Raw genomic sequence first — 72,089 nt, forward strand, 5'->3', positions numbered from 1 at the left:
ACTTCTTTGCGGCTCTGTTTGCCCAAATCATATATTCACAACGTGAAATCTAGAAAATAATATTACGTAACCAAAATCCGCAATATGGAAACAGAACCTGTGAAATTGTTGATAGATGATGTACTCGTAACATTTTTACAAGACGAACTACAACATTTAAAAAATGACTTGTATGTACTTGATATCTCTAATCAATCCACGGCAACATTGTTAAAAGCAGAGTCCCAGCACAAAACGAAACTAAAACGCATACCATTTCAATACCGCTTCTTATTAGTTGCTCAAAAGTAATTTGACCATATGAAATGCATAATATAAATCTAGAAACATATACGTGAGCAGTACTTAAGCACTGTAGTATCGGTGTTAAGACATACCTCTCAAATACTGTAAATCAAGTTAAAAATATCTCAAGACCGATTCTGGTCATAATGAAACCATGTTTCGTGTATGTTTTCTTTAAAGTACCGAGACCAGCCATATACTGTATGTTTATGTTCCTAAATTAATATCGTTTATGGCCTTCACACGCGTTGCAGTATGCTCCTATTCTTTTTATGCTCAGCTACTAAGATTTCCCTTCAGTGGTAAAATTAGATATGAATATTCAATACTTAAATGGGCACAGTTAAGACATTAAATATACATATACATACTGTATACAGTACAGTTTTCATACGGTAATATTTTTATGTTCCTAAATCAATCTCTTTTATGAGCATGTGAAAGGCATGGTGAATCGATTCTCAAAAATTACTGTACGTTGCATGATTGGAAACAAATGCGTGATTGTGAAATGCTGTGGTGTTACTTTTACAAAGACGGTCAATGAAAAAAAGAATGTTGACCAGGGCAATACTTTGAGTTTACACTTACAGCTTGTCCAAGGTCATTCATTATTAATACTATTAGTAATATCTTCGTTAAAGACTTTGATGGCCACAGCTCAAACATGAGAGGTTGAGCTTTATTAGCTCCACCTTGCGGAAATTCCGGATACTATTATTTTGCTTGTCGTATTATAGGAGAATTTACGGTAACTTGCGGTATTTACCGGTAGCTTGCGGTAGACTGCGTACAGCGTACCGCAAAATAATGCGGTATCGCCCGCGCATTTTGAATGGCTGCATCTGTAAGAGCTGCTCTCTGGCACATACTGCCCAATGTAGTGAAATGTTCCGGGTGATTTAAATCCCAGTTCGACATCATGTTTCCAATTCGTTTCCTTAGAATTCCGACTTTATATCTCATATTTGCGACTTCGAAATAACCCATATTTCATTGTCTGTCCTCTTGTTATTGTAACAGATTCGGGTTGTAGGGCTTGTGCCCTCGCCACTCCCACCCTAGTTCATGCCTCACTGCTTTGGCTCGAACCCAGGTCTGAGGCATAAATCCAGCACCCTAGACCGCTCGACGACTCTGCCTTCACCACTGCCTTCCTTCCTCACATTACTTGCTCGGAGAATGCCGCGTGGCTTCAGCTCTTCTTGTCCGATGCGTGGAAACAACTGTACCTTCGTTTTCTGAGATGCTTCCTGTCACTTGGTGAAATCTCGACTTCTTTGGCAGCTCTCAATATAGTTCTTCTTTGGAGCAGGCTTCAGACCTTTTAATTTATTTATAAAGGAGGGCGCATTCCGAAACGTGTAATTCCTGTTTTAGAAATGCTCTGGGCTCTGTTTCTTATATAACGCACAAACAGTATTCTAATTGTATACTGTAGATCAGTGCAGCAGTCATACTGAATTTGGCTGGGATTCTTAAATTTTTCTTGAAAACGTATTCAGGGTTGCTTGAAACTAGAATAAAAAAGTGATCTGAAACTGCCTACCTTCCAATCTCTGATATTGCTCTAACTAAACTCAGATGTGATCTTCTGCAGATGTGCAGTGTGCTTTTACTCTTGTATTATAAACTACCTCTGATGTTGTTGAAGGGGAAAAAACTGCACAGAAAATAATAAAATGTTTCTACACTTCAAAATGTCCCTTTAAAACCCTCCTCACACACCTAGATGTGGAGAGCGGGCAGGTAGAAAGGTTTTACAGGTGCTCATGATGTTTCTCACGGGGTGTTACCTGTCGTAGTATCTCTCTCTGAGCCTTTGGAAAGAAAAGAGCGGCTCCAGTGTGAGGTAACGTTTTGAACAGCCGGTCTCCTTGTCTTGCAAAACAAGAAATGAAAATCAACCGGGAAATTGAACAGTGCAGGAATCAGCACAGTATACAGTAGGAAGCAATTAAACAAAATGATTTGCAAAAATTGTAGTTGAGTAGATTGGAGTAAGAAATTAATTCTATTTGTAAGCAAACAAGAGCCAGCGCTGCGCATGAATTACACCAATCTTTCAGCATTTCTGAAACGTTTGATTGAATTGACAAAGAAATCCTCTCCCGATCTTCATCTTTGAAAAGGTTAACCTTTTGAGTCAGCAGGCATAACACTGCAAATTTGCCTGTTTCTCACAGGTGTTTGAAGTTGTGGATAACATTTCACAGGGTAGGCACCATGGCACCAAGGCACCGCTTAGCTGGTTAATGCACCTGACTACAAAACAAGAGATCCTGGGTGTGAATCCCAGCAGAATCTATTCATAGACACCAGGCAATTCACTGCTGATATTTATAGAGCTCAATTTAAGAATGAAAGGATACACATGTGTTACAGCTTTCTGCAGGTGTTTTATAATTTAGCATATCTGTTGGCTCTGTGGCGCAACGGAGAGCGTGTTGGACTTCTAAGTGTTGAGATATTTAAGTCATTCAAAGGTTGTGGGTTCGAGTCCCACCAGAGTTGCATGTCACTTTGATTCAGCCTTTCGAAATCCTCTAGGGATTGGTATTGATCAAGTCAAATAGAGGACTTCTTCAGAGTTGACAGTCAAAAATGAACCAGCAGCCACAAGGGAGAAATGAGCACTGGACCTGGTCAGTGATCACAATACTCCTATCCTGGAGTCCTTGAACTGACTTCCTGTCAAGTTTCATGCCGGCTTCTTAATCTTCATGCTCACCTATAAGGCTCTCCATGGCTTGACACCTCAGTACCTGTCTGAGCTATTATTGCTCTACTCCCCACCTCGCAACCTTGGCTCTTCTAACTCTGGTCTCCTATCTGTCCCCCAAGCCTGTCTACACTCTATGGGTAACAGGGCCTTCTCCGGTTATTCCCCCAAGCTCTGGATCTCTATCCCCAAGGATATCAGAGAGTCACCTTCTCTAAATTCCTTCAAATCCAGACTTAACACCCTCTTCTTTAGAAGAGCCTTTAATGAACTATTCTTTACCCCTCTGCTCCTACTGTATTTAGTACCACCATCTACTGTTTCCTCTAACTGTGTATTCTCATCCTGCTTATCTTGTGTAGTTTTTTTATTTTATTGTTGTCATTCTGCAAAGTGCTTTGAGAAGGCACCGTTAAAGGCGCTATATAAAGTAAAGTTTATCATTATTTTTAATAATGAACAATGCATTTAACACTGAGCACACTTAGTCCTTCTTTGAGAAGGATTGCAGGGGTAGGGAACAAGCTTTTCACTTGTGTTGTTGAAGACTGTATCCTGTTTTTGTTGCAGGAAATGTCTGAATGCCATCATCAGAGCAAGGAAAGGATTAGGGTTTTGGGGAAGTCTATTTGACGCCTGAAACTGTGTGGTTCCTGGTTGTAATGGCTGGCACTCTACACCTAAACAACAGAGAACACCGTTGACATCGCTGAACTGCCTAGCGGACATTTTGTCGCCTTCTCCTGACCTGTATTTAACGCGATTCTTTGAAAACGTGGCACATTATATCTGTGCTACCTTTATGGAGGGTGAGCGCACTCACAAGGATCATAGATTTCATGAAAAGCATCTAAAATCGAGCATGAGAAAATGACATCACACTATAAGGTTGAATGGCACGAGTTCTCCTGTTCCCTCCGCAGAACATGTGTGTTTTAAAGGAGGTGTCATGTTATTTTTTTGCCAGATAATGCCATGCCGTAAGAACAGCGTGGTTGTTTAAATGTATTGGTCTGAAATTGGTTTTAACTGCAGGGAAATAACAAAAAAAACAAGTGCTTCTTAACACAGAGATAGTTGGAGATATTTGGCAGCAGTGGGATTCCAGCTCACGTCCCCAAAGAGACTGGTGCTTTAAGGCAGCTTTTTAGAGCGCTTGGCTCTGTTAGCCTCAACTGCCACATACCTCACATTGGCTCAGAGAAAACTGGGTGACTTGTAAAGCCTGGTAGGAGATGAAAGAAATAAATGCTTCTTTTTTTGGACAAAGTCTTTATCTACTAAAAGAAGGAAATAAATATTTGATTATTGTTTGTTCATCAGTTGTTTTGATCATATTATTGTAATGCAGTGCCAGGTACAATTAAGGTATAATATGTACATGAACATCATGTCTGAGTCGGTGATGGCAGCAAACTATCGCTGGAGGACAGTTCATAATGAGCGGGTAAGCTGGCATAATGAGGGGGAAGAGATCGGCCTCTGTGACGCAGTGTCCAGTGACACTAACCTTCTGTCCTACTGTTCTCTGCTAGCATAGAGGGTAAATGTTGTTTTAGGTGAATGTAAGGTTTCTTTCTTGTAAAATATTTTTGAGTGCATTTTTGTTGCTGAAAATGAATCTTGTGCATTTGAATGCTGTGTTCATCTTCTGATATTGTCACCTAATTCTGTATATTATTTCATTAGACTACTACATTTGTAGGGGCTCAATTGCATTAGATTGCATAGTGATAGTATTTCTTACCTTTTATATACTTCAGTCAAAAATGTAGAGAAAGTGCTCCTGTTTTCACCATTATCAGAACCGTGATGCAACAGAAATATTTACTCTCATAAAAGTATTGTAATTACCAGAAGTTCTGTTCTGTTACAGTCTTAAATGACACAAACCTTCTGTCTTACCGCTTTGCACTTCTCCAGGAGCCAGTTCAGCACACAAGGATCCTCAGGCAAACAAATGCTGCAATCGCTTGATAAAAGCCATTTCTCATCCTTTCTCTTAGTGTCAGTGCTCCTATTGTATGCAAAGGAAGCGACTTGAAAATGAAAGGTGTGATCATCTTAACGAGAGTCTTCATGAAGGCGTGCGTCGGCTATCTCTCCACTGGCAATTGACTGGGCTTGTGAAGAAATCAATCTCATTCAATGACCATACAAATTGCACAGCTTAAGGCACATGAAGAGAAATATGTGTGCGTTTGACACAAAACATTATTGCTTCACATTGTCCACAAAGCTATTTTGCTTGTCCAACCTCCTCTTCCTACTTTTCAGTGAACACAATTATTTCAGTTTCTTCTCTTGTATTTTACTTGATATTTTACTATCCCTTTCCCCCATGTGGAGATGTATCCACATCCGAAACCCCGTGTTTCACCCTGCGTTTGTGCCAGTTTTACAATCCGTTTAGGAGCCTAACTTACACAGGTCAAGTAGTGCAACCGATCAGTGTGTGGTACTTGCACAGCTGTGTACAGTGGAGTTATACTGAGGTTGTATGTTCAAGCCTCCCCTGGAGCCATTAAGTCTTTTGAACGTTTTCCACCAATAAAAAGTTCATTCACCATAGCAATTTCACTGTGACTTTGCAGGTATTCATAATGAGAGCAATGTTTTATAAGTGATAAATTTCCACACCGGAAAATATTGGAGAGAAATGGCTTGTCACACTATTGGCAGCAGGCACTCAGACACAGAAATGTCCTGTCATTGAAGTAAATTCATGAAGAAGAGGAGTGACATCATTGCAAATGCGATATTTTCTGATGGCTGTTTTTTGTTAATAATGATTCACGTGGGAATTTCTGCTGTCGTTACTACTAATAGTGATAAAAACAGAAGACTCACAGCTCTCTGGATGTTGGTCTGGACTCTAGAAAGTGTTTCTTTTCGCAAGCAGCTCTGTACATCAGCACTATAACACTAATGCAGATACTGCTAATACAGCAACAGTAATACTATCACCATAACATACACTATCATTGTTACTAACTTGGTCATCATTATCACTATCATTGTTACTGACACAAACTACTACTAGACTAATAATACTTATACCTACAGTAATACTGTTATGAAAATCAAACATGACGATGAGTCTTAATATTCTGACACTAACAGCATAATTATCACTAATATTAACATGAATACTAAAACTATCAGTAACACTATCATCATTAATACTCACATACTGTAGACACTACACACACTGACAGATATACCCACACATAAACTTACAAATATACAACTTCACACTGACAGACACCAGAAACTCACAGACAGACACCATACACACTCGTCCACAGGCATGCATTCACAGAAACAAATAGACACTATGCATACTCACAGACACACACTTACAGAGACCACACACACACTTACAGACACACACCCACACACACTTATCTACAACTATTCCATACATTCTATACAAACATACAATTTAATTTGCTGTAACCCATCTAAATTTTTAAATTTGCCAAAACTTACAAATACATATAAATCTACAGATACATGATAACTAACACTAACTAATTAATTGCTTACACTTATATAGTACTGTTCTGGACACTCCACTCAAAGCACTTTACAGGTAATGGGGACTCCCCTCCACCACCACCAATGTGGAACCCCACCTGGATGATGGGACCACAGGAGGTCTCCCTCCAGGTACTGACCAGCCTCACACCTGCTTAACTTCAGTAAGTTGCCAGTTGTGAGTTGCAGGGTGATATGACAGCTGGCCACTAAGGCTTATACTATCATTATCACTAACACTGACACAAACTATTTATAATTAATAACTAATGCTATCACTAAAACTAACACTACTACTCTTAATACTTTAACAGTAACACTATAATTATAATTAATATTAACATTAATATGAACATTAAAACTGAAACTGTCAGTAGCGCTTTGTTATTAATACTCACATGAACACTACCATTAAATCTACCAGTTGTACTCTCACTAATGTTAAAATGAATACACTAGAAGTAATATTAGTTGCTGCCCGTGACGTCACATGCGCTCTCTGTGACGAATGCGAGACACCTAGACACATACAGTGACGTGCCAGCTGTTGCCGTGGTTACCATACTTGTGATTTATAAACACTGGAAAAATGCATTTAATCTGTTACTTACATACATTTATCAACTTGAAATATAATTTTCTAGCTCTAGGATACATTAACCTAAATAATAATATGAATAATCATTGTTTAATTTCGGTTTGAACATTATTAACACTAAACACACTATTTATTGACTGTTTTCTAGATATTTAAACAGGGTCAAGAAAAGAATCAGTACTCACCAATCAGTGAAGTTAATCAATTATTGTACGATTCTTCAGTTGAATTAATTGGTTGTCGATAGATAAGTGATCAATAACTCTCCTCAGTGCGCACCGCGCTCCTCCTGCGGTCCGGCTCTCTGATCCAGGCACTCTGGCTGGTGTCTGTGACGTCACAGCGCTCTTTCTGACACAGCAGAGCGCGTCTCGCTGGAGGAGACTCCTGTCCGGAAACCGGGGGGCTTTTCATACAAATATAACATCTCAAAAAAAAAAACACACCGGACTGTGAAGAGAAGCGAATCATAACAATTGGAGAAGGTGAGCGACGAACCTAGGAATAAAATTCATTAAACAGAAAAAAAAAGTTTACATCGCAGATTAATGCGTTTCAAAGCTTACCCGTGTGGAGCAGTAGAGGACGGGCACGAGTCCCTGAAATAAGCGTTTTTAAATGTTTTAAACGAATCATCAGAGTATAGGAGCCAGGAGGATCAGACTCCTGATCCTGGAGGTTAAAATGTGTATCCTGGTTTTATTTCCACCCAGCTCTCAGTTCCATTGGTGGTCTGATGATTTAAATGAACTGTATAACTGTTACCAGACTTAATCTAAATTGTAAATTTATAAGACTGTGAGACACTTGTGAGAGCAGCTGAATCCCAGGGCTGGTGTGGAATCACACACAGACAGGTCTTCTGTGTGATCTGAGTAACACTGCTCAGAGCTACAGACTGGTCAACTGGTCACTATTGTAGTCACGACCATCGGACCATTGGCTACTAATAATCAATATACTGATCAGAGTGTCAATACTGGTGTTTATAAAATACATACTAAGATAATTCCACACTCACTTGTGTTATAAAACACTTAGAAAACATGTTTGGGGGCTGCCATGCAGATACTCTGCACAGACTGCCAGAGTGAGAGAACAGGAGAGAGAGATGGGCAGATAAGAGCACACGCAGTGAGAGAGACATACGTCTTGATTTACTTTGAAGCCAGTGTTCTTCCTTTCTGGAACAAGCTGTTTCTGAACTTCAAGAAATTCATACAACTTCTGAAAGATAAAATACAAATCTTGCTTTTCAGGACAGAAGAAATACTGCAAAAAAAAAATGCCAGTGATTTTTTTCTCCTTTTAACGAAAAGTGCAGAAAAACAACGGCAGTGCATCTCCGTCTTGATTTAGCTTAATACAAGTATTATACATCAAAGATAGGTTTTATAGGTGTAGAAACTAATAAATAAAGCCAATGATTTGGTTTAGAAATTTATTCTGAAAATATACAATCATTCACACCTGAAAAATATGTAGTTCAAATTATACATTATATACAATATTGTAATCAACAAATGGCTAATCATCATAAAAAACACAACTAGTAAATGTCAGCTACAAATTCTAGTAACATGGCAATATATATATATAGTAATGACAAACACAAACTAATTACATGAACACGCTAATATTTAACTCAAAACCACATTTCGATTCAAATATGTTTTAAAATTGACAACTTCTGTATTTCCAAGAAATTATTATTAATGCAGCACAAACGCTACTTTCAACGGCACTAATTGGCACAAACGAATGAGACCTGTCCGGTTCCCCCTATGACGCTGTGGGTGGGGTGCTGATTGACGTCAGGACCCTGTAAAAACAAAGCACTATATCTCAGAAACGAAAGCAGCACAAACGTTACTTTCAACGGCACAAACGTAGCACTAACAAACGAGGTGGGTTTCATCGTTTGTGCTGTCTGTAGGGGGGCCGAAACATGGAGCTGAAACAAGCTCGTCCAGCAGCTGCAGGGTTGAAGGTAAACATGTATCGTATTCTAATGGCTTCTCTTTCCATTGATTAATGAGACAGATTCACGAGGAGATCCTTCACATGATTAGACTAACACATTGCTATTTCGGTCTGATGTAGAGGCTACATTTGTTTTAGCAGTACTATAAATGTAAGTCTTAAACTCTTTCAGGGGCTGCATCTGTAGCGCTTCATCTAAGAGGATTGTTTCACTTTAGCACACGGTTACATTCACCCACACAACTTATTCTCTGAATGTCCAATGGCTCAATAACCCTGTTTTCCCCTGGGAACCACCAGTGTACAGTCCCATCCCCTTAAAAAATATAACAAATATATTTAATGAACTGTGTAACACAGAGCTGGAAAGGTGAACCCAGAATGGCTGGGCAATTGATGAGTTGGAGTGATCTTTTTATAGGTGAATAATTGCAAGTGTTTGAATCTGATTCATATTGAAATGTTAAACAACTGACAATCTGTTCAGAAATGAACTCCTGTAAAAAGAGCTTAGCTGTAGACCAGGATGGCCAAGTGGTTAGGGTGTTGGACTTAATACATAATAGACAAATGTTCATGTGGTTACAATCCCTGCTTCTGGTAGCCTCGGTTACCAATTTTGCAGTGACAGAACACTTTGAAGATTTACATTCTATTTAAATATGAATTCACTAAATTTCAGTTCTCTTCACTCCCCGGGAGAACTGAACTCTCACTATCGCATCCCGAAGGCTTTACATGCATTAGTTCAGGTAGGTAGCTACGTCAGCACACGTAGTCTGCAAAGGAACAAGTAATAGGTTTATTCCATGCTGAAAAGAGACGAGAGAAAAGATAATGTTTCAGCTGTGAAGCCTTCTTCAGAAACGTTGTGTTTTCTCTCTTCTCTATTCAGCACGAAATAAATCTATTACTTGTGCATTTACATGCATTAGCTGTGATACAGATTCTAATAAAGACAGAAAGAAACTGTTTGTTTTGTGTCTCAAGGTGATCCTCTTCTCGATCCAAATGAAATGTTTAATATGATCCCTCGAGAAAAAAAAGTCCATTTCAGCCTGGAATGATTGATGCCCCATCAAACATTTTGTAATATCTCCGGACGTTTATACAGTAGGATCCTGGTTGGTGACTTAAATTCAAGGTAAACAAGACTAAGGAAACGAGTTGGAAACTTGATGTTGAACTAGGATTTAAATCACCCGGAACATTTCACTACATTCGGCAGTATGTGCCGGAGAGAAACTCTAGACCTCCCTTCGATAGCTCAGATGGTAGAGTGAAGGATTGTAGTGGTAATAGCAGGGCATCCTTAGGTCTCTGGTTTGACTCTGGCTCGAAGGAAGGGGCTTTTTGTGTACTTTACAGAGTAAATAAACTCTTTTACTTCAATGAAAGAGTTAAAATAGCGAATCTTTTTTACTCAGACGTCGATCAAAAGCTCAGTAAACGACAAAGTAGAGGCTCTTGTTCCGAATTCAGTTCATGTCTGATTGTATTGTTTTGGCCAAGATCTGATCTTCAAATCAGGGACTACTCTGTTTTTATTGTAGATATAAAGGTGTTCTCTGGTTTCAAAGGATAGGTACTTAATTGGCTTTGTGATTTGGTATTGATTGTGTTTCCTTATATTATTGTAACGCATATGGCCGACAGGTACTGTGTAAGAGCTGGCTTACCAGAGCTGGTGACGTCACTGCCCTTCCCAGTAATAGCAGGACCACAGCCCCTAGGCAGTGGAGAGATATCTCTTTAGCTCACCGGGCTGGGTCCCTGTTGAGTAACGTGGGAGTCCCAGGTTCGAGCCCCCGACGGTGGGGGGGCCAACCTAATGCGGCAAGGGCGCCCGCCTGAACCCCCGTTGTGTTACATTATTAAGTTTGTGCTTTCTGTGTTTTTATCATATTGTGAACTTATTTTTGAAACAAATGCTTACAAAGGCAAAAACAGCACACCTCTGTTTATACCAGCGTTGAATTGTACATTTTTATTAAGTACTGTGCACTTTGGGGAGTATAACGCGTTCGATTTAAAGTGGCAAAAATATAAAAGGGGAAAACACCCCAGACTCCGTGTAGAGCCCTCGTGTTGACTGTTGTTTCATTGTTAGATAAATACGACATGCGTTGCACGAAATGTTGAAGAAACATAACCTGATATTTTAATACTTTGATAAATATGAAGCTCCAGATATTTTTTCAAGGATTTTTTTTTCACGTTGCGATCCAGACCTCAGACGTACAGTCTGACAGTGACCGTACCAGAATGGATTCTGCTGGGAGCCGGACTGCGCTCATTCTCACTTCCTGTGCTGAAAACAGCACCAGCTCTTCCCCGAGCACCGCCTACAGCTGCTGATGAAGACACCCGCTGGTAGACCTTCTTTAACTTTCATAGCATCTGAGGACAAGCGCTGAAGCCAACCTCCCCATACCCATATTTTCCAAGCCAGAAATCAAAAGCGCGGACAGTAGCGTAGCCGAGCCTGCTAAGGTGCTAGGTTTTAGGCTCCAGTTTCTATGGGATCTTGGGTCCAAATCCTACTGCTGTTAACGTTTTTTAAGACCTTGCATCCTCTGATTTGCAATACTCTCAGTCTCTCGAGAGGCTGCGCAAGGTGTTTAGAGATAGAATTTCTAAAAAACAGGCTCTCTAAGCTTAACATCAAGGCAGAAAAAAAAAGTTTGTTTTCTCAACAGAAATATCTGTGGCACTTTCAGCTTTAAGTAGGGAAGAATGTCTGCCGAGATCATAAAATTGGCGATCAAAATAAAACCACAATTCTTGTGGAATATCCTTCAAAATCGACGTTCAAATGAAGGATTTGAAGAAACTATGAAAAAAGCAACAGCAATAGCATAGGATTTTGATTTTTGCTCTTCAATTAATTAGATCGCCGAGGAGTTGCGCCCCTACAAACAACACAAATGATGAAACCCACTTTCTTTGTTATTGCTACGTTTGTGCCGGTTTGTGCTGTTGAAAGTAGTATTTGTGCTTTTGAAAGCATCTCAGAAGATGAAGGTGCAATCACTTCCACATGTCATGATACCATTAAAAAATTTGGTGATGCACTGGTCGGGATTCAAACCCAGCTCAATTATTTGGAAGGCGCCTGTATCACCAACACACTTCTAAGAAGCAACTGCACACTTTCGCAATCCTTTCCCTCACCTACAAAATATGAAGACACAGACAACCAATTGAAACTAATTTGATTCACTCAAGGCTCCGCTCTTTTGTTGTGATGTCATTTTAATTAATGTTCGCTGTGATTAGGTGTCGTTTCTGTCTCTTAAAGTTTAAGAGTCTGCTCCTTTCTTCCTAGTATCGAAATAACATGTTCCATGATTGTTTACAACCACCACTAAAAATATTCAGCTCTAACGCCTGTGTGCGTTGACAAGGCATCTCAAAAGGACATATTAAATAAGAACACGATCCTTCCTGTTACCATTACTGTGGTTGGAGCGATGTTTCACAGTTTTGTGTTCTTCTACAATATTTACAGACAGGGCTTTATCACTGGAGTTGTACAGAACGAGTGTGCGTCAGTCCTTGAAAATCATCAGTACTGCTGTTTTTCTATGCATAGTTTAATCAAGAGCACTTAAAAGATGCAAAAAGCTTTCAAAGAAAACAGAATTGAAAGACAGTCGAGTAAGAAGGTTGAAAAAAGCACTCCCCCATCGAGGAATCAACCACCGTCGCCCATGTGACTGGATTTAAAAATAACTGATTCATTTGTGGCCAGTCTCTGGAAGTAGAGCACTGTAGTAAAGGAAACGCGAAAGTGGGAAACTGCAGGCATTCTTCATGAGTGGTGGATTGTGGTCAGCGAGCATCTGCACATCCCTAAGTCTCTTCCATAACCTTACACATTGGGGATGTAGCTCAGTGGTAGAGTACATGCTTTGCATGTATGAGGTCCTGGGTTCAATCCCTGGCATTGCCAAGTGCTTTATATTACTGTGCTCACATCGCAATCTTCTGTTGAGTGAGAACTCTTTGTCTGTGTTTATAGACAGCCAGGTTTACACAATTAAATTTAGACACACTCGAAGTGCTACAGTGTTCTCTCCTGTTTTAAATGTAACTCCAAAACATTTAGTTCTGTTCTTCACACTTGTCATGGCTTTTGCAGAAAACACCCGTTGAATCTCTTGAGAGATCATTCAGTGAGCGAGTCCTCCCTCTGGACTCCACACTAAACTGAAAGCTGCGCGAATTCCTCACTGCGTGTCCTGTACTCTTACAAGCGCTCTCGTGTAGATGTGGAGCACGGTTATAAGGACACTTTGAACTTTTTCCGTTTGAAAAGAAAAATGCAAATGATCATGAAAAGTATTGATCGTATGAAATATCCACGGTACAACTCGAGAAAGAACTGAAGGACTACACAACGACTTTTGATGATTAAAAGTTATTTTAAGAAATACAACCATCCGCACATGGGCTTGGATCCTGAACGCTTAAGTTGAAAGAACAAAAGCGAAGGATATGATCTGTAAACTCTCTTCATTGTCTTAAAGTTTATTAAATAAAACAATATATTACTTTCTTAATAATTTCTTACTGTTAATAGACAATTTATTGAATTTTTGCAAAATCTCATTTACAAACTTTTTTCTGTTAAATTGTTATTCACATACTCGAATGTAGATAAACGTTATTGTCTTCCGGTGTGTGAGCCCATTTCTCAAAAAAAATATTTGTTAGTCTGTCGGGAGGCTGCACAAGGTGTTTAGAGATAGAACTTCTAGAAGACAGGCTCTCTAAGCTTAACATCAAGGCAGTTTTCTCAACAGAAATGCTCTTTGGCACTTTCAGCTTTACTTTGGGAACATTGCCGAGATCACTTTTTAGCCAATGCACATGATAGGGTGCCGGCAAATACATTTAATATTGGCTGTGTTAGCGAGCTGCTTTTTCCTTTGAAACTTTTACTTCTTCATGCTGAATCATTGGCAGGGGTAAAGCTAATTAAATCTTTTCGCATAGCGCTCCATCAGAAATACTTTCTCCTTGGTCAAAACGGGCACAGAAAGTTTTATAAGGGCAGCCTGTTTTGCACCGTCTAAATAACCGACAGTATGCGAATAAGCTTATTAATAACAGTATTTACAATATAACCCATGTTCAAAAATGCTTTTAGCTTCTTTCAGTCTAAGAAACAGGGGTGTTTTAGCGGATTGTGGTCTTCAATTAGTAAACGCTGAAGTGTTTCCCCGCTCGTGAGCAGATCTGGCTCCATTTAAACAGAATCCTGCTCAGCTCCAGCTTTCACTGCAACTTTTGAATTGAGCCCAAAGCGATAAGCAAGCTGAATTATCAAAGCTCATTAGGTACTAGAGATCACGGTATGTTATCAGGTAAATGCAGTCCCATGTATCCTCCGTAATTTCGAGTAAATACCAAAACACACCATCCGCGACCCACAGCGGGAATAAGCAGGACTTGGTTGCTCAGAGCGTGAGGCAACTATCGCCTGGAGGGGGATTTGATCCTCGCTCTTGCTACTATTTGAAATGCCATCATTAAAGAAGCGTAATAGAGATTTTTGCAGATGTTTTTTATGCTCCACTATACATTACAATCATGAAAACAAATCAATTAGAAATATGCAATACAACGTCGGTTCCCGAAAATAAAATCTGTTTTACACAGACATCATTGCTTTTGAGATAATCCAGATTGTGAAGACAAGTGCGCCCTAGCTTTGGAAAATATTACTCAAACGTTGGAAAGTACAACACGTTTGTACGTTTGACATTTACAACAGGTAACATGGCACTTCTCCAGCAAAGCAACTCAGGTTAGTGAACTACTGGTGTATTCAATACACCTCCATTCATCCATCACCTGTCAGGATGGTTGAGTGTTCTAAAGCACCATTCAAAGCGCTTTACAGGTAATGGGGACTCCCCTCCACCACCACCAACGCACCATGATCAAATACTCATGTTTTTCTAGCTCTCACGGGTATTCTTGTCTCCAGATCGAGGTGTGGGTTCAAATCCCACTCCTACCAGCTACTCTTTTTCCCTGTTAAATTTTTCCCATCTTGATGTGCTCGCTGACATAGACAGGAGAAGGAAAACGAAGAAACCGCTTAGCAGGCACACGATGGGCAGGAAGATTCATGAACTATTAGATGTGATTAGCAGAAAGTCAACTATAAATAGACTTTGTGCATTAAGAACTGTTTGCATTGCCTGTAATCTAGGTAAGATTTACGGTAAGGTATGCATTCAAATGTGAAAGACTACAATAATGTAAAACCAGGAGAAGACTTATTAAAACATACTGTTTTCCTTGCGGTTTCTAATGTATTTTATTAAATGGGGGCTTTGTGAAATCAACTTTTAGCCTCTTGGAATGCAGCCACTCTCCCCGGTCTAAATACCATTATGTAAAATTAGGAAGCAGCAGTATTTTGATAAAGTGCGGTGTTCCTTTATCACAGTAACACAACAGTAAACAGTAAACGCTCAGGTGTTTATAATTACTCGGGAGCAGATCACCCTCAATTTAGAAAAAACCTTTGCTCCTCCCTTGCTTTCACAGCGATATCTGAATCGAGCCCCATAGCGTTAAGAAAGCTAACTTACACACAGCTCATATGACATTGGGAGTCACTGTACCCTATCACGTCCCGCTTGCACTGTCCTACTAAAAGATTAGAGGGATCCGAAAGGACACAAACAACCCATGAATCAACGATTTTGAACTAAAAGGTCGCAAGCTCTACCGACTGCGCCTCTTGTTCCTCTATTACAACAGTAAAACTACTAGCGTTGATTCAACATATAGTAAGTTGACCCTCTCCCCACGGTGGCCAAGTGGTAAGGCGTCGGTCTCGTAAACCGAAGATCGCGGGTCCGAACCCCATCCGTGCCTCTTTCATTCACCGCCACGTTCCTTTATCTAAGTCTACAAGTAACATGGAAACGTCTCTTCTTGTTACTCTTTCTGTGGAAGCGCACAGTTTCCTGTTAAAGCCAAAACGTATTGCGGAAGTCTAATATATGAAATTTGTTAAGAACTTGATTGTCTATTCAAAGAGAAAAACGAGAAAACCTCTTTATCAGAAGTGGGATTGGAACAAAATCCCCAGGGGAAACTGCGACCTGAACGCAACGCCTTAGACCTCCAGCCAACTTGCCTCTGGCGTTTATATTGAATTATATGTTTTATTTCTTTCTACTCGTTGATAAGAAAAAAAGTGAAATCATGTAATTAGGGAAATTTATTTTTTTTCATGTGGAAAACTAGCACAAGCAAATGTAAAGTTCAGAGCAGCACTCAATAAAAACGATCAGAAACCGAAAGCGCTACTTATGCGGATCAGTACATTCCCATACCAGTTGTTCTGCAGAAGAAATAAGAAGAGCCGAACTCAAAGACGTTGTATTGCATATTTCTAATTGGTTTATTTTCCTGATTGCAATGTATTGTGAAGCATAAAAGCCACCTGCATCAATCTCTATTACGCGTCATTTATGGAGGCGTTTCAAATAGCAGCCAGTGCAGTATTAACGCTTTTGGAGCATGTATTACATTGTAAATAGTCTTGTTTAAATAAGTTTAAATTTGCACACTGTTATTTAGACAGCGCAAACCTGTCTGACCTCATACAACTTTCTGTGCCCGCTGAGTAGATCTTAAAGCAGCTGCAGCCAAAGTAGCCGTAATGGCAACACAGTGCTTTCAGTTCGGCTTTTCTTATTTCTTCTGCAGAACCACCGGCATCGGAATATACTGATCCGCATAAGAAGCGCTTTCGGCTTCTGATGGTTTTAATTGAGCGCTGCTCTTAACTTTACATTTGCTCAGGCTAGTTTTCCCCATGAAAAAAATACATTTCCCAAATTACACGATTTCACTTTTTTTCCTATCAACAAGTAGAAATAAATAAAACATATAATGCAATATAAGAGCCACAGACAGGATGCCTGGTGGTCTAAGGCGTTGCATTGAGGTCGCAGTTTCCCCTGGAGACGTTTGTTCAAATCTTACTTCCGACAAAGAGCCTCTCTCATTAGAGTAGAAACGATAGAATCTCTAAGTAGAAAACATTTCCACAACATCTCGCATTTCACGTGTTTAATGTTAATTGTCTTAGTGGTTGTTTCGGTGAATGATGGCTCTCTTTTCTTGCAGGGTGACGGCAAACTTATTCAGAGAGGGAGTCTCCCACGCACGGCTTTTCTTTATCAGGACCGAAGGTAACAGAGACAGACTTCAAACTCAAATGAATTACTTCTTGAGCATTTATGACCGGTAAAAAGCTGAGAGCAGAAGAAAACGTCATTGGAAATCAAGAAATGTCTGCTGACAGTAATCAGAGCTCACGCTCAACTGCGGACAACCGCTCCTTGTTAGTACAGTGTTGAGTACCCCCGCTTGTCACGCGGAAGACCGGGGTAAGTTTCAGTGACAGGGTGCTGGTTTAATTTTTTAACAACCTGACTTCAGTTAAAAACTGTGTACTATTTACTAAGTTTCAGACTACTTATTGCGGTAGAATATGGAGATCATATCTAGCTCTGAGCTCAACTGCAACAAGAAGTCGTGCTTAACAAAGTCAGAGCCCAGCTGAACGTGCGCTCAGTGTAGTGCCCAGGACTCAGGAGCATTGTTGTAGTTCTAATTAGCACGAACTGCAGGGGCTCTGAATCAGAGCATTTCAATTTATCTGTTCAGTAAATTAAAATGCAGGACACCTTAAAATGGGATTGTTACTTTGTCTCTGTCCCGTTTAATCTAATGTTTAAAAGATACCAGTAAGGACACACAACTACTAATGGGATACTTATTGGAAATAATCCCAAAACAAGCACGTCCGGCAGCTGGTAAATCCCTGTAATAATATTTGCAGTGACAAAACACTTTGAAGATTTGCAATCTATTTAAATATGGATTTACTAAATTTCAGTTCTCCGGCATAACTGAACTCTCACTGTTGCATACTAAAGGCTTTACATGCATTAGCTGTGATAATGCTTCTAATAAACACAGAATGAAACTTAGTTTTGTTCCTCATGGTGATCCTCTTGTAGATCCAAATGAAATGTTTAATATGATCCCCCAAGAAAAAAAAGGAGTCCATTTCCGAATAATTGATACCCCATCAAACATTTTTTAATATCCCTGCAAGTTTATACAGAGAATCCTGGTTCGCAGCTTAAATTCAAGTAAATAAAAAGGAAACGAGTTGGAAACGATGTCAATCTGGGATTTAAATCGCCTGGAACATTTCACTACATTGGGCAGTATGGGTCAAAGAGCAATTACCAACATCCCTTTGATAGCTCAGTTGGTCGAGTGGAGGACTGTAGTGGGTAATAGCAGGGAATCCTTAGGTTGCTGGTTCAATTCTGGCTCAAAGGAAGGCACCTTTCGTGTACTTTGTTTAATCAAAGAGTTAAAATAGTGAATCTGTTTCATTCAGACGTTGACCAAAAGCTCAATAAATGACGAAGCAGAGGCTCCTGTTCTGAATTCACCTCACGTCTGATTGGAAAATACCCCAGACTGCGTGTAAAGCTCTTGTTGTGGCTGTTGTTTTATTATTAGATAAAAATGACGTATTGTGCACGAAATGTTGCAGAAACACAATCTGATATTTTAATAACTATTATTTTAATAATTTGATAATTTGAGCATCCTGACTGGTTGCATCACTGCCTGGTATGGGAACTACTCCGCCCGGGATCGCAAGGTATTGCAGAGGGTGGTGAAGTCAGCGCAGCTTCTCACCAGCTGTGAGCTACCAAGCTTCCAGGAGATCTACTCAGCTAGATGTCTGAAGAAGGCCAGGTCCATTCTCAAGGACCCCAGTCATCCCAGTCACAAACTGTTTTCCCTCCTACCGTCCGGTTAACTGTACCAAAGCATTCGGTCCAAGTCCAACAGACTACGGAACAGCTTCTACCTCCAGGCAATAAGACTGCTAAATAGCCAACCTGCAGCTCCTTTGCAAATCACCTGTAATGGCTACATGGACACACAATTCTCACTATATTCAGCATAACTGTATATATTGCACACACCATGGACACATAACAGCTCTACTCATATTGAGTTTTATTCCATTTCAAAAATGTAACCTCAATTTTGTGATTTTTGTATTCTTGTGAATTTTTGTGATTTTTGTGATTCTTGTAATTTTTGTGAGCTCGCAGAAAAAGACATTTCATTGCCAGCAACTACTGCTGAACACCATATTGTTGTGCATTTGATAAATACACTTTGATTTGATTTGATTTGATTACCCTTTTGCCCCTCGACCTTGTACCTTGCTTTCTGTTTTGGATTGTACGTCTATCTCCGTATCTCCTGGTTTATGAACTACCTTTCGCCTTTTGACCACGATCTCGCCTGACGTTTCGGATTATACGCCTATTTCAGATATCTACCTGCTCCATCGTCTGCATAGGATCCGCATACCTTTTTCATTGGAGCTTCCTTTAAAAATCTTGTGGCTTCTTCCAAATAACGCAACAGTTTTTCTGTGCCTATTTGCTGTTTTGATTTGTGGAAAAGATTGTCAATCAGTGAATGTTTGACCACTAGAAATTTAGAGTGGGTCTATAAAGCTGCTCAATAAATTGGGGCGGTCTGAAACCAAACCAAAAGGAACGCATCTTCCCAGACGCACTTCCTCAGAGCGCACCTAATCGCCCTTTTGCGTAAACGGAAGGGTTTATCCCCAAAAATTAAATGGCAAGCAGAGCGCCGAAAAAGCCAAAAGACGGCTGCTCAGGTACTTGAAGAAATATATTCGGGCGATTCATGGGAAGAGTAAGATGTGCATCTTCTTTTTCTGAAGACGCCTTTGATGAAGGACTGGACCCACTGCTGGATTGTGAGTATTTTTGTTTTGTTTATACAATCCAGACCTTTGCTATTATTAGTTATAAACCTCAATAACACCGTTAGATCGAACGTTATCTGTATATATGGGAATGAGAAATGCTTATTGGTTATATGTTGTGAATATGAGTGGTCTTTTTGAGTCTTATTAGAAACAAAGAAATATTAGATTTGCAAATATTGTTTTCTGCAAAGAAAGTCTTTGCATGTTTTTGTTTTACTGCAAATATTGAAAGGTAATCCTTCTGAGTCTCATGGACAATGCAGCCAAAGCAAACGTTTGGCTATTATAGTTTTGAGTATAAAGCTGTTATGTTTCCTTGTTGGCTGTTTACAAACCTCTGAAACTGCTGCTTTTTGCATCTTACAGTCTTCATAAAGTTCTTGGACATGATTTTAAAACACTATTGTCTGTGTTTTTATATTTCTATGCATATTTATTAGTTTTTTTTAGAAGATCAGAGGGGGTCCTTGGTCACCTGGCACTAAAGTGTGAATTAACACCCTTCTGCAATTATAGCCAGGCAAAGCTTGCTCATTCTCCAAAGCATTGGTCTGCAGCTCAATCATTACACATGTGGAGTGCTATCCTCTTGCCCTAACTTTGTCACCTAGCAACAAAGGCTGTTGGTCAGTAATAAAATCATGAAACTCATTCCTAGTTTCAGTACTTATTTCTAACTTCCTTTTGTTTATCAGTGAGGATATCAAAGAACCCTCCACCCCCTCAAGTGCTGAGATTCCTCTGCCAAAGAGAGGGTGGAAGATTCCCACTCCACAAGACCTGTTCAGGGCAGGAAGAGAAGAAGCCCCTCCACCAACGGAAGAGCCAGAGGACAGGTGGAAGATTGAAGCAGAGCAGGATGTGACATTGGAAAAGTTTAGGTTCAGTCCAGCATGGACACCAGGTGTCCAGCTGGACACTTCCAAAACATACTTCCCGTTAGATTTGTTACAGCTGTTTTTTTAGCATGGAAGTTATGTGCATACTGTGCAATAACATGAACAAAAATGCAGACAAGCAAAAGGCTCAGGGTTCAAAGTCAGAGTGACAGTCAGTGTCCGTAGTGGACCTGTATAATTATAGGAATTTTTATTTTTATGGGGCTCCTCACATCTCATAATATGAGACCCTATTGGAGTCCTAGGGAGCCCTATGATGTTCCTTTCTGCTGGTCGATTATGACCAGATCAAAATTTGAGGCAATATCCTGGACACTTCACCTTCCTGATCCAGAGGAGGACAGGGAAAGTGATCTAAAAAGCGGGACATCAGAATATGACCCCCTTTGCTGCCTTAGACGCCTGTTAGACTCCATCCTAACAGCATGTAAATCATTTTATCAGCCCTGATAGAATCTGTCTGTCGATGAAAGGATGGTGGCCTCAAAGACAAGAATAGGCTTTAGGCAGTACATGAAGGGGAAGCCCACTAAGTGGGGCTTCAAGCTGTGCGTGTTTGCTGATGCCTCCACAGGTTACACCTGTGATTTCTCAATCTATACAGGAAAATCACCCTTTGCCACCGGAAAAGGGCTGAGCTATGAATTAGTTCTGAACCTCTTGAAAGTTTCATACCTGGGTACAGGTTATAATGTTTACATTGACAATTTCTACACCAGCTCTGCCCTTTTCTGGGACCTCTTCAAAATGAAATTTGGTGCCTGTGGCATGATAAGAGAGAACCATGTGGGTTTCCCCCGCACAAAACAAAACATCCTAAAAAGGCTGAAAGGGGCTCCTTGCGCTGGATAAGGGCTGGAGAACTACTGTTCACCAAGTGGATGGACACACATGGGTGACCATGTGTAGTACCATCCACAAGGCATACAGTGGAGACAGTCCATCACAAGGTGAAAGAACTCGATGGGTCTTGGCAGGTTCAGGATGGTGTTGGGAATAGGAATGGCAAGGACTACAATCAGCACATGGGGGTGGATTTGTTGGATGCTCTTATAAAGGATTACAATTTGGCCCACAAAACTAGAACATGGTACAAAAAACTGTTCTTTCATTTCATTGATATTGTGGTGGTGAAAGACTCAATGTGAGGAGCAACAGGTAGTAGTTAAAGCCCAGGTTAAGGGGTGTTGGGGGTGAAAGCAGTGGATTGGGTCTGACTGAGCTCATTACTGACCTTACTGATGCAAACTCTATATGGGTTTGTGTACACGGGGTTGCCTTGGAGGCTACATGAGCTGAAGGAAAAGAACCCCTTTGTCATGTATCATGAAAACATCACCCACTGCATTTTAAAATAATTTGAACAAGAGCAATAGGGTACCGCTGGAGTTTATAGACTGACATAACTGCATGAGTAACTGGGAGAGGAGAGATGCAGTTCAGGAGGATTAGAGCTCTACAAGAACATATCCCCCACTCTCACAGCAGGGCCTGTTGTACCCAGTACAGTACTGCTGATCTAGAAGGCTGTTGATGAGCTTTTGAGCACCCAACTGAGAAACAGGTTCAGCCCTGGGAATAAGGGACAAAGAGGGAGGGTCTTTATCCTGAAGTGGTAACTTGTTTTACAATAGCAGACAATATAAAGAAACACAAACCCCATCTTCTGGTTCTGCTGCTGCTCCACACAGGTTCCACTGGGAACAAGAGGGGCCAGGAGCTCATGAACAGTAATCAGGGTTGTTGCTACAGGGTGGAGCTGGAGAAAGTTAGATGCAAAGTGTTCAAATATAACGCATTCCACATGCACCCTTATTCCCACATGCTCGCATTCCACTCATTCTCACATATCCAGGTGCACACTCTTTCCCAAATGCTCACGCCGTAAGTGATTAGCCTATCACTTTTCCCTGCCTTAACTATTTTAGTTCTCCTCTTCCCCCTGTTCCTCGCTCACTGTGGTAGTCTCCCTGAGCTCCTGTAGTGCGCATACTTCTCCAACTCCTTTCTTTTTTGGATTATTATTGACATTTACCTGTTTCGTGGTTTTTCACTCTCGCCTCTTGTTTTTGGATTTGTTTGCCTCATTCTACTGCCCTCTACCGTGTTTTGGACTTATTGCTTGTTTATTTGATTAAGAATTTTTGCATAGCGTTTTTGGACTTTACTACTTTTTTTTACTCTTCCATTTCTGATACCAGACTTGTCAAGTACTGAAAGCTTGAACTTCAGAGGAGTGAAACACAGGGGAGAACCCACCTCTCAAGTCCCAAAGGCTGGCCGCTATGTTTGCCCTGTGCAGAAGATAAAAAGCACAAGAAACAGAGAGCAGACCAGCTCCAGTGTGGTAAGCTAAGTACCTCAGTCTCAACTTCTAGTGGTCTCATGAATAAGATGCTGGCCTCTTATGCTAGAGTGCCATTTGGAGTGTTTTCTTTCTAGTACTCTGTTCTGAGTGTTCATCTTCACCATCTTCCTTTAGGAGTTGCTGTGTGTCTCTTCACGAACCAGCAGTGGAGTGTTAATATACTGTAAGGTCCAGTCATTGTGTCTGTATTAACCCCTCTCTCTCTCCAGAGGCAAGAAGAAAGATGGACTCTTTAGATTTGAGAAACAGGACTGTTTTGATTTGAGAGTGACACAGAGGGGTCCCAGCCTGCTCAAGTATTGACTTGTTCCTCCCGGTTCATCTCTGAAGTGCTCCCGTACTGCTGTGTCTGACTGCCTGCTCATCTCTGAACCTGGCTATGTTGTACTCCTGTTTGAACAGGAGGTTACCTAGAGCTTTGAAACCTGTTCTCCCTCAGAAACTGTCCGCTGAGTGAGAGGAGAGGACAGACAGGCTAGATGGGCTAAACTTGCTTCTCTTACCTATCTGTTCAGCAGCTACCTGATCCAGCAATCTGCTGTGAGCTGGATTAGCTACTGGATATTATAATGAGACTCACACTGGCACTGACAGAGCAGTCTGCGACTCTCCAGACTGGACTGGTATCTTTAGAACATGTGGTCATACTGGTCATAATGTATTGATGGATTAATCAGAGATATGTATGTGATATAATTCAGGACTACGATGTCACAGGAAGACAAAGGAGAGAATGGAAGTACTGCAGGTTCCAGAAATGTTTGTCAGCTGGAATGAGTACAGAGATTGAGTACCAGAAACCGGGCACTCATTCTCACTACCACAGAACAGTCAGCTGGCTAACAGTGGACAGCAGGCGCTGACCTGGGAGTAATATCAGTGACCCTGCTTGCCTGAATGTTGTGTGAGGACAGACACTGCAGAGAGAGAGATTAATGAACAGGACTCTCTCCCACTCTTTCCTTTTCCAGGGCTCAAGGTGAAGGACAGCTAGGGGGTGGGGGGGGGGGTTCTTACAAGAATGTGCGTGCAGCTGAGACATCTGTGTCAAGGGCATCCCTTGAACAATCTGACCCCTGAGACAACACCAGGCAGAGAGAGAGGAGCAGCTCAAACACTGCAGTGTATCTGATACACCATGAACAGGGGACAGTCTATGGAAAGTCACACAGGGTCCTGGCTCCGGGGTTGTGCTGGGTTGATAAGGGATGCTGTAGGTCTGAAAACCTATTCAGTACCAGTATGGAGCAGCATACTGCAGCAGTGATGTTAATGATTAGCTCCCAGTAAGAACAGGGATGACTCCAGCCAGTGATGGTAATGTGAGGGTAGTTCATACTGGGACTGGGAGTGTGTGTCTCTCTACTATCTGATCATACAGTTGGGCAGGTAAGACAAAGAAGTCATTTGGAGGAAGAGGTATCATTCAGTGGGAGAAGACAAAATATCTCCCAAGTGGAGGCACAGAAGTTGCAGTGGGGAGAAAGCCATTATTAACCTCTCTCCTGCTGAGTGATTTTAATTCCCCCAAGGAGAAAAATCAGCATCCCTGAATTTTTTTTTTATTCTCTCCTGTGAGGAGCACCGCTCTTCCAAAGGGGTTCTCTTCTTCCCAGATCACAGATTATTCTTCCTGCACATCTCTTACACATAGACCAGACACACCATCTCCACTAACATCTTCACTATATCTATAGATCTGACCCGCTACAGCCCCGATATTCCTGGACAAGATATTTACCACCAGCCTCATGAAATTTCCTCTCTCACTCAGTGCAGTGTTAATGTTCTGTAGTGTCCAGTCAGTCAGTGCCTGTATTCACTGTCTCACTGTGTTTTCTCATGAGACTGAGTGAGTGGGTGGGTGTAGCCTTAGAGTGTTTGAATCGTGTGGCAGTGTTTGTTCACTGGTTTGTGTTTTCTTTGTCATTTTTTTGGGGGAAAAAAAAGGGTTTGGTAAAAATTTTTCATTCCATAGGCAGCTCTGGGGGCTCTGATCCTCCAGACTTCTCATTTGAGAAGCTTACGTGGAGCCATGGTGTTAAAATTTCCCCTGTGGAGTTCTGTCCACTGGAGAGGTGCATATGTACAGTTGGGGAGGTCGTGGGCTGCAAGATCAAGTCCGTTTCTTGCATGAGTGGAGGGATAGTTGTTTTCCTACAGTCTACTGATCTGGCAAACACCCCGGTGGAGAAGGGGGTTGTCTTGAACGGTACCTTCTTCCTGGTGCTGCCCTCTCCAATGTGCCTCCGTTTATATGGAACGAGCTGCTGGAGAGGAAGCTGTCCCTGTACAGACAGGTGGTCTCTCTGATGTCCCTCTGGGCTGCAGGGCACCACAGCTAAAGCAAATCATGTCTTTCTGAAGACAAGTGTACGTGATCTTGGTGGAAAAAAACCCTGGAAGTGATCAATGTGGCACTTAAATTTTGAATTGACAACTGTGATTATGTGGTATTCGCTACTTCGGAATTGATGAAGTGCTTCAGGTGCGGGAGCGAGGGGAACATGGTGAAGAACTGCCCGGAGATGGAGGATGAAACGAGCAGGTACCCTCAGTCCCAGGGTGCACTGGAGGTCAGGCAGGCAGAGGGGAGCGGAGCAGCGCAGGGAGGCAGCGGGGAGACAGCCCACAGGCGGTTTGCAGGAGAAGAGATTGCTGGAGGTGTCCCACACAGGAGAATAGGTAGGAGAGATTGGACTGCCACAGCCCACAGAAGAACAGGGAACCCCCCACCCCCACCTCCACCCCACACCGGGGAGTAAGACACGAGTGCTAGCGGAGCAGGGGAGCTGCAGAGCCCCACTGCTCAGGAGAGTCAGGGTGAGAGGGATCAGGCAGTGACATCAACTGAGGAAGACTCATCTCATTTGCCAGTGAAAACTGTCGATGCAGTGTGGGGAGGAAAAGAGTTAACATCTGAAAAAATAGACTATGGTTTCAAGACACCACAGAGAAAGAGTTAAGAGGTCAATGTATGACAGACAGTGCTTGAAGAAAGCTCTAAGCATCATCAAAGACCCCACACACTCCAGCTACAGACTGTATGATCCTCTACCATCTGGAAAACAGTACTGGAGCATCCGGGCCTGGGCTACGAGACTACCGGACAGGGGTTTTTACACCTGCGCTATCAAACTATTAAACTCCCAGCCTCTCTCACTCTAACCTCACCTCTCACCTATGATCTGAACCTCACAGTGCCTTCTTTCTTACCAAAAACTCAAGCTCACATTGAAATCTACCTTACATGTCAAAAAGCTCACTCCCCATAATTTCTATCCTTTAATTTCATTCTGTTGATGCATGTTTTTGCACATCTGATGTTGTTTTTGCACACTGCCTGTTGTCTCTGTCTATTATACAATTGTATTGTTTTTTTTGTACTACTTATCATCTGAGAGCTAGCTAAATAGCATTTTGTTATACCATAAACCTGTATATGAGTATTATGACATTAAACTTGAAAGCACATGAAAAAATCTGTCCCGAGTGCAGAGCAGAAAAAACAGGATGGAGGGCTTGCTGGAGAGCGGCTCTGTCGAGTGACTCTGACACTGGGAGAGTGCGGATGCCCAGGAGCGATGATAAGGATGGCTTGACAGACTCCTCTGTCGCCTTGGGCTCCTCAGCCCAGCAGAGCTACAGAGGAGGCTACAGTTTCCAAAGCATCACAGAATTTTTAGAGAAGATTAAGAGAGGAACCGTGGTCGAGGACTTTTTTGCCGACACCAAGCTCTTTGTTCTCTCCGTGACACACCACCTGTGAAAGGGCTCCGGTGCAAATTACTTCAGCGATCAAGAGAGATGGCATCTGAAGAGCTTAATGGGTAAGAGCATGGCAGGACCGTGGAATGCACCTCAACATGACTGAGTACTGTCTCTCGCATCACATTCTGATCCGTCTGCGTACTATGTGTCTGTTCGTGTTTTATTTTGTTCTTTTTTTCTTTTCCACAAACATGGGCAACATTAAAGTAGATAGAACATTAATGGATGCCAAAGGGTTTGAAGCGAGCAGCGGTGTTGGAGGTCATTAAAGAAAAGAGCCTGCAGGTGACTTTCCCACAGGAGACCCACACTGACAGATCCAACATCATTGCCTGGCAGCAGGGGTGGCAGGGGGACATTGTGTACAGTCATGGGTCCCCTGTGAGTGCGGGGGTCGCGGTGCTGTTCGCTGTGGGGTTCAAGCCCCTCTCTATCCCCGTCCGTGAGGTGGTGAAAGGTCGCCTGTTACTCATGCGAGTAGTTTACGGGAAGAAAACCTTTTTTATTAACATTTACACATCCACTGACGGCAGGGAAAGGGTCACCTTCTTCAGTGAGCTTCAGCTGGAGCCACCAGCTGGACTGGTCGAGGAGCTGCAGGCCACGCTCCTCAACTTCTTCTGGGATGGACTGCACTGGCTGCAGAGGGGCGTCCTCTATTTGCCCAGAGAGGACGGAGGACAAGGACTCGTTGACATCCGGAGCCGGGTGGACGCCTTTCATTTGCAGGCAGTACGGAAGCTGCTGTATGGCCCGACCTCGCTGTCCTGGAGGGAGCTGACCTTCACCCTGCTACGTCGAACAGGACACCTCGGGCTCGACTCTGTTCTCTTCCTGATGGACACCAGCAGGGTTGACCCGTCTCCACTACCGTCTTTCCAGCGTAGTTTCTTGAAAGCCTTGCGGCATCTGCGCGTGCGAAGAGAAGAGGAGCGGCCCAGTCTATACTGGACACTCTGAGAGCCGCTAGTACACAATCCGCGAATGGACACAGAACCAGGCCGCTCCTTGGACTTTACCGGCAGACTGGTCCTCGCCAACGTCACACAACTCCACCACCTGCTGGACATGGATCAGGACTGCTGGCACAGCATGGAGTGGGCGTGTGCTGCTCTGGGACTGCATTCGTGACAAGGTAGCCTTTACAGATTTCCCCTCAATAAAAGAGCTGGTGATTTGCAGTGGAGGGTCCTGCACACCACCCTGGTAGTCAATTTGTTTGTCGGTTCTGGATCCGACTGTGTTTGACAACTGTCCCTTCTACACGCGGAGGTAGACAGTGTTCCACTACTACAGCACCTGCCCCCATCTGTCACCCATGTTTGCTGTGCTGATCTGGCTCTTTATCAACCTTGGCCTGGCCTTCAACGACATTATGTTTGGGGTGGGTGATGCAATAAAACTAAAAACTCAGACCCTCCTTGCTAACTTTCTGTTGTGCCAGGCCAAACTTGCCATCTACAAAACTTGAAAAAATAATATCTCTGGTTCTGGGTCTGTAGATGTGGTGAGGATGTTTGAAGGGCTGGTGAAGAGCAGGATAAAATTAGAATTTGTTCTATAAATCCCATAACAATCTAAGCAATTTTAAAAAATGTTGGTGTTACAAAACCATTCTGTGTAAATTGTGACTAAAGTTTGGTATTCCAATTATTATTTTTTTGGGATGGGGTGGTGGTTGGAGGGGGGGTTCCAAGAGTTAAAATTTACATCTTATTTTTCTGTCAATAAAATTAATTAACCTCTCTCTTTCTCAGTGCAGTGTTAATATACTGTAGTGTCCAGTCAGTCAGTGTGTCTGTATTAACCCCTCTCACTTTCTCCAGGCTGTGTTAGACTGCCTGCTTGTCTCTGAAACTAGCTGTGATATACTTAACAGAAGTTTGGCCAGAACATTGAAACATTTTCTCCTCCCTGACAAACTACACCAACTGAAAGGTGAGTACTGATAGGCTAAACATGCTTCTCTTATTTACTGGTCGGCAGATAACTGCTCCAGCAAATGGATTAGTTATTAACTGAGATTATAATCAGCCACACTGGCATTGACAGAGCAGTCTGAGACTCTCCAGGCTGGACTGGACTGTTATCTTTAGATGTGGTCATATCACCCTGCAACTCACAGCTGGAAACCCACCAATGTTAAGCATTTATGATCCTGGTCAGTACCTGGGAAAACTAAGGTTTCTACTGGAAGAGGTGTTAGTTGGGCCAGTAGGAGACACTCATGCTGTTGCCTGTCCTAAGAATAGTGACAGAGACACTAGACTGTAAAAAGGTGCTGTCCTTCAGATGAGACATATAACCAAGGTCCTGACTCTCTGTGATAATTAAAAATCTTGAGAAGGGTGATACCCCAGTGTGTCCTGGCCTTTACCTCTCTGGGCTCCATGAATCTGGGTCCTGTGCACCCTGTAAACTGACCTTCTGCCCTGACACTCCCTGTGTCACCCAGTCTCACAAAGGCCGGGGAGGACCAACTGATCCACTACAAGTTCAGCTTCTAACAGGTGTCCCGCCTGACAGCATCCCAGGGGGATGTTTTTCACATCTCGCTGCTGATGCAGTTGGCTCTGGACAGCTACTTCAACCTCTGCTCCCACTATGGGCAGACACTTATAATGGGTTATTATAAGTGAATTCAGAAGGCATCTTTATCCCGGGAACACTGTGATGGATGGCAGCAGGTACATGCAGGTGTGCTTCCTAAAGAAAGTCACTCCCATACAGCACTCACTTTGAAACGGTGGAAAGGGGGTCAAGTAGTTCCGAGTCTTCCATGACCACCGAGGCATTTTCTTCCTACAGCACCCTGTTTCAGTCCGAGGGGGTGGATTGTGCTGCCTTGGGAACAAAGGTGAGCGTGAAGAAATCTGAGGTGATGCTGGATGGGTGGCTTTGCTGGCCGGGGTGAGCACACGGCTGTCACAGGGCAATCGGGAGCTGTGTTACAGAGTGCTGAGCTTACAAACCTCAGATTGACAGTTTCAACAAGGCTAGGGATGGGCTCACCTTTGAGTTCTACATGCACTTCCAGTTCCTGGGGCTCCTCCTACTGGAGGTGTTTGAGTAGATTGCAAAGACTGGGTCCTTGAGCCCGTCCATGTTGAAGGTGGGTATTTCACAAGTGTACAAGAAGCAGGGTAAGACTTGTCTACTTACCCTCAGGCTCAGGAACGTCTTATCAAGGATCCTGTCACCTGCGGAGACCTATTGTACCTATTGTACCGAGCGGAGATGCATTGCAAACACAGTATATTACAGAAGGGATGTGGTGGGCCTCAGGAGGCATTATCCCAAATGAGGTTATGTTTTTAAGTTAAATTAGGAGAAGGCTTTTGACAGGGTGGAGCATATCTTTCTGTTCACATTCCTGCTGAGCTTTGGCATTGTTGAGGTATTCATCTGGTGAGTGTAACTCGTGTCCAGGGGGTCACGAGCTGTGCGAAAGTGAATTGGTTCATCACAAGCTTCTTCCCAGTGGCCAGGTGAGCAAGACAGGGCTTCCCTTTTTCTGCCCTGCTCAACTCTACTCAAATGGCTGAGTCCCTGGGCCTGGAGATCTGCAGCAGGGTGGGGATATATGGGGTTGCCTTGCCGAAGGACACCTTGATCTATCAGTATGCCGACAACACAATTCTCACATTGACAGAATTTGCGACAGATATTCTGGCCATCTTGGAAGTGGTGCAGATTATTGTGCTGCCTTGGGGGTGAGGGTGAGCTTAGAGAAATCAAAGGGATGCTGGTTGAGAGGGCAGATCCTACATTGCTGTGTGACAACCCTTTCTTGCAAGCATGAGGAGAGTTATTTGTAAAGCAAGTATTTTATAAGCTGGAGATAAGGGTGCAGCTGCTAGAACAGGTGCTTCTTCAAGACACCTCGAAAGTGATTTCTGCCCACTCAGGCAATGATAGAGGCCATGAGAGAGATCAAAGGTGAGATCCCTGGCTCCAGTATTTGTCAAGGCTATGAGCAGATCAAGCAGAGCATCCCAGATAGCTGGCAGGGAAGTTAAGAGTGGAGGCAGAAGCAGGGAGATGGCTTAGCTTGAGCTGTGGGTGATAAGGGAGAGTCACAACCCACCAAAGCTCACCAGGTGTGAATCTGGTCAGTACCTGGAGGGAAGACCTCCCGGGAAAACTAAGGTTGCTCTTAGAAGAGGTGTAGGTAGGCCAGTAGGGGGTTCTCAAGCTGCTGCCTGTGTGGATCTTAATGCAGGTTGGACATCCTGGAGTGCTCCACCAGCACATTCTATAGGCTCCTCCTCGGGGCAGTGTTTAGGGCTCTTGTCTTGGAAGTGTTTTGGGGGAAGATGTTCCCTCACTTCAAGCCAGCATGGCTGTGGGCATGCCTCCAGCTGCCTTTCCTACCTCAGAAATGTGAGCAGCCGGGCTGGATCTGGTGTGTGTTTAGGGAGGAAGGTGCAGCACTAGCACAGTAAGGAGGAGCGGCTGTGTGAGCTGTGTGGGGGTGGGTGGCCTGAAGTTGGACTTGTGGGGAGTTCTGTTCAGGGAAGTCGATAGGGCTGTACTGACAGGCATCACCTGGGGTAACCTGTTCCTTTGGGGGTATCTCAGGGCTGGGGGGGGGGGGTGAGTCAATATACTGGTTGTGAACCTCTTCCTCAGCCTGGTAGTGTAGGAGAGGAGGATCCTGGTGCTGTATGATGGGCTCCATTCAGATCCAGTAAAACTGACAATAGTGAATGTGATGGAATGTTTCCACCAGCCACTCTTACAGCAGGGCCACAAGGAAGATGAAAAAGTTTCAGGACGTCTTCCTCAGCCTTCGTCCCACAAATTCCTGGACATGGGGGAGGATGGCCTGTACTTTTGGCTCTTTTTTAATAAGCAGGAAAAATGTATAATGTGTGTTTGCAACTTCAACATATTTAAAGAGATTGGCTTGTAAGATGACCCGTGGGAGGGTCATCAACGGTAGATATTTTCTAAACGGCAATCTTAAAATACTTGAAAGGGACCTGAGCAAGATGGCCACGAAGAAAAGTTAGCTTATCCACCAATGGGAGTGCCCTATTCAACAACGTAATGGGCAAAAGGTGAACTACATCGGGAACACAATATGCATCATGTTAACAACACAGCCATGCTTGAAATCTTGTGAACCCATTGCATAATATGCGATTTTTTGTTTTTTAACCATAAAATGCATAATTAGAATTTGAACTTCCTAATTGAAACCAAATATACTTATTCACCAATTTGAGTGTTTTAAAAAGAAAATGTCCATGCAGCAAAATAGTACACATTGTACAGAAATTGTGCAGGTGCAAAATAAGTGAAGCCTTCTTTCTATGACATCTATGAAGGTAAAGCAGGATCAGGTGGGTCAATGACAGAATGTTTACCAATGAACCGAGAGGACAAATGAAATTGAAGATCTGAAATGATGTGTTAGGGAGAAGCAAAATAAAATAATTGTAAGAAAGCAGGTTGGTTACTCTTCCTACGAGTCTAGCATCATGCCTCGAAATAAGGAAACATTTCGAGGAACAAAAGTAGTGGATGCTCATCAATCTGGATGATATTATGAAGTCATTTCAAAAAGATTAGGACTCCAAATCCACTGTTAGGCAAATATTATACAAGTGGAGGGCATTTAAAACAATGGCAACCCTACCAAGAAGTGGACATCCTCTTAAAATTTCAAACAGGGTCACAAGGAGAATAATAGAGGTAAAAGGTAATCATAAAACAACATCCAGAGATCTACAAGCCTCCCTAGCTGCCTCTGGAGTAATGGTGCATAGATCAACAATAACAAGAACCTTGAACAGAAAGGACATCTATGGAAGGGTCGCCAGGAAGAAGCTACTTCTGTCAAAAAAAGAACAAAGCTGCCTGTCTGACGTTTGTCAGAGACCACCTGGACAAGCCTGAAGAGTTCTAGAACTCTGTTCTCTGTACAGATGAGTCCAAAATTGAACTATCTGAGCATAACAAGAGGGCCCATGTTTGGCGAAGAGCCAACACAGCCTACCACCGACAAAACTTTATCCCTACTGTCAAGCATAGTGTTAAGAGTGTCCTTGTATGGGGCTGTTTTTCTTTCTCTGGCCCTGGGCTGTTATGGGCACAGCCGGACCTCGTTAATTACCAATCAATATTTCTTATGTGACTCTTTATTTAACCCAAGGGGCGAGTGGACCCACTTTCTAGGACGGAAGAGGAAGCATTAGAGAACTGCAGGACAGCTGGGATGTGCTGAAGGCAGGAATCACTTGACCTTCTACAGCCCCAGTGTGTGCGGGTCTCTTCTTCGTGGAGAAGAAGGATGGGAGACTTTGACACAGCTCTGACTATCCAGAGCTCAATGAAATAACTATTTTAAAAAAATAACATCGATAGCCCTTGCCTCAAATAGCAGCAGCTCTCGAGTCAGTGCAGGATGCAACTGTTTTCAATAAACTAGATCTTTGGGGGGCGTATAATCTTATTCGTATACGAGAAGACAATGAGTGGGAAAACAGCTATTAATGATAACACACGGACATTAGGAATATCTGGTTATGCCTTTTGGCCTAGTTAACGCTCCAGCAGTCTTCCAGGCTTTTATGAAATGGAGTTGATTGAGAAAGTTCAGGAAGGATGACAACAGCCAAGTTCAATCAGACTCGGCCGTCAGTAATTAGTCATCACCGCTGACATCCATTCTTCTCCCAAAACACTATAAATGCCTACAATATCCCTCTCTTTTGCATCTCAACCTATGCAGCTACCCCTTGGTCACCCTGCACGGGGGGTCCTGGTCTCCTTGTCCTCTGGCCGGGAGGGGAGCCCTCAGCCAAGCGGGTTAAGCCAAAATTTTGCTCCATAATCCTTTTACAATGCTTTAATCTCAGGTGTTGTCATTCCTTGTGAATGACATATTCAGGGATATAATTCAAAGGTTTGTGTTGGTATATCTGGATGCCGCTATTGCTGCTGCTGAATGCAAACATTTAATACATCTATAATTCATTATCGAACTGCATAGACAATTAAATATTCCATTTAAACAGACGGACCCATTATGCAACTCATTATGTAAAGTTTTACTCTGCGTCGTCAAACAACTATGTCCACTGTAGAGAGAAGGCATGGTTTTCAGCAACTGGCAGCTTAAGCGCTTGGCTTCTCCCCGCAAGAAAAACTCCAAAAACAGACTGACCATCTGGCCCCTGGGCAAGGACTATCTCCAACAGCACATCTAACAAAGGCGAGTCGCGATTATGTTTTCCACTGGGATCAACCCTTGTGTTTCACCAGTCCTGCTGCATGTACAGCGTAGAAAGTTCCACCTACAATGTAGACAAATTTTAAATGCCAGAACTGTTCAGTTCTAGTAGAGTTGGAGGACAGATTTTGCATTTTGGAGGGGTGCATTAGCACACTATTAGATATTAAACATATTGAGGGATGGATAGATTCAGCTCAGTCAGAGCACTCAGTCAATTCAGAATTGGCTGCAGTCCCTCCCGGCCCAGCTGTCTCCAGCTTGACACTGGCACCAGCAGCAACCACACGCGAGCCCTGGGTCAAGGTCAGATGGGGGACTAAGAGCTCAAAGACTAGACCCCCTGCACACCAGTTGCCCATCCGACTCAGCAACAGGTTCTCTGCTTTAGGCAGCGTGTCCGTCGATGCGGATAAGGTGCTCTGAATTGGCAGCTCGATAATCAGGAACGTTAGAACTCCTAACCGTCACAAATCTGAGGTTTCCGTAAAATGCTGACATTGAGGCGAAACTAGACATTTTCCAGCAATTAAGTCTTCACCTTGGTTGTTCATGCTAGAACTAATGAATAAAGTATCAACAATCCGAGATTTTAAAGATTAACTTCATTTTATTGCATTTTATTGTGTCTGGTCCCTTACAAATCTCTTACAGTAACCTATAGTAGGCTATATTCTTACTAAACCACTGGTTACAGATTTGGTGTGCATCAAATAGAATAACCTTTATCAATAAGGGAACAGCCTGGCTTTTTTTAAACAGTCTCCACCCAAACTGGAGAGGATCATTAATTCTAACCAAGTTGCCCGCCTGATTACTAAGAGCACATCCCCAGGTCTCAGTACTGGCACACAGAAGGACATGATGGAAGGCTTAATACTCCACATATAGTACTTTTTAGAAGTGTATAATGTTAGCATGCCCAGAGGGGTTGGGCAGCCAGTTGATCTCGAACCTCAAGAAATATTTTTTGTCCTCCTTACTAAGGAGTTTTTGGTTCCTCTCCTCCATTTTCTTCCGGTCTTTTATGATCTGTATTCACATGTATAGTCACTTCCTTCTGGAATGGTCTAAGAACATCAAGGCCATTTACAAGAAGGGTCAGAGCTGACTTTACTTCTTGAGGAGGCTCAGGTCCTTCAATGTATGTACTGTAGTAAGATGCTACATTTGTTCTATCAGTCGGTGGTGGCGAGCGCCATTTTCTACACAGTGGTATGCTGCGGCTCTGGAATTAGAGCCGTGTATTCTAACAGGCTGAATAAGCTCATCACGAGAGCAAGTGGAGGTAGTGGCTTAGAGGAGAATAGTGTCCAAACTAGAGGCCATCATGGACAACGTCTCCCATCCCCTCTATGACAGGCTTGTAGAAATGAAGAGCATGTTCAGCAATGGAATGATTTATCCACAGTGTGACAGGGAGCGCTACAGGAGGTCATTCTTGCCTTCTGCCATAAGACTGTACAACACATCCACCTTGCGTCTGGGCAGAGGCAACATTGACAGTGACCTGTTTCTGGACTGAACAGTAATCTGATACATCTGTTCATTTTCTTTTCCCGTTTACAACCATTTTTGTGCAATATATGCCAGGGACCTGTGAAGTATATTTATATTTATATTCAAATTGTGCAATACGACTTTTTTGTGTACTGTTCTTTTCTGGTTTGTTCTCTGTGTGTTCTGAACTGTGAGTAACTCTTCTTAGTGCACTTCTCACTGTACTGATTGTATTGTATGTATTGTATTATTATTATTGTATCATTCGTTACACTGTGGCTGTGTTGTCTGTGTTAAGCTGCTGTTGCACTGCAATTTCCCTCATGGGATCAATAAAGTATCTATCTTTCTTTGTTAAGCACCTTGGAGCAACCTTGTGGAAGGCGCTCTATAAAAATAAAATGAACTGAATTAATAAAGTTGATGATGTAGTCAGTGTGTTTGTATTAACCCCTTTCTCTCTCTCAGTGCTGTGTTAATGTACTGTAATGTGCAGTCCTCTTAGCCAGTGCCTCTAGAGCAGGGGGGTCTCAAACAAGCAGCCCAAAGCAATTATCTGTGGCCTGCAACGACTCACTTGGACTAACAAAAAGTTACCCATGAAATTCAGTCATTTGATGCATTGTTCTAGAGATTCATTTTCTGTTAAATAATCGCCATGGAGATATTGTAGCGAGGCAGAGGTGCACCCAGCTAATGTATGTGCCACAGTGCAGGCTGGGAACTATAGCCAGGAGATGGTCTGAGGGTCTGTAGAGTGACCACTAGGTCACGCTGCCTATGTAAATAGTGACTATAAAACCTAAGGTAAACAGTATTGTTAAATTAATTGTTTACTCCTGTTTTGTCCCTTGTCTTGTTACCACCCTAAACCCGTGTACGTGTCCTATTCACATCCCCTATGAGTGTGTTAAGTCTCTCTTCCCCAACTGCTGCCTGATGGAGTGCTGTTAATAAAGAACGTAGACAGAAAGATTTGCCAGGTTAGTCTCCACATCTGGTAGAATCATAACAATGTTTGGCAGGATGTACATCAGCGAACAGTTTCTCTCATCAATGAAGACCAACAAAATCAGTTTATGCTGAAGACTCACTGATGAACGTGCATGAGCAAAATTGTGATATCAGGCCTCATGTTGACGTTCTGGTCTCTGCAAAATGCAGAAGCAGCAAAGGAGCCAGAAGGACAAACTTCAGAAATAATCTCACACACCAAGTACATTGAGGTAAAGTTAACCAACGTATGAAATAAAAATTTCAATTAATTTTTTTAAATATTTGATGTATTTTGTATGTGTATGAATGCAGCCCCCCAATTCATTTGAGTTTGAGACACCGGCTGTAGATTCTAGATTAAATGTTGGAGATGATGATGCTCTTCAAGCTCTGCACTAAACCCTGTGTTTCTTTGTCAGAACAAGATTGTGGGAAGCTGTTTAGAGATTTGTAAAGGAACAGATCTGCTCCGTTTTGCTTGTGTGTTTTGTACTTCTGTGGCAGAAGCCAAAGAAAGTTCCACAGCAGTGGACAATAATGTAGCTCCAGGATCATTAATGACAACTTCCCCCCCCATCTTAACAGATGACCCTGACACAGCTATCCTCTTTCCTGACCGTTCCTTCATCTCCTATCGCCGACCAACTAATCCGTGCACCCTCGTTCACAGCTCCCTTGACCTCACTCAGCAATCATCCACACCACACACTTTCCCCTGCAATGGACTTCACAGCATCACTTGTGAATACATATCCAATACCACGCTCATTCAAAGGTCCCCTCTGGACAATTCTGTCACCCAGATGACATCATGCATTTCCGGCGATCTTAGTTACTGGATCTCTTGCAGAAAATGCCCAGCTATTGACATTGGTGAAAATGACGACTCACAGACCATTTCAGGGAACACGTCAGAGCTGCAATTTCTCCATACTGATAGTTCCCTTATTCACCCTAAAGGCTGCGATCTTCCTTATCTCCCCATCTGCTATTGCAGAAAGACATCCAAAACCATACTTATCCTTAAACTTGGATCACACCACCTCCTTTCTCTCTTTCTAATCCTCTTGCCGAACGTGCTCCAGGACTTGATTATTAATTCTCACCTGCTCTATGCCCATTTGCTCCCTACTTCCTGTCTGTTCTTACCTGCTCTGCCTTTTGTTCTCCGATGCCTTCCTCTCTCTCCCCCTCACACCTGAAGACTCCACAACCACAACCGAATTGTGGTATTTCTTTTCAGCATAGAACGAACCTCTACCATGAATACCAGGAAAGCAATTTAATTTCTTGGCTCTCACAGTGCAGAAAGGTTTCCTAAGAAGTGTACAAAGTTGTAAAGAGGGTCATTGGGTAATGCAGAGTGTGACAGAGTGGCTATTTTTTTCTTTTGATGAATATGAAATACTCCAATATTTGCCTCTAACCTTCTGGTATGTTTGAGTGTGTATGTGATACGAATGAAGTATGAACGATACTAACCTTTTTTATTTCCCTAAAATCACTGCAGTGTTTCCTCAGTGGAGTGTTGTTTTATGCTCGTCAAGTTGACCACCAGTCACCTTTTCCGCTTGAAGTATCCCACAATGCTCCCACAAATGGTCTTAAAGGGAAAGGTTACTGGTGAGCCATCTAGAAATAACAGATTTAAGATTATTTGTTTTGTTTAATTGGACATAACTTTGTCAGAGTTGCATGACTGTTAAAACCTATACGTTTTTTTATGGATGCTTAAATACTTTATTTGTATCAAATTGCCAATCTCTGTTAAAAAACATGAGCGAGTCCCTTTAAGAGATCTTAATCCCTCCATTGGGGCCCTCTTTTCTGACCGCCCCATCATCTCATATCGCCGACCACCTAATCTGCGTAACCTTCTTATTCACAGCTCCCTTGACCGTCCTCAGCAACCATCCACACCAGGCACTTTCCCTTGCAACAGAGCTCGCTGTATTACCTGCAAGTACATATCTAAAACCACACTCATTCAAGGCCCCTCAGGACAATTCCAGATCACCCAGATGGCATCTTTTACATCCAGCAACCTTATTTACTGTATCTCTTGCAGTAAATGCCCAGCCATCTACATTGGAGAAACAGGAAGGAGACTCGGAGACCGCTTCAGAGAACGTGTCAGGGCTGTGAAGATTAAAGATATCTCCAAGCCCATTGTTTCTCATTTCACCTCTGACGGCCATGACCACTCTAATCTCTCCATCTGTGTTCTCAAAGACGGTTTTCCAAACTCGTCCATCAGAAAAACTACCGAAACCAAAATTATCCTGCAGCTAGGATCACACCTTCCCCCTTCTCTTAACGACAAGCTGCTCTTCTTCTAAATTTTCTCCATTCATTGGAAGTTTCATTTCACACTTCTCTACACCTATTCTGACTTCACACGTCTTGATTGGCCTCTCTTTCTGTCCCCTGCTCCTGTCTCTCACTCCAAGCCTTTGTTCTCCTGCTACATTACCTTTGCTTACTGCCCTATCTTTCTCACACCTGAAGAAGGCTCCACAGCCAACACATAGCATTTTCTTTCATCTCTTTTCAGCATGGAATAAACCTATTACTTGTTTGTTTAAAATGTGTGTTTTGTATTGTTGTAGTCCAGTAGTATTTACTGTATATATTGTATTAAAAGTTGGAATGTAAAGAAACAGTTCTGTTTTGCACATACCTCAGTTGGCTTGTATCATTTAATAAAGTGATGTATTCAAGTACTACATCCCAGTTCACTAGGGTTAGAGTACACACTTTCTTTCAATGTGGTTGAGTTAACCAAGACCCACCCTTCAATGAGAAACTCACTGCCCATTGGAAAACATGTTGGTTTTGCATTGCTGTACTGTATGCATTTTAATAAAGTTATGATAGAGCATAAAAGGTCATAAAAGGGTTAAAGTAACGGATAAGTTATGGTCTCATATGATAATGTGTGCTCCCAAAAGCACTGAAGTGCCAAATCCAGTATACACGTACTTAATGCGACGTTCAAAGTCAGAATGTCTTCACTTATTCTACAAAAATGCAAATGACATTTAATAATAAAGACAAAATGATTTAATTTCTGCTTCAGATGTGCTTGATGTGTGGATAAATGTCAAGTTATCAGACAAGCTGTAGAAGTGTATCCCATCTCTCTATGGTAGGACTTCACATATTGTTTTTGTTTTTTTAGAAGTATTTTACTCTCCAGTTAAAGAAACATGCTATAAGTACTTGAATCTTCCTACAAAACATCTCATTGAAATGAAATAGCTTTACTTCTTATTTTCTACATTCAGCCTGACAGTTCTAAAATGATTTGTACATCTCATCAGAAGAAAAATGAAGAGGGCTAGACTTTTAGTTGCAAAAAATGAAAAGGAAACCCCTAAACGTTTGATATGCAGTTTATTTTTTTTTATTTACTTGCACAACCATTGTTAAGATCCGTTCAATTTCAGTTTACTGTTCCGTAATATTGAAACAAAGGCAGGGGAAAATGTCAGTGATGATTACCCTCAAAAAGTTTTAATAAGTTAAAATAAAGAAATGAATAGGTTATGTTCTCAGATGAGAGCATGTGGTCCAAAAAGCACTACAGTGCCAAATCTAATATTCACATATGTAACGGGCTCTGTCCACTTTTCAAGCCAGAAAATCTTCACACGCTACAGGAACATTGATGACATTAAATCGTTGTCATGTTTATTCAAGTTACTCTACAGATGTGCTTAATGTATGGAGTGGTACGTCAGTGGACTGGACAAATATAGAAGTGTATCCCATCATTCTATGTGTACGACTTCACACAGTTTTTGTTCTGCTTATTAGAACTAATTGACTCTCCCGTTAAAGAAACATACGCTACAAGTACTTGAATCTTCCTAGAACACAACTCATTGAAATATCATTACTTATTTTGCTTTGTCTAGTTTCAGTGTAACACGTGTGAAAACTGGTTGCAAGAATTGTGCCTCTCAACTGAAGAATGTGAAAGGCCAAGAATGAAGACACCTGGTTATGTACATTTCACAATGCCTGTAGTGCTGAGTAGTTTAGGCATGTATACTATCACCATGGTATGTTTTGTGAGCAGTAGTGCTACTGTAGATTTGAAAAATACAAAAACTGATATTTATATGGAAGTGTTTCAATATAATGCGTTTGGAAGTTCATCTTCAGGCTCTGTTTTGTTTTTAGTATATTCTACTACTGTAAAAAATTAAAAATCAAACCCCTAAAAGTTATTGATAATCAGTTTTTATTCCTTATTACATGCTTGCACAACCATCGTTAAGCTAGAATATGATGCATCAGTTACGTATATTTTATGTCCAATACTACTGAAACAAATGCAGGATAAGATGTTAGGGATGATATTAAAGAGTTATTTCACAACCAGAAATGTCTGGATTTTCAAAACAAATAGCTGCGTACTACAAAAAGCACCGAGAGGGAGCACCAGAGTATTGCATGTTACAGATATGGGTTTAAAAACCTAATTCCAATACCATTTTTATGTGAGATTTGAAAAATTCTACAGATGGTTTTCAGTTGAACATTAAACGGTTAAACTATTCGGGTCCTTTATGTAGGCCTCTCAGCAGGAGGATTTGCATAGGAATGTGCTTCATTTAAAATGTTTTTCAAAAAACCTAACCACCTCAAAAAAATGAATACAGCATTTTCCTGCATTCCTCTCCACAATACTGTACAATTGGTTTCAACTACTGACTGAACCAGGTTCAAAACAGACCAAGGAGCAGCTCTTTAGCCAAAGAGCTGTGGGGATATGGAACAAGCTAACCAGCCATGTTGTTGAAGCCGATACCCTGGTTTCTTTCAAGAAACAGCAGGATGAGATCGTTGGATTAGTAAATCAACTACCAAATGACATAGGAGGCCTTTTGCCCATTTACTTTTTTTGGAACCTCTTATGTTTTTGCATTCTAGGCACCACTAATAAGTGAGCAGCCACCCTACACTGCAAAGCATTGTATATGTGCAATATTCCTTATCTCTCTCTACAGGATTACTCTGAAATGCAGGTAACTACTGGTTTCAATATGCCCAACATGGAGGGAACTGTCCTTTTGATAAGCGTTGACTTACAGAACGGATGGAGTCGCAAACCTTTTCTAAAAATACAAATCATATACAAAACTAGAGTGAAACAGTGAAGATCATTTCAAAACTTGGTCAATTGTTTCAGTGATTTAGTCAGAAATCACAGGTCATGTACTGCTTTCCCCAAGTTTGCAAGCACAAGATCTCCAATATGGACACACGGCATCTTGCACCCGGATCTGAACTGGAAAGGGAGGTCGATTCCATTTGGTCAGAGCTTGTTCAGATATTTTTGTTTCCAGGTTATTGATGCGGGACTCACAATACAAGTAGAGCAGCACAACAGGAAAGTGCCGAAAAAAAAACAATGTTGAATGGAAAAAAAATTGTCAACTTGTTTAAAAAGTCTCAGGATTTTGGATATGAAGTTTTACTTTATAGATCGATATGAGCCATTTCAAATACTCGTTGTGTAAATGAGACTCATTGTACAGATTCCTAAAAAAATACCAAGATACAGACATTCTCATTCTAAATGCAACAAAAACACCACAAGAAATTGTTTTTTTTTTTATCCCAGAGCAGTTGGTGATCACTTAGGTGTGCACATAGACAGTAACCTCAACACATAGATAGTAAACTTGACCAGTTCCTTGCTTCAGAGAAGGAAAAAAAAAACTCAATCATCTTCTACAGAAAAAGCCCAATAACACCCCTACCAGCTCAACCAATCCCAACCTTGTCATTACTATGCCCTCTGACCTTTTCCTTTCACAGGATGAGCGATCTCTTCTTAGCAAAGGCCTCAGTTTTGTTCTAGTCCCCAAGAAGCTGGACACCCCGCAAACCCAAGTTGACCTCAACTGGTTTTACCACGGGATTCAGCTTAAAGCTCATTTTGCTGACGGCTCCTCCTCTCCGGTAGAGGACAATAACCCAGTCACTGATGCCATCAACAATATCAATCCTAAACAGAGCTCTTGGACTCCAACTGGCCTCTCTGTCTCTCTATTGCTCCTGCCTCCTCCCCCCTCCCAGCTTTTGTTCTTCTGTGCTAGAGTTGACAATGCATGCTACTGTATGGTCACCCTCCATACTGTCGGCCACAAACCAAACATGTCAAACAGACAGGATACCTTCCAACAAGGAACCAGGATCATCTACAAAATGATCCAAACAGTCCACCATTTACAAAACAGCAGTTTTTTTGGACGGGAGAACAGAGCACCCACCAGCCTATGACAGAAGACCGAGGAACTCAAGCACCTCATAAAACCTGCCAAGCCAACCAAATTCACATATTTGAAGCTGGTAAGCAATGCCAAAAATTGGCTTCACACCACACTGCAGATCCTCGAAGAGCACTACGAGGAAAATCTGTCATGACAACTAGAGGATCTTGAGCTTCCCACTGGGAGGAAGCTTTCACGCTTGCTTCCAACTGATCAAAGAAACATCATGGGAGGAAATTACAGAAGGACACCTTTGGACCCTACACAAGCTATCAATACTGGGTTAGGGAAGGACACTCAGGCAGACCAATTATCACAGTAGTTCTTAAAGTCTACAATGGCTTCTACTGGAAGAGCAAGGTATAATTCTGAAAAAAAAAATACAATAAACAATACAGTGAAGCTATTGGAGAGAAAATTAAGGCTCAGTTAAGAAACTGGAACAGTCTTGACTTGTTTCTTTACACAAAAGTTATTTATTTTCAAAAAAGACCCATGAGGATTCCTCTGGTGTGCAAGACCTGCCTGAAGACATTTGACCAGTTTCCTCTTCTCTTAAAGGTGGTGTGTATGAAATGAGCCTCAGCAGAGGAGATCAGTGAGGTCTCACTCCAGGCCAAGAAGGACTTGTTGAATCACCTGAGGAATGGGCAGGTTGGGGATTGCAAGAGCACAGAGCTCATATCTGGTGAGGTTGTGAGACTGGAGGAGTCCATGGACTGTTTTATGTGGAATCCTGAAGACACATCATCAAGGTGAGATATTTATAATTTATAAGGGTTCTTCTGTTTCTTTTCAAATTTACCATTATGTAAAGGTATGTTAAAATTATATACCCATTTACAATTGAGCAGTGATATTTCCATAACACATGTTTTTTACTCCTTAGCTTAAAATTCACCCAGGTGAAATGTCAGCCATAAACATTGTGACTTTACATTTTTCAGGTAGAAAATGTTTCCAGATTCCTGTTTCTTTATGGATCGATCTGCATCTTCCTTAAACTCTGTAAAGGACATAACCAAAACACAATTATTGTAACCAAATGAAGACCACTAGACTGTCTCACCAAACCATTGCTAATTATACCAAGAACATAAACCGTTTTCCGCGCTACATCCTGAAGACTATCAATGTGAAAGTAGATGATCCCAGCTTGGCTAACCTCATCATCAACTTCCATAGTATCTTAAAGGATATTCAACTGTACTTCTTTTAATTCAAATACAAAAAAAGATGTTGATAGTATTACTTTCTCCCGCAGATATAGACAGATGCAGAGTCCATAACCAAGTACCAGAGATTGCTGGAAGGTGTTGAGGGTTGTAAAGAGAGATGTGTTGCACATACAGCTCTGAAAAGAACACCCTGCCTGACCATCATCTTGTGCTGTATTACCTGCAGACCTTTCTCCAGCTGAAGGACCTGCAGCACCCAGGGGTGGTAAAGAACATGACAGTAAGAATACTTTCATACAACAAATAAGTTACACACACACACACATATATATATATATGGGATTTTTACAGTTTGGTGTATTAATTTTTGCTATTACAGGTCGAGGAATAGATGCAAAGAAAGTGTCGTTTCAACAAGTGGGCAAAAAGATGGTCTAGTTTGCTGTTAACCAGCACAAAACCTCATCACAGCAGCTGGCTTCCTTTGCATTGAGTGAAGAGGAACATGCAAGTGGATGGCTACACTGATAAACCCCTCCACTCAATTCAGGGTTGTTGTGGAACTGGAATAATCCTGGCAAGCAGTGGGTGCAAAGCACAGTATCGCCGATAATGTGACACCAGTTCATCACAGGACTCGCACATTCACACCACGGCCAATTTTCATAGAAGCCCATTAAAATCCATGTTAATACAGAACAAAAGACCTCCACTTGCATAGCTCCCATCATGTATAGTATTTAAGAAAATCTCCAATGTATCCTAATTGCATTTTATTTGTGTTTTATCAGCTGTTTCATCTTTACTTCACTAAACTAAGCTGTAATGCCCAGGTCAGCAGCTGTGAAGGGAGACAAAAAGTTTTTCAGTTCATCTGCGGGAGAGCCAATTCACAGTCCTTCCAACAACTTGAGACGACTGCATGAGAAGTAAGCAGAATAATATATTACTTTATATTTCTGTGGGTTGGAAACATTCACAAATGGTTGCTTGTTTGTTTTGTAGATTCCTCCAGCCATTCATTACCAGCCAGGAGGGCAATTGAGTTGACAGAAAAATATGTAACTGATGCACAGAAGAGCATTATGTGGGATTACTTAGCCCACAGAGAAACATTATAGAATACTGACTCAGCCAGCATCTGCTCGGCAATCAAAGTAATTGAAGGCTTTGCAGGACAAGGAGTTTAGTAAGCATCATCACAATCTTAAAATAAGTCTCTCACAAAACAATCATTCATTTCTTTTTTTTTTAACTTCAGGTCAAGTAATCAATCATCAGACTCTGGACAAGAATGCACACCTGCTGTGGAGTGGGTTTGAAAACATTACACCTATTCAGTTATTTTTTGACTGTGTTACAGAGACCTGTGATATTTTATTTAAAATGTTTACAACAGTGGATCAAGGCCAAGATCCACAACAGCAGCTGCAGGATTTACATGTCCGAAGATGGATGATGCTACAGCCTTTCAGCAGCTGATAAAGGTGTTTCCAGTGTTATTATATGGGCAGCTTACCAAAAAGAGGAGCATCTGAAACTGACTAGAAGTCATGACAGGTGGAAATCAGAACAGAGGAAGTGAGACTGCAGACCGTTAATGGCAAGTTTACAAATCAATTATCTTCACCGACAAACACTAAGTTTGGAATATATTCTGAGGATTTATGATGTGGTTTTCCTTCTAGACCTTTACACTAGATGGCTGTCAGGTAACCTACTATATTCAAAAGATGGACCGCTCAGCCAATGCATCAACAGTATCTGAAGTGTTTGAGAAGTGGAAGCCCAAGACAGGACTGCCACCAAATGACAAGCAAATTAAAAAGATAGAAAAGCATCAAATCTGGGAAGGCCTGAGCATCAGTGACAATCCTGTGAAGGGGAAGAAGGTTGTGACTTCCAGGTTTTCAGAAAGGAGAGGTGGTGTGTGATTATCATGGCGAGATCATCACAGAGACAGCCGCTGAAGCCCTAACGGCACAGATGGCAGAGGGAGAGAAGATACATCTTTTCTTTTTTTGATGAACCTGCACAAAAACTGTGCATTGAAGCTCGTGAAGAACACTGTGCCTGCCTCACGGATATGGAGACAATCAGAAGGTGGATAAATCAATCAAAGAAAAAAAAATACATCAAGGCTGTAAGAGGGTCATTTATATAAACGAACAGCCTGTCATAATCCTGTCTGTGACAAAAAATGACATTGTTGAGGGAGAAGAGCTCCTCTTTAATTACAGCATTTCCAGAAAATCATTTCAAGGCAAAGGACAAGCTCTGGAGTGGTTGGATCACTGACCATTTCCAAAACAGAAACTCAGTAAGTGTACTAAAGTGCATATTTTGAAGATATATATTTTTTTGTGGCTTAAAATTAATGTTAGAATTATGTTTGTGTTTTTGTCTTAAAAATGGCATTTCTCATTCTCACCAGCAAGGATATAAGGAAGGGATATGGGACTGCCAAAAAGATACATAATTTTCAGAAGAGCATAGAAGGCAGATAACTACAGTACCCCACTCAATTGTTACTGCAAAGAAATGCCACATCGTGTAAACAAAAAAAAAGCTTTTGAGAAGTGAACCATTCTTGAAATTTATTGACAGAATCTGAATAGCACAGCATTCCCAGACCAGGCACTGGAGTTTCCTGCAGCATTAGATGGGTAGTCTCTTGATAAGAGAGAGATCGACAGAGTACTGGAATTCATGAGTGACACCTTTCCAATTCATCGAGAACAGAGCCCACAAGATGTGTCTAGAGAACAATTTCTTACAATTTAAGTGGTAGTTTCTGAATAGGTTAAAGGCAACATGGCTCTACCATATTGTCAGTGGTTTATATTTAAAATCTAAAGATTTGAAATTTAATCTGTTTCTTAAACGACATTGTTCACAGGAACAGCAGCCCAAATCATTTGATGACTGTAAATATGACAAGCTTGTGATAGTGTAAATTGTACAGTGCAAAACAGTTATATTGTTTTGGTTTTGTCTTCAACATAATCATACTGGTAGGCATGTTATTTTTATAGCAGCAACCTGCCATTCACCACCAGCCAAGATGCCACAAGGTACAAGAGATGACCCAGAAGTACTTAATGATGCAGAGAAGAGCATATGGGTGAAAAAAGAAGACAAGAAATATCCATTAACACGTGCATCTACAAATCAGAAGATGGGTGATGGTCAGCATTTCAGGAGTGACACTGGAGATTAAATTCAAGTTCTTACAGCGATTTTCTATGTTTGGCTTCAACACAAATCATATTAATATGCTCACATTATTAATTTGTACAAAATGCCTGATATTCAATACAGGCCACGTTCAGAGGAGTACACACAACCCTGCCAGAACGTGGCTAGCTGAAGTGCGGCGGACCACAGGGAAAGAACTCTTGTCCACATGGATGTCTCTGCTCTGAAAACCAGTGGATAAAGGTATATGACGGTCTGTTTTCAGCTGTTGATTTTGTGCAAAACATTGAATATGAAAGATTGAAGTGTCACCATTCTATGAAGTTCAGACATAAGTATTATATTGATAAGCTAGGTCTGTTCTAATACCTGAAGAACTTTTATATTGCACTGTTTGCTTTGGTTTCCTTCACGGGCTCTGGTTTTCAGACATCAGTCCAAGATCATTGGTGGGTTAATTGGTTTCTGGTAAAATTGGCCCTAAGTGTGAGTGTGTGTGTTTGATTTCCATCTGGCATCCTCAGAAGATGTCTTTGTTTTCTTTTCTTAATTGCTGTTGATTACTAGAGTTTATTTGGCATAATACCTTTGTGATGAATACTTTCTTTTTTGTCAATAGTCTTATTTTAAATCAACAACGTCAATGAGTTCGTATCTTAACCTTAAAGAACAAGCAGTAAAAAAAAAAAACACTTCAGATGGGTTATAAGCTGAAGTTTTTGTAAGTGAACCGAGATTCCTGTGCAGTGCAGAGACCCGTCTTTAAAATGCTGCATGTATATATGGTGGACTTAAAATTTGTTCAATTTTGTCACAATGTAAAAGTATATTAAACAGGTGACATACTCCATCTATAAAGATTTGACAAGTTTTAATTCCATACTTCCATTGACTGTTTTGGAATGCATTCCTTAAGTTTCCCTGAATAATCATTGTCTCACAGAGAAGACCTGGGTGACACAACAGGGGTTAGGGCTGTGCTGAATGGAGGTTTGTGTAGACTAGCCAGTGTCTATGGGCGACTGCGGGATCACCGGAGATCTCCCCCCCCCCCCAACGCCTGTAACATTGCCAGGGGGTGTAATCACAGACAAAACCTAAAGTTTCCTTCATTGAGGGGTCACTATTTGTCATACATCCTAGCTGAACAAGAGACAAAAGATAAGCCTTCCACTGTCACTGACAGAGCAGTCTGGGACACTCTAGGCTGGACTGGACCATTGGCTTTGGAAGATGGGGTAACAGGAGATGAAATAGATCACACAAGACTGTCAGTCCTGCCTAGCTGTTATGTGACTGACGGACTCACCCCCACATTGAGAAGAGACAACTGGCTTCTGTGTAGAAAGCAGACCATTTCATTTTAACTGGTTAATCAGATCTAATGAGCTTTATTACCCTTGACAAGACTGGACACTTTACATCTAACTTCCTCCACCCCTCTGACTCAATCTTTCTGAAACAGGGTTATCATTTTAGTTTTGCCCGGCACTGTTTGAGCAGAAGAAAGAAATAATAGCGCTATTACCAACAGTCTAGCGCAGTAACCACTAACTCCAATAAGTTTAACTAGAGGAAGAACCCAGCTTCAGCTCAAAAAGAAAACTATTTAAATTATAATTCTCCAACACTGGCTGGAGACTCTGTTTGTCCATGCTCAGCGGTTATATAGGACAGGACTCGGCGCGCAGCAGGTGCGGCTCATTGCTCTGCGCTGCCCGTGCGGAATGCGCGTCTCCTCCCTCCTGACTCGTCACACCGCCTTCATACTCTACAGCGGGGAAAAAAAAACTCCCCTTTACTGTCTTCATACATCCCTCTTAAATCCCAGAAACACAGAAACTCCGGGGCGTTTCTGTGAGTCAGTACTGTTTTTTTCTGTTCGAGGTTACAAGCAGAAACAATAAAAGCGTTGAAAGCAGGAAGTTATTTCTGCTCGTAAAAATAAATTTTCTGATTCCTAAAACCTAATAAAATCCATGTAAGTCTCCCTTTCGTTCCCAATGCACATTACTGAATATAAACCAGTCAAGTTCAAGTACTTTTCTGATTTATCTGAATAGTTCTGGCGCAGCTGTTACAACACAGATACAAACTATTTTTTTTTTCAAAGGAGCTCTAGCCTTTTTTAAATTGAATATTTTTTTCAAATCGCTAAGTCACAAGAAACACCAACAACACTCATCGTAAGCTACTGACCAATCACATTCCTGAATTTTAAACCCATTTAGTATTTATTTTTAAATTGTTTTATTTTTTTATTTTACACCTGTTTTACGTATTCTTGCTGCTGTCCTTTTACAGCCACTTGGACAGACCGCTCTGAGACATCTGCGTTCAGTAAGCGCTGAGCCTGCTCTCAGAGCAAATTGCCTCTTTTACATAGCAGCCCCGACACTGAGAAACGAAGAGTAATGCCTTCTATCTGGCATTTTTCATGTCCAATACGTTTGACATCTACCAAGGGCGACAGAGTTCTTTTGTGACACTATTTATTTTTTTTCTTTCTGTTCTCTCTTTGAAAACAAAACTAGAAATCGTGCAAGGGAAAAATGTTTTTTTTTTTCATAGAGAAAACGTGCACCAGTATGTGTGTTGAGAAGAAATGATTAAACATGATATGTGACCTAATTTACCAGAGCAAATGCTCACCCAGCAAGGTCTGGAGAAGTTGGAGAGGATGACTTCGCATGCACATGTGCTTGCATGCAGTCATATGTGCTTGCATGTGTGCTTACGTGCAAACGGGCGTGGATTCTTGTATGCAAAAAACTTTCCGAGGCTCTTCTGAAGCACATAAAATTATTTGGAGATATACATTTGTCTTGTTTTACTCTTAGGCTCTAGATTTGATAACTTTTTTTTTGCATTTTTGCATTTTTCATTATTTTCCAGAAAATGGTTGCAAGCCCGATATCATGCGAAGAAACTTCAGGATTCAGGGATCAGTCAATGGATTTTCTTCAAAGTTGGATTTTTGCACTCTGTGGACAAACAGATGTTCTATAATGTTTTTTTTTTTCAAATTTAAAAATATCATTTTTTCATGGAGATTTGAAGGGGATGGATTCACCCTCCTTTAGCCAGGACAGAGCTCCAGGAGCCTGGGTAGGATTCTAGCTTTCTCCCCTTGCAGGCACCTGGCACAAAATACATATTTTTTTTCCTTAAAATCTTTTGTTTTGTATTCCTTGTTGTTCCAAACGTAATTTTAATCACTTTTAATTGGAGATTATATTAATCATTAATAAATGACCAATTTCACTAAAAATAATGTAATATAAAACTGATGTTTTTAACTTTATTGTAGTGTTTTAGAATCGAATATATCTTCAAAAATTGTTATTTTTCACTCCTAGGAATGAAAGCTGTTGTTATATGATGTTTATTTTCAAATTTAAAAAAATCAAAGGCATCGGACACAGAACCTCATGGTTTTCCTAAAAATCTTTTTTTATGTTCCCTGGTGTTCCAAACTTAGTTTTAATAAATTTTAATTTGTTATTATGTTAAAAACAGGGTAATACATTCCTAATTGGACTATAAATAATGTCATATTGTCTGCTATAAAACTGATGTTTTCAACTCTATTGTAGAGATTCTAGAATCAACTAATAGAGAATTGAAATAAAAAAATGGCATAAGAAGACATTACCAACAACGACCACAAGATGGAGATATTGTCCAAAGAGGCAAGAGGGGCAAAGCCGCGATAAGGTAAAATCATTTTTTTAAAGAGATTGCTGTCAGAATGCACATCCGTATCCCAAACAGAATCTCTAGTAAAATATGATCATTTATGAAACAGGCAAATGAGTGTCTGCTACAATATGATTGCTACATATCTGCATTTGTTGGTTTTTAAGTAAGAGAGTTGGGTTTGTAAGTTTTGAGTAAGAGTGCAGGGGGTTTAAACCTGCGATCCAGTGTGTTGAAGTATTTCACAACACTACCTCTAGCACATCTGGAAATAAATCCTCATAATGATTATTGCCCTGGGCATGTACCAAAAAATCCCTGAGCATATATATATCACTGTGTTGAAGCTAGAGACAGAATAACTGCAAACACATCCTAAATACAGTGTTCCTGCACCTTTGACCTCATCCAGAATGTATTATTTTTTTAAAGGGATTGCTGTCAGAATGCACAACTGAATCCCAAACAGAATCTCTAGTCAAATATGATCATTTGTGAAACAGGCAAATGAGTCTCTCAGGGGCCCATTGCTCGTTTTCAGACACATTTATGCAATACTTTCACCATGCGTTGAGCAATAGGGATTAAAGATACCAGAGGTAAGGTTTAAAAGTGATTCTGAGGTGCAACACATCAGCGATACAGCTAGGCATCTGAAATGTGGGGTTCGAGAGCCCTTCAGGGAACCGTACCCTAAAGGTACCAGAAGTCCACTAGTATAAGCATTAAGTCACTGTCACCCCTGTTACAATGTGATTGCTAGATATCTTAATTTCTTTGGTTTTTAAGGAGTAAGAGTGCAGGGGGTCTAAATCTGCGATCCAGTGTGTTGAAGTATTTCACAACACTACCTGTAGCCCGTCTGGAAATAAATCCTCAGACTGCTTATTGCCCTGGGCATGTATCAATAAATCACTGAGCATATATATATATATCACTGTGTTGAAGCTAGAGACCTGTATGTAATAATATAAATAGAATAGATTATAATAACATAATGATCCAGTGTGTTACACTACTTCACTGCTTCACTGCTCTATGCCGTCTGGAAATAAATCCTCAGACTGCTTATTGCCCTGGGCATGTACCAATAAATTACAGGAGCACATCTATATATCACTGCATTGAAGCAGGAGACAGAGAATCACTGCAAACACATCCTAAATACAGTGTTCCTGCACCTTTGACCTCATCCAGAACGTATCATTTTTTTAAAGGGATTGCTGTCCGAATGCACATCTGAATCCCAAACGGAATCTCTGGTAAAATACGATCATTTGTGAAACAGGCAAATGAGTGTCTCAGGGGCCCATTCCTCATTGTCAGACACATGTATGCAATGCTTTCACCATGCATTGAGCAATAGGGATTAAAGACGACTAAGGACATGATAATTCACCTGAAGAACGGGGTCATCGTGGATTACAACAGAATAGAGATCGTGTCTGGTGAGGCAAACAGGACAGTGGTTGTAAGACTGCTGGAGTCCTTGGGCCTTTTTGTACGTGGGAACCTGGTAAATGATTTGAACTAATTTAACGTCATATTCGGGAAATCCAGAGAACGTCTTCACACTTGTCGTGGCTGTTGCAGGAAACACCTGTTGAATCTCACTCGGGATTTCTTGAGAGATCATTCAGCGAGTGAGTCGCAATTAGGAGATAATTTGGTATTTCTTAAGAGAACTCAGGATTTTTTTTTCCTTGGTGGCAATGCGCTTCCGCAATAAATCATAGACTCTGCTTTCAAAATAGCTGCACCAGGTACTCGGACAGATAAACACAGGGATTTAAAATTCAAGAATATGAATGGTCAACTGCTTCCAGTTGGGGTTTTTACGTTTCGTATTTAGTGATTTTTGTATCAATCTTTTAAAAAAATCATTAAAATGCGAACAATATGTAAATTAAAAACAACAGCACCGACAAATGCTGGGAAGACAGGTAGTTTTTTTGTAATCAAATTCCAATGTCAAATACTGTGTATGAGAGCTTACTGTACGTAACTTTCCTTTTCTCACATTTTCTGACGACTATTCCGAAGGGGCACCCTGTCAACTCTTAATACTTTTAAAAAATCTGTCTGCGTGTTTGATTATTTTAAAAAAAGATCAATGTTGATTATAACTAAAGAAATTAATGATCACAAACAAAAAAAAGGGCTGAAGATGCGAGTCGCTTTTGTATTAGAGCTGGATGACACGAGCTTATAAATAAATAAAAAATGTTTTCTTCCAATAAATCATACATTTTGTTCCATCCTTCTTACTATACTTCTCTCTTGTAGTAGTAAAGCATTTTGATTGAAACCGAACAATAGATTAAAGGTTTCATCTATACACTTATACTTCCACTGCTGTGCAGCGGAGCCTGATACACCCCAGTAGGCAAAAGACGTATAATATACGTCTATTAAACGCACACCTTAGACGTATAAATGTGGTCTGAAATTCGTCTAGAATGAAATTCTAATATACGTCTATTGTTATACGTCAATTATACGTCTATGATTAGATGTTCATTATACATAAATGGTTGGAGTTCTATTATATGGATAAATTTAGAGGTCTATTATACGGATAACTTTAGAGGACTATTATACGTATATGGTTAGAGGTCTATTATACGGATAACTTTAGAGGACTATTATACGTATATGGTTAGAGGTCTATTATAACATGAATAATAGTTGTGAATAACATAAAACTGTCACTACACATGGTTGAGTCCTTGAGTCTGGCACCTAAGACCACTCAGCCATCCTGACAAGCAGTGGAGGCTGGTGTTTTGAATGCGCCGGTTTCTTTGTCGAAGGATTATTAACTACTACTGATAGTTCTTTTCTTCTTATTACAGAGATTTCTGCATTGCAAGACAATTGACGATATAGATAAAGTAAAGTCTTGGCAAACGAAATACGCACGGACAGGGTTGGACTCCGCAATCTTCGGTTTACGAGACTGACACCTTACCGATTTATAATGACATTCACAATAGATTTAAGGAAAACACAACTGCCTGAACAGGGACTTGAACCCTGGGCCTTCAAATTAAAAGTCTGATGCTTTACCAACTGAGCTATCCAGGCTCCAGAAGAGAGTCAACACTGTCGGGATCCTCGCAAGTCACATATCTCTTCTTGTGCCGAAGCGCAGTCGTACCTGACCCGTCTGGAATGACCACTGACAGACTTTATCCAGAAGTGACAGCACCACTCCCAGTAGAATGAGAGAGAAATACAGTACGACGTGAGGAGTCAAGAGGCTCCCACAATTCATCTTTCCTCACAATACACATTTTTTCACTAACATTTTGACCTTTTCACAATCAGATTTTTTCACATTTAATAAGATCTTTTAATCAACAACATTTAAGAAAGAAAAGAAATGGAACATTTTTTGGAACAATAAACAACAAAAAACTTTCAATGCCTTGGTTGTATACATGTGCACACCCTTTATAAAGGGGGTTGCAACTGTGCTGAAATTTAACCAGTCACATTCCAGATCATGTGCAAAGGTTATTTGCCTTTGCCAGACGTCAATTGTATTGATTCTGATTAGTCCTAATTTATATCACTTGATCTCATATAACCAACCGATCTGGGAGAACAAACGTTCAAACTGCACAGCGGAACATGAAAAGAAATCCGACTGCTGGTTGTCAGCAAAGAATGTCGTTACAAATTATCCACCGAGCTGTTTTATGTATCCGGCCACCTCTTTCCTTCTTTGCAGTGAGCACAATTCTTTCCGTTTATTCTCTTGTATATTCTTTTCTATTGTACTGTCCCTTTCCCCCATGTGGAGATGGATTCACAACCGACACCCTGTTTTCACCCTGTGTTTCTGCCACGTCAGTCTGTATGAGGAGTGGGTGTTTCACAGCTCCAGTGGCGCAATTGGTCAGCGTGCGGTACTTATACGGCAGTACACAGCGGAGCTATGCTGAGGTTGTGAGTTCGAACCTCACCTGGAGCAGTATGGCCTGTGTCTTTAGCTACTGAAAGCAACTGACGAGTTTAGGTGTTGGAGATGAGGTTTAAATTAATTTGAAAGAATCAAGTAAAGGTTTTTTTCTATATCACACCCAAAGAAGGCTCCACTGCTGAAACATTTCCTGCTCGTTTCAGCATGGAATAAGTAGTTGCAAGAAAATCAGCCACCTGAATAGGGACCCTGAGATGAAATGTTCGATATTCTACTGACTGGGCTATTCCCGTCTACTCAATTTCTTTCTGAAACAGTGTTTTTCCAGAAATACTTACAATTTGTGAAATTTAAAATACAATCTTGCTTAAAAATGCAGATGATTTTTTTCCCAAAAAACGTAAATGGAGAAAACTGACCCATTTGAGTCTCTGTGGTACAATTGCTTAGTGCGGTCAGGTTGGGACTAAAATGATAGTAAGGTGCTGGTTCAAGCACAACCTGGCATGCCTTTCTCACTGATCCAACATGAACATCATCTAGGGAAGAAGTGGCATTTAATGTTTAATACATTATTGACTTTATTGATAATTGGAGGGAATGCAAATGCTTTGCATGTATCAAATTACAGCACATAACAACTGAGTACTGTACCTGAGTCGATATCACTGGGCAATTTCCAGTAGTGACCAACATCATCAACTTAAGATAAGATTCACACATGGAGTTTTATCTTGGAATGGAGGGCGGAGAATTCATTTATACTCCCGTTGCATCTTGAGCTAAACTATTTTAAAAATATGACGCAGATTTGTTCAAGACATTTCTAATCGCCTTAAAGAGCGTTTTCATGAAGACATACGTCGGCTAGCTCTCCACTGTTAATTGACAGGACTTTTGAAGAAACTGTTCTCATACAACCAACATACAAATTACACATCTTAATAAACATGAATGGAAATCTGTGTTGTGAATAACATAAAACTGTCACTACACATGATTGAATCCTTGAGTCTGGCACCTAAGAACACTCAGCCATTCTACCAAGCAGTGGAGGCTGGTGTTTTGAATGCGCCCATTTCTTTGTCAAAGGATTATTAACTACTGCTGATAGTTCTTTTCTTCTTATTACAGAGGTTTCTGCCTTGCAAGACAATTGACGATATAGATAAAGTCAAGTCTTGGCAAACGAAATAGGCACGGACGGGGTTGGGGCCCGCGATCTTCGGTTTACGAGACTGACACCTTACCGATTTATAATGACATTCAAAATAGATTTAATCAAATATTTCACATTTAATAAGATATTTTAATCAACAACATTTAAGAAAGAAAACAAACATTTTTTGGAACAATAATTAAAAATAAACTTTCGATGCCTTGGTATCACACCCTAAGAAGGCTCCACTGCTTTCTTCTCGTTTCAGCATGGAATAAACCTTTACTTGTTCCTTTTGCAGCCCATGCATGCTAGCACAGCTACTTACTTAAATTACCATCAGCTGTGGACCTCCAGCTGACCTGTACACAGATAGATGAGAGATATCTTCTTAAACGAGAGAAGCACGATGGAGTACAGGAAACTTGATAAAGCTCTTGCAGTTAGATTCTGTGTCTTTGTTGCTCCCTAGATATGTTTTTAATGTTTTTTTTTTCTTTTTAAGTTGTTTCATTTGATTGTTTTTAGAGCTGTTAGACTACTACAGGGATTTACCTAGGTTTCCGGAAGATTTCTCGTGTTGTGGTTGTTGTGTTTTCGGGTTACAACTATTTTTTTTCTATTGATAGGACCCCACGCATTACTGTGGGACTAGTTAACTTTAGTTCTTACATTCTACCTGAAATTACCTCAATACCTACAACTCTGTTTTTCTTTTTTTTTAAAAAACAAGTGATGTTTTTTTCTTGAGGCTGATCGGTATCTACAACGGGTCGATTGCAACGAACTTGGCCACTGAAATTTGTCTTCATCTCTGTAATAAAGACTAGCAATCTGGTATTTGCGATGAAGTTCAGTTTCACATTTTTCAGCACTCTCACGGTTAGTATTGCCTGGAGCGACATAATACCTAACGCATTCGTTTTTGCAGCTACATCCGACGGTAACAAGAAAAAATAGTTGTAAAACCAACAGAAAGCACAGACTGCTATAACTAGTCTAGTTATATAACGATTTTAAGTATAAGGATAAACTACTGCAAGGAATCGGTCCACCTGAACAAACAGGATCGTAATGTTGACACCCAATAATGACACTGATATGTTCCGTTCCTGGACGGATAGCCCTCCTTCACATCAAACAGTCCAAGTGACTGTTAGTGTCAATTAGTGTTATCTGACCATTGACAAAGTACAACTTTTTTTTAGGGTGCAGGTTAAGTAAGAGAAAGTGTTCAAAAATCCTTTTGTCCAGAACTGAGGGGGCGACACTCCTCCCTCCCCATGCGACGCCAGGCCTGTCCCCATCCTATTCCATAATGTCATTATATATAATACCTTACAACAGTGACCATTTCCTTACTAACTGCATGCGTTAAAGTTGCACATCAGCACACAGCAGGGAGCACCTTGCTGCGATGTATTATCAATGTTAAATTGCAATCGTACTATTGACAACATTAATAAACGCATATATAATTGACATTGGAAACACAGTAACTTTTCCGGTTATATACCACAATGCTTGCTGATATTCGTTAGTCGCCATTTTGGTTTAATACTTTCATGTTTTTCAACAAAGAAGAAATCTGCAAAAATCTCAGCAGTCCTCTTTTGACAAGTAAGTATAAATAATAATAATACTATTTGAATACATACAGGTCTTACTTAATATTATTTTGGTTAAAAATAGTACGTTAATAAGCAAAAAATGGCACATAGTGCACTATATAAAATAGTGTGAAGGTGAAGATCACACAAAATCAACTACAAATGTGGGAATTTTAAAATTTTAGGATTATAAATTGCATGTAGCACATTAGCAACACTACAGTAATGCTAATATAACAATAGTGTAAGAAAATCCTCACCCAATTCCTTTCAAATGCTGATACAAAATGTGAATGATTTCAGAGTTTCAGAAGTGGGTATTGAGTCTCAGAGATCAGAGATGAATTGAGGCGTGTGAGAAGGTGTACAGAACGATTGGACTCCCAATTCCACATCAAGAGGCTGAGTACAATGGAAGAGTTCTGTACACACGAGCGAGTCCTTGCTACTGGCATGATATTATATTCTCTCTGTGGTGTAGCCAAAAGCAATATTAAGTGGAGCTGATGGCACACTACGGTTTGCACTGATTCTCGGCAGCTGTTGTTGCCAGCATAAAGCTGAAGGGACCAATGAGCATTTCTGTTGAGTAGAAAAATTAAAGCTTTTTTCTGCCTTGATGTTCAGCTGACAAAGACTATCTTGAAAGACGTACCTCAGGACAGACTGTCAAATAAATCTTTCACTGATTTAATCTCTAGGGATTGGTGTTGATCAAGTCAAATAGAGGACTTATTAATAGCTGACAGTCGAAAATGAACCAGCGGCCACAATGGAGAAATTTGCACTATGCCTGATCAGTGATCACATTATTCCTATCCTGTAGTCCTTGCACTGGCTGCCTGTCAAGTTTTGTGTTGACATCAAAATCCTCATGCTAACCTATAAGGCTCCACATGGGTTGGCACCTCAGTACCTTTCTGAGCTATTATTGCCCTACTCCCCACCTTGCAATCGTTGCTCTTTTAATTTTGGTCTCCTATATGTCCCCCAAGCCCGTCAACACTCCCTGGGTGATAGGGTCTTCTTCTGTTATGCCCCATAGATCTGGAACTCTCTCCCCAAGGATATCAGAGAGTCACCTTCTCTAAGCTCCTTCAAATCCAGACTCAAAACTTTCTTCTTTAGAAGAACCTTTTTTTAACTTTTCCTTACCCTCTGCTTCTACTGTACTTAGTACCACCATCTACTGTCTCCTCTAACTGTATATCCTCATCCTGCTTATCTTGTGTATTTTTTATTTTATTTTTATTATCATTCTGTAAAGTACTTTGAGAAGCCACCTTTAAAGGAGCTATATAAAATAAGGTTTATGATTATTATTATAAATGATGAACAGTGTATTTAACACAGACCACACACAGTCCTTCATTGCGAAAGATTGCAGGGTTAGGGAATATTCTTTTCACTCGTTTTGTTGGCTTTGTTGCAGGAATTGTTTGGATGACATCATTGTAGGAAGGAGAGGATCAGGGTTTAAGTGAGTCTTTTTCACGCCTGACACTGTGTGGTTCTCTAAACAAGCTTTTCAATTGTGTTGTTGAAGACTGTATCCCGGCTTTGTTGCAGGAAATGTGTGGATGCCATCATCGGAGCAAGGAGAGAATCAGGGTTTTGGGGAAGTCTTTTTGACGCCTGAAACTGTATGGTTCCTGGTTGTAACGGCTGACACTCTACACCTGAACAACAGAGAACACTGATGAAATTGCTGAACTGTCTAGCGGACATTTTGTCACTTTCTTCTGACCTGTATTTAATGCAATTCTCTGAAAACGTGGCACGTTATATCTGTGCTACCTTTATGAAGGGTCATAGATCTTATCATAGATTCGATCACAATTATCTTAAAACATGCATGAGAAAATTACATTACACTATAAGGCTGAGTTCTCCTGGTCCCTCTGCAGCAAATGTGTGTTTTAAAGGAGGTGTTATGTTATTTTTGTTTGCCGTGCCATAAGAACAGCATGGTTGTTTAAATTAATAGGTCTGAAATTGGTTTAAACCACAGGGATGTAACAAAAAAAAAACAAGTTCTTCTTGACACAGAGATAGTTGGAGATATTTGGCAGCAGTGGGAATCCAACTCAATGCCCCCAAAGAGACTGGAGCTTTAATCCAGCTCTTTAGAGCGCTCGGCTGTGTTAGCCTTGACTGCCTCATACTTCACACTGTTGGCTCAGAGAAAACTGGGTGACTTATAAAGGCTGGGGTAGGAGTGGAAAGGAACAAATGCTTCATTTTTGGACAAAGACTTTATCTACTAAAGGAAAGAAAATATTTGATTATTGTTTGTTCATTAGACATTTTGATCAAATTATTGTAATGCAGTGCCAGGTACAATTAAGGTATAATATGTACATGAACATCATGTCTGAGTCAGTGATGGCAGCTGACTATCGCTGGAGGACAGTTTTTCATGAGTGGGTAAGCCTGCATAATGAGGGAGAAGAGATCAGCCATCTGTGACGCAGTGTCCAGTGACACTAACTATCTGTCCTTCTTTTCTCTGCTAATGTAGAGGGTGAATGTAAGGAATGTCTACTCCACACCTGAAGAAGGCTCCACGGCCGAAACGTTGTGTTCTCTTTCTTCTTTTTTTCCAGCATGGAATAAACCTATTACTTGTTCCTAATTCTATACATTTTATAATCAGTCTACAACATTTAGAGGAGCTCAATTGCATAATGATAGTATTTCTTGCCTTTTAAATACATCAGTCAAAAATGTAGAGAAGGTTCTCCTGTTTTCACCATTATAAGAACTGTGATGTACCACTAATATTTACGCTCATAAAAGCATTGTAATTATATTGTTCTGTTCTGTTACAGTCTTGAATGACACAAACCTTCTCTTTTACTGCACTACACAGTTCAGCACACAAGGATCCTCAGTCAAACAAACACTGCAATCACTTGATAAAAGCCATTTCTCATCCTTTCTCTTGGTGTTGGTGCTACCATTGTATGCAAAGAAGGCGACTTGACAATGAAAGGTGTAATCATCTTAAAGAGAGTCTTCATGAAGGTGTGTGTCATGAAGCTCTCCACTAGCAATTGACCAGGCTTGTGAAGAATCTCATTCAACAACCATACAAATTGCACAGCTTAAGGCACATGAAGTGAAATCCGTGAGCTGATTGACACAAAACAATGTTGCTTTGCATTATCCGCAAAGCTGTTTTGCTTTCTACTTCTTCCTACTTTACAGTGAGCGCATATATTTCAGTTTCTTCTTTTGTATTTTCCTTACTATTTTACTGTCCCTTTCCCCCATGTTGAGATGTATCCACAGCCAAAACCCTGTGTTTCACCCTACGTTTGTGCCAGTTTTACAATCTGTGTAGGAGCCTGCCTTACAGAGGTCCAGTGGTGCAATCGATCAGTGTATGGTACATACACAGCTGTGCACAGTGGATGTTGGTCTGGACTCTAGAAAGTGTTTCAATTCACAAGCTACTCTGGACCTCAACACCTGTTGATGGGTCACTTCTGTCAAACACAACAGTGGAGCCCACACTCATTTACACACACTGACAGATATACACCTACACACACATTTACACCCACAGACACAACACACTCTCACAGACACAACACACATTATACACACAATCAGACACTCACACACTCACAGATACACACCCACACACTTACTCACACACATTCACAGACACACAAATAAACACTATATACACAAATAGACACCGCATACACTCTTAGGTACAGATGCACTATAACTAACACTAATGCAGATACTGCTAATATTACAACAATAACACCATCACCAAAACTTACACTATCATTGTTACTAACACTGACAAAACTACTACTAGACTCATAATACTTATAATTACAGTAATACTGTCATGAAAACTAACATGATGATGATACTCTGATACTAACAGTATAATTATCACTAATATTAACATGAATACTAGCATTAAAACTAAAATTAAAAGTATCTATCATCACAAACTCTCACATGTTTACTTATATTATTAGTAAAACTACCAGATATACTCTCACTAATTTTAATATGAATACTAGCATTCATACTAAAACTATCAGTAATGCTATCATCATTAATACTCACATAGACACATAGACACTACACACACTGACAGACATACCCACACATACACTTACAAATATAAAACTATATACTGACAGACACCACACACTCACAGACACACACCAAACACACACATTCACAGGCATGCATTCACAGAAACAAATAGACATTACACATACTTACAGACACACACTTATAGACATCACACACTCAGAGACCCCAAACGCTCATACACTAACAGACACAACAAGCTCACAGACACTCACAGACACACAGCCCACACATGAACAGACAACACACACACACAGATACCACAAATACACTTATCTACAGATACATGATAACTAGCACAAATTGATTCTACCAATATTACAACAGTAACACTATCACTAACACTGACACAAACTACTAATAATAACAGTAATGATATTATTAAAACTAACATTACTACCGGTGTTAATACTCTAACAGTAACACTTTAGTTATAATTAATATTAACATGAAAATGAACATTAAAACTAAAACTATCAGTAGCGTTATTGTCATTAATACTCACATGAACACTAGCATTAAAACTACCAGTTGTGCTCTCATTAATATTAACATGAAGACACTGGTATTAGTTTTAGTTGCTGCTCGTGACGTCACACTGCTCTCTGTGACAAATGCGAGACACTTAGAGGCGTGCAGCGACGGGGCGCCTGTCGCTGTGGTTACCATTCTTATGATTTATAAACACTGGAAAAATGCATTTAAACTGTAACATACATTTATCAACTTGGAATATAATTTTCTAGCTCTAGGATACAGTTGCCTAAATAATAATATGAATAATCATTGTTTAATTTCGGATTGAACATTATTAACACTAAACACATTATGGTAATTGATTGATACAGTCTTTATTGACTGTTTTCTAGATATTCAAACAGGGTCAAGAAAAGAATCAATACTCACCAATCGGTGAAGTTAATCGATTTTTCTACGGTTCTTCAGTTGAATTAATTGGTTGTCGATAGATAAGTGATCAATAACTCTCCTGCATGCTCTCCGTGCGCCTCCCGCGGTCTTGCTCTCTGATCCCGGCGATCCTGTTAGTGTCTGTGACATCACAGCGCTCTTTTTGACAGAACAGGGCAGTCTCCGCTGGAGGAGACTCCTGTCCGGAGCCCGGGGGGCTTTTCTTACAGATATAACAACTCTAAATGAAAACACACCAGGCTGTGGAGAGAAGCGAATCATCACAGTTGGAAAAAGAGAGCGACGGACCTAGGAAAGATATTCATTAAACAGAAAAAAATAGTTTACTTCGCAGATTAATGCGTTACAAAGTGTACCCATGTGGAGTAGTCGAGAACGAGCACGAGTCCCTGAAATAAGTGCTTTTAAGGGTTTTACACGAATCTTCAGTGTAATCTTCAGACTCCTGATCTCTCAGTTCCTCTGCGGGTTTGATGATTTAATTAACTGTATAGCTGTTATCAGACTCTGTTTAACTGTATATTTATAAGACTGTCTGCGAGAGATGTGTGGGAGACGCTGAATCCCAGGGCTGGTGTGGAATCACTGCTCAGAGCTACAGACTGGTCAACTGGTCACTATTGTAGACATGACCTTCAGACCATTGGCTACTGATAATCAATATACTGATCACAGTGTCACTACTGGTGTTAATTACATAAATACTAAGATAATTCCACACTCACTTGTGTTATAAAACGTTTATAAAAAACATCTTTGGAGGCTGACATACAGTAAAGAAAGTAATACTGAAGGGCTGGAAGTCCGGGAAAGGGTTAATAAAAACTTCTTGCATCTGACCTGGAACAGAGCCCACTGTCACGACCACCAGGCAGTCAAGATCAAATCGTAAGCGAGCTAATCAGCCCCAGCAGCGGGTGATTATTAACAAACGCCGCTGCACGAGTTAAACCACCTGCACACACTCACGGTGTGGTGCGCACTGCTATTTATACCCTCTTCACCTGTTTCCCACTGCTCAGTATTGGGTCTACTCCTTGAGAGCTCTACCTGGGGTTTTTCCCCGTACCACGTTTATTCTGGATTTTGGATTCCCCTTCTGCCTTTTCGACTTTGCACCTCGCCTCTCGCCTCGGACTGTCTGCTACCGGAGAACTTCCTGGATTACGACTTGCCTTTCGCCTTTTGACTACGACCTTGCCTCTCGTTTTGGTTTGTTCGCCTGCCTCATCTATCACCCATGTCTGCGTCTGCACAGGATCCGTGTATCTTCCTACCAGGGATTCCTAACACCCACAGCTGCCAGATCAGTGATCCCTGAGCCCTGTTCATGGAGAGGAGAACCAGGAGCTCTTCTCTGTCTCTAGGAGGCTGTGAGAAAAGAGAAAAGGGGGAGATGTGACCTGAGTCCAGGCTGTTCTGATATTATTCATGAAGCAGCACTGATTGTCTGAATGTACTCTTGTTCTGGATTGTGAGGATAGAGAGAAGTATGGAGTTGAACTTCAGTCTGAGTGTGAGTCTAAACTGTGAATCTGACAGAGAAGAGAATAATGATTTTTTATTCTGCCTCAGAATTTTTCTTCTTTGCCAAGTGGTGTTACATCCCCTTCAGAGACTCTGCACAGACTGTCAGAGTGAAAGAAGAGAGAAATGGACAGATAAGAGCACACACAGCGAGAGAGATATGGCTTGATTTACTTTGAAGCAAGTGTTCATTTCCTTTCTAGAACAAGCTGTTTCCGAACTTCAAGAAATTCATACAACTTCTGGAAGATAAAATACAAATCTTGCTTATCAGGATAGAAGAAAAACTGCAAAAAAATGTCAGTGATTTTTTCTCCTTTTAACGAAAAGTGCAGAAAAACAACGGCAGTGCATCTCCGTCGGCTTGATTTAGCTTAATACAAGTATTCACTTCTTTTTCTGGAAATTACAGCCTGCGAAAGATTAAATAAAATTCTTGATTATTCTTCGTCAGTGCAGAAGAAATACTACCAGCTGGCAGGAAAATGCTAGTATTTTATTTTCTTTAACTACAAACGTATGAATGGTGAAAAAATGTGTCCCTGTGCAGCTGTTAAACAAAGGGCTAGTTGTGCAAGCTCAGATTGTTACGATGTAAACATAATCTCCGCTAAAAATTGATGGGATTTCTGTGCAAACCCTTTTGAACTTTGGAGGAAATGTGTTTTACTCATGTGGAACTACAACAAGTAAAGAATTAAGTACTTTAGTCAATGTCCAAGAAAACCATTTTCATGTGTGGAATTTTATCTTCAACTGGCTGTCGGGAGAATTTATTTATACACCTATTGTATCCTTAGCAAAAATATTTTAAAATTAGAAAACAGATTTGTGAGAGAACTTGACAATCCTTGACAATTATTATTAAATGAGCACTGTACAAATGTACGTTGATATTTTTTATATGTACCTCAACTGGAATATATATATATACATAATTGCTTTGATATGGATGTTCATTTGAAGGATTTGAGAAAACTATCAAGGATCTCAGAACATCCAAAGATACATTTGGGCATCTGCATATTTGTAAAGATTAAAGAGCACCATAAGTGTGAAGTTTGCACACACGAGAGAAAAAATCAGTTTCAATGCACTTCATTAAACTGATGGTGTACTTATCAATCATGCGCAAAATGCTCATAGCAGAGGATAGTTTCCATTCGTCGACTTCAGGGTAAGGGGCCCAGCACACTTTTGCTGAAGGGAGCTATTGAACACAACCGGTTTTTCACCCGAAATAAAAAGTTTCAATGGTAAACGCAGACGTCACTTTGAGCGCTTGGTGTTTTGTAGTACAAATCATCACTCGTTGCTCTACATGGGCTTGTCTTCAAGATCGTTGAGAACCAAAGCTTCTGCCTTCCTTGCTACTGATTCTTTCGTCGTTAATTCACAAATCTTCAATGAGAGTCAGAGAAGCGAAAACCAAACACATGTAGACACTCGCGTCCTAGCCTGAAAGAAAAATGATGGAAGCATTTGAGAAATAACAAGAGTAGTCTGAACAGCTCCAGCCTATCAACTGCTCTACAAAGTGATCGCTACCTCCACACCCAGTTTATAACACTGAAAATGATGCAGGAAGCAGAGCAAAGTTCTAAACCCAGCGGTTGAAAAGCGTCTGGATACATAAAATGACAATTTCTCAAAAGTAAAATCTTTATCTTTTAAATATTGTCATCCATATATTTTTGTTTTTCTCTTTTTAACATAACACACTTTTGAGAAATAAACTGTCTTGTAATGAAGGCTAGAAATTGTGTATCTAGCTTTGTTCAATTCATATTGGGACATCCCAGTGGGCAAACCATGTAGAATATACGTCTATTAAACTCATATCTTAGACGTACTTTATAAATGTGGTCCGTAATTCCTCTAGAATGAAATTCTAATATACGTATGTCGCTATAGGTCAATTAGACATCTATGGTTATATGTTCATTATACATAAATGGTTGGAGTTCTATTATACGGATAACTTTAGAGGACTATTATACATATATGGTTAAAGGTCTATTATACATCAAAGATAGATGTTATAGGGGTAGAAACTAGTAAATCAAGCCAATGATTTGGTTTAGAAATGTATTCTGAAAATATACAATCATTCACACCTGGAAAATATGTAGTTCAAATTATACATTATATACAATATTGTAATCAACATAAGGCTGATCATCATAAAAACACAACTAGTAAACTTCAGCTACAAGTTCTAGTAACATGGCAATATATATATATAGTAATGACAAACACAGACTGATTACAGGTGGGTTTCATCATTTGTGTTGTTTGTAGAGGGGCCAACTTTACAGAGCTGAAACAAGCTCATCCGTCAGCTGCGGGGTTGAAGGTGAACATGTATCGTATTCTAATGGCTTCTATTTCCATTGATGAATGAGACGAGGAGATCCTTCACGTGATTAAACGAACACATTACTATTTCGGTCTGATGTAGAGACTACATTTGTGTCAGCAGTACTATGAATGTAAGTCTTGTACACTTTCAGGGGCTACATCTGTAGTGCTTCATCTAAGAGGGTTTTCTTTACTTTAGTGCACGGTTACATTCACCTACAAAACGTATTCTCTGAATGCCCAATTGCTCAATAACCCTGTTTTCCCCTGGGAATCACCAACCTACAGTCCCATGCCCTTCAAAAATATAACAAATATATTTAATGAACTGTGTAACACAGTGCTGGAAAGGTGAACCCAGGATGGCTGGGCCATTGATTAGTTGGAGTGATCTTTTTATAGGTGAATAATTGCAAATGTTTGAATCCGATTCATATTGAAATGTTAAACAACTGACAATCTGTTCAGAAATGAGCCCATGTAAAAGGAGCTTTAGTGTAGATCTGGATGGCTGAGTGGTTAAAGCATTAGATTTTCCATCAAATGGATAAATGTCGGCGTGGGTACAGTCCCCACTTCCGTTATACTCCTGTAACAAATTTGCAGTGACAGAACACTGAAGATTTACACTCTATTTAAATATGAATTTACTAAATTTCAGTTATCTTCACTCCCCGGGATAACTGAACTCTCACTATCGCATACCGAAGGCTTTACATGCATTAGTTCAGGTGGGAAGCTGCGTCAGCATGCATAGTTTGCAAAGGAATAAGTAAAAGGTATATTCCATGCTGAAAAGAGAAGAGAGAAAAGATAATGTTTCAGCTGTGAAGCCTTTTTCAGAAACGTTGTTTTCTCTCTTCTCTATTCAGCACGAAATAAATCTATTACTTGTGCCTTTACATGCATTAGCTGTGATACAGATTCTAATAAAGACAGAATGAAACTGTTTGTTATGTGTATCATGGTGATCCTCTTCTCGATCCAAATGAAATGTTTAATATGATCCCTCGAGAAAGAAAAGGAGTCAATTTCCGCCTGGAATGATTGATGCCCCATCAAATCTTTTGTGATATCCCTGGAAGTGTATACAGTAGAATCTTGGTTCACTGCTTAAATTCAAGGTAAACAAGATAAGGAACAAGTTGGAAACCTGATGTCGAAGTGGGATTTTAATCACCCACAACATTTCACTACATTCGGCAGTATGTGCCAGAGAAAAGTGCATGACAGCCCTTTGATGGCTCAGTTGGTAGAGTGGAGGACTGTAGTAAGAACAGTTGGGAATCTTTAGGTCACTGGTTTGAATCTGGCTCGAAGGAAGGTACTTTAATGAAAGAGTTAAAATAGCTAATCTTTTTCACTCAGACGTTGATCAAAAGCTCAATAAACCACGAAGCAGAGGCTCTTGTTCCGAATTCAACTCCCGTCTGATTGTCTTGTATTGGCCAAGATCTGATCTTTGAATTCGGGGACTACTCTGTCTGCTTTGTAATTCAAAAGTATATACAAATGTCACATTTTTTTTGTAGATAAGGTGTTCTCTGTTTTCAAAGGATAGGTACTTAATTGGCTTTATGATTTGGTATTGATTTTGTATTGTTATATTATTAAGTTTGTGTTTTTTGTGTTTTTAATGTATTGTGGACTTATTTTTGAAACAAATGCTTACAAAGGCAAACAAAGCACACATCTGTTTATACCAGCGGTGAATTTTTATTTACAAGCTACTCTGCACTTTTGGGAGTATAACAGGTTCTATATAAAGTGGCAAAAATATAAAAGGGGAAAATACCCCGGACTGCGTGTAAAGCCCTCATTGTGAGTGTTGTTTTATTGTTAAATACGGCGTACTGTGAACGAAATGTTGCAGAAACACAATCTGATATTTTAATAATTATTATTTTAATAATTTTAGAAGTATGCGATAAACATTTTTTTAAAGGACCTTTGAAAAACTAGATATAGATATACTGTAGATAAAACTAGATAAAAAACATGAGCTTTATTGGTTTTTACATTAATCGATTTTGAATCAAATTTGATCCTTGTACATTGCATTTTACATTGAAAAAAACGTGCATACCAAATCCACCAACAGACAGAGCAATATTTTACGTTGCCTTCCAGAGCTTCCAGCGCCACACGACTTTTTCCGTGTCTTCTCCTCTCTCAACTGGACCGAAGCACAGGAGCCAATATTAGAGAAAACGACAGGTGTTTAAATAGAGGATGTCCCAATGTCTGCGACAATGCATTGTGATTTTGTATAAACGCAAATGGTTTCTAATTTAAAAGCCAACAACATTCTTTTTCTCCCTGGCGCTAATAAGCTACAGTACCATACATGCGAGCTGTTGTGTGAAAGAAAATTAATATTTGCATAGGAAGGCAGAATAAAATCCAGAACTGTATTGGTGATATCGATAAATAGGGCTCATGTTAACAATTAAACTTTATGGTATAAAACGTTAAAATTCGTAAATATATATATATTCTTTTTAATTATGCAAAGTATCTGTTTAGCCATTCATGAAGGATTCTTTAGACAAAAAACACACCATTATATGAGAAAATATATTTACTATATGTGCATTTAACTTACTTTTTAACAATTTCAAGTTCAAGGCCGATGGAAATTGTTGCCCTGCTTTTTTGTCATAAATACACAAGCTTGTTATGTCTTGTGTCAGAAATAAACTGCATGAAATTTGCTAAAGCAACATAAAGTAAGCGCCACAAAGAAGACAAACAATTGCTTTTATAGTGCAATGTTATCTCGAGCCTTTAAAATTACTTTAAACACAATTTGTTTTTCTCTGTGGCTCCAAGGCTTTGTCATTTAGGTGTGCTGTTTTTTTTTACATGTTGTAAAAAAGTCGCTTAATCATACGAAAAATAAAAACTGCAATTGTAAACAATTGACCAGTCATATTCCTGAATTTTAAACCTATGGAGTATTTATACCTTGTCTTCGTATTTGTGAATATTAAAGAGCTCCTTTTCAAAAGCTGTCAGTATGGATTAGTGCTTAGGTTTCCTGTTTTTTTACCCAGGTGGTCCAGATAAGACTCTTGGTATAGGAGCGCGTCTGTGTTGCCTTCTGGATTTCAAACGAGCAGCTCAGTGCAGAAAAGAGCCCCGTAGACCAGCATGTACATTTGCCTGGACAGTAGATTTTTCAGAAAGTGTAATTGCATTATATCACGTGCCCCTGACGATGTTATTGGTACGTCATATGTGCTCTATTTTGTATTATATGTATTTTTGTTGTTCAAATAAAAATATGAAAAAAAGTTTCAGGATGCATGCTGCTGTAAAAATAAAATGACATCAAGGTCTGAAGCCTGCTCCACAGAAGAACTTTATCCAGAGGTGTTAAAGAAGTCGAGATCTCGCCATGAGAGGGGAAGAATCTCAGAATAAGCAGGTGCAGTTGGTTCCACGGTCATAACGCCACGAGGTTGGACGAGTGAAGGGCACCCGGCTTTCTCCGAACAAGTAATGAGACAAGGAGAGAGACACTGAGGGTAGTGTGGCCAAGTGGGCTCAGTTGCTGGTTTAAGGCTACAGTCTCTTGAGGGGCGTGGGTTTGAATCCCACCACTGCCAAATGCTTCTCTGACCCTTTTTCTTCTGACTTGGAAAGCAATCTTTGGAATAGTGTTTTGACCATCTCCTGATAACCTTAGCAAAGTTTTTAGAGATACTTTGTCACCTTCACATCAAGGCAGAAAACAAAAGCTTTATTGCGTCCTCTCAACCCAAATGCGCTTTGCCACCTTTAGCGTTATGCAGGGAACAACGTCTGCTGAGATCACTTTCCAGTCAGTGCAAATCGTACTGTTTTAATATTGGTTGTGCTGGCGTACTGCTTCTGTCTGTGAAACTTTAATGTTCTGCTAAGAGTTAAGAGGAGTGCTTAATGTTATGAGGAGTGTTTGAAGGTCATAACGGAGGGAGGACACGCCCATTCCTCACGGGGAGCGCAGAGTAATGAGCCGCGCCTGCAGCTCGCTGAGTCTTTTCTTATATAACCGCTCAGCCTGGACACACAGCGCCTCCAGCCTGTGTTGGAGATTTACAGAAAACAGCTGTGTCGAGCAGAAACTGATCTTCCTGCTTAGTTAAGGTTATTGGAATCGGCGGTTACTGTGGGGTTATAGAGCTTATATCTCTCTTCTCTGGCTAAACACTATCTACTGTATAGTATAGAAATAGACAAAAAAGCTCAAATACTTCAGTAAGACCGAGCAGATAGGAAAGTTTAATCAAATGTTCTATAAATCAATTTCCCTAGATTTTCGAACTCTCTGCTCGAGCTCTGATATAATCTCTGTGCTCCTGCCGCTGTCACTGGGAGAGTAACTGCATTCCGTAGGGCTTCAGGATGGTTTCACAATGACCCCATATAATGTAATACAGGACAAATAGCAAGGAAAACATTGTTTTAATAAATCTTCTTCTGTTTTTTTTTATTTCGGTCTTTCACATTTGAATGCATACCTTGCAGTTAATCTTTCCTCGATTACAGGCAGCCCAAACAGTTCTTAAGGCAGAAATTCGAAGCCTATTTGACTTTCTGCTGATCACATTGAAGTATTCACGGAGCATTTCCTTGCCCATCTTGTGCCCGCAAAGCGGTTTCTCCGTTTTCCTCTTCCTGTCATTATCAGCGAGCACAACAAGATGGGAAAAATGCAAGACAGAGAAAAGCGAGTACCTCTCAGGAGTGGGATTTAAATCCACGCATCTATTCAGAGACCAGAATACCCAAGCAATAGAAAGACATCTTTCAGTCTGGCGGTTTAGACCATTTACCATCCTGACGAGCTACATACAACGGTGTGGTGAAAGCACCAGTAGTTCACTAAACTGAGAAATGCTTTGCTGGAGAAGTGCCACGTTGCCTGTTGTTGCCTAAACGGATCACGGAAATCAAATATTCGGATCCTATTCAGAGTGTGCTTTACAGCCTTTGTGTAATATTATGATCTGCAAGGGTGCAGTCGTCTTCACAATCTGGATTATCTCAAAAGGAGCGACGTCAGTGTAAAACAGGTTTCATTTCCGGGAACGGACCTTGTATTGCATATTTCAAATTGATTTATTTTCCTGATTGCAATGTATTGTGAAGCAAAAAAGCCAGCTGCATAACTCTCTATTACGCGTCATTTATGAAGGCGTTTCAAATAGCAGCCAGTGCAGGATTAACGCTTTTGAGCATAAGTTATATTGTAAATACTCTTATTTAAATAACCTTAAATTCGCACACTGTTATTTAGACAGCGCAAACCAGTCTGA

At 40.7% G+C, this 72,089-nt stretch overlaps 5 non-coding genes across 5 annotated transcripts; 4 read left to right on the plus strand and 1 right to left on the minus strand.

The window, feature by feature from the left end:
- Positions 1 to 2,706: 2,706 nt before the first annotated feature.
- trnar-ucu (transfer RNA arginine (anticodon UCU)) lies at positions 2,707 to 2,799 on the plus strand. The gene is made up of 2 exons: positions 2,707 to 2,743; positions 2,764 to 2,799. It is a non-coding gene; the product is annotated as a tRNA-Arg (tRNA).
- Positions 2,800 to 13,011: 10,212 nt separating this feature from the next.
- Positions 13,012 to 13,083, plus strand: trnaa-ugc (transfer RNA alanine (anticodon UGC)). The gene has a single exon. It is a non-coding gene; the product is annotated as a tRNA-Ala (tRNA).
- Positions 13,084 to 18,432: 5,349 nt separating this feature from the next.
- trnay-gua (transfer RNA tyrosine (anticodon GUA)) lies at positions 18,433 to 18,521 on the plus strand. Its single transcript is given in 2 exon segments — positions 18,433 to 18,469; positions 18,486 to 18,521. It is a non-coding gene; the product is annotated as a tRNA-Tyr (tRNA).
- A 35,639-nt stretch (positions 18,522 to 54,160) lies between these two features.
- On the minus strand, positions 54,161 to 54,233 carry trnak-uuu (transfer RNA lysine (anticodon UUU)). Its single transcript has one exon. It is a non-coding gene; the product is annotated as a tRNA-Lys (tRNA).
- A 798-nt stretch (positions 54,234 to 55,031) lies between these two features.
- Positions 55,032 to 55,125, plus strand: trnai-uau (transfer RNA isoleucine (anticodon UAU)). Its single transcript has 2 exons — positions 55,032 to 55,069; positions 55,090 to 55,125. It is a non-coding gene; the product is annotated as a tRNA-Ile (tRNA).
- Positions 55,126 to 72,089: the final 16,964 nt, after the last annotated feature.

This window comes from Lepisosteus oculatus, chromosome 14 (genome assembly GCF_040954835.1).
Source record: "Lepisosteus oculatus isolate fLepOcu1 chromosome 14, fLepOcu1.hap2, whole genome shotgun sequence".
Lineage (NCBI taxonomy): Eukaryota > Metazoa > Chordata > Actinopteri > Semionotiformes > Lepisosteidae > Lepisosteus > Lepisosteus oculatus.